Source organism: Schistocerca piceifrons, chromosome 6 (assembly GCF_021461385.2).
Source record: "Schistocerca piceifrons isolate TAMUIC-IGC-003096 chromosome 6, iqSchPice1.1, whole genome shotgun sequence".
Lineage (NCBI taxonomy): Eukaryota > Metazoa > Arthropoda > Insecta > Orthoptera > Acrididae > Schistocerca > Schistocerca piceifrons.
In genome coordinates this window covers 435,091,462-435,163,550 of record NC_060143.1, presented here as the reverse complement: position 1 = coordinate 435,163,550, position 72,089 = coordinate 435,091,462, and positions in this window count along the sequence as shown.

The window sequence follows — 72,089 nt, the reverse complement described above, 5'->3', positions numbered from 1 at the left end:
TAATTAATAATAGTGCAATAGAAGCACTCAAATCACCAATCTTCTTAATCGTTTGCTCAACCTCTTCCCTACTCCCTGGCATATCTTTTACAGAACTAACCTTCAACTCTTCAAAATTCTAAAACCTGTGATATGACTTTAAATTTATTCTTCAGTTTCAGTAACAACTTCCTGATAAGGTATCACCTCAAATCATTCTGTTTGTTTCACTCTTCACACTCTCCTTCCATAAATTCTAAAATTCTCTTTGCAACTGTATAATCTGTTCATTAATGACTCCTGGAGTTTAGTCTGACCTGCTTCAACAGTGGTTAGTTTACTTTTAACAATAAAAATTGTTCAATCAAAATCTGACTGTAGTCCTTCACTTGACACTAGGCACATTAAGTCTACGTGTAACATTTTCATTAATGTATTGACATATTTCTTATGAATTATGTATCTGTCCCTCTTTAGTGGTGACAGTAATTCCTAGTTTCTCGCTTAACTCCCTTGCACTAGTTTCTATACTTTTCCCTAATTTCTCACCTAATTGCTTATTACTAGTTCACAGTTTTTCATCATTTCCCTTCATATTTATTACCAGTCTTGTAATCCCTCTTAATTTTTGAACTTTTGCAACCTTTCAAATTTTATTTCTTACTCGCTTATGAAACTGAGAGAAACAATTTTAGCCTCTAGCTTAGCCACTACAGAGACCTCAATGGTCATTTTGGGAACATTTATGATGTTCTTTTCGAGTAGCAGAAAAATTGCATCATCTTCCCAAATTCCGGTTTATAAACTGTGTTCAGCAGAGAACAGAGACGTAGAAAATTTCCTTTTTCTATATCATGCGACCAGTGTTGTGGGCCTAGAAGTGCTGGAAGACATCTGAAAAATTTACGAGCTTTGGAACGAAGGAAAGTTGCCTCCAGCTGTTCGAGCGACTACTAAGGCAAGAGCGAGGGAAAGCAGGTTGGTCGAACTCAGCTGTACACCAGAGAAGCGGCGTGTGTGTAACGACGATGCGCGCTCGTAGGTTCAGGACTTTGACCATTGTGGGAACGTCGTCGTCTGATCCTGCGCTAGAGAGTGGTGAACGTGGAGACACAGGTGAGGGTGAGACACATCGGGAAATACCTCCCCTGTCAGAGAGCAAATCCTGCAGCTCTGTCCGATACGCACCACCTGTTTTAGTGATGATCTTGGGGTTACAGCTTCATAATAATTTTAATTTTGAGGAGCAGAGAACAGAACTATTTAACTGCGTAAACACTGTGCGGTGGATTGCAGAGTATTTATGTAGATGTAGAAATGAGAAACACAAAATCGTGTTTGTGACACTGTATTAGTTTATTACGTAAACCAGTTTTCGGTTTACAGAGCCATCATCAAAATGTAATTGACCGTTGTCATAAAAGATGATACAATAATAGTGAATAACATAGAAGAAATAGTGCATACAGAAAACGACGTGAAAATACGGAGTAAATGTCATTTTCTACTTTTCAGTAGTAACGTAACTGATAATGTTAAGGCTAAACAGAAAATAAAAGTAAAGCGGACACCAGAAAACACTATGTTATCATTAAAAAATAGACTATATATATGTGTGTGTGTGTTGGCGTGTGTGATTATTTATTAAATACGACTGCAATATATAGTATACCGTGATTTTAACAACATGGTAGAAGGCCTGTAGAAACAATATAACGAAGTACTTACCGTTTAATAATGCTTACTTGTACGCATACGTTCTTCAAATAGTTTAGTGGATTACGTTTTTCCACTATAAAAGTGCCACGTTGAGTGATGAATAGCTTAGGGTCATGTCCCGGCAAGTATTACTGTGGGTCATATGGAGCAACATCATAGAGAATGCTATATCGATCGTTGTCGCCGAATATGTACGCTACGAATTGTAGGTGTTTCCAAAAGATCCATTGTATCATGGAAGTTTTTTCTTCGTTATTCTTAAGTCATCGCCGGCCGGGGTGGCCGAGCGGTTCTAGGCGCTACAGTCTGGAAACGCGCGACCGCTACGGTCGCAGGTTCGAATCCTGCCTCGGGCATGGATGTGTGTGATGTCCTTAGGTTAGTTAGGTTTAAGTAGTTCTAAGTTCTAGGGGACTGATGACCTTAGACGTTAAGTCCCATAGTGCTCAGAGCCATTTTTTTCTTAAGTCATCAGCAATCGCTGGTGGCCTTGTTTTGTAACGCCCTCACCCAGAAATCATCACCATCATCGGTCTTCTGACTGGTTAGATGCGGCCCTTAAAAGATTCCTCTCCTGCGGCAACGTCTTCGTTGCAGGGCACCATTTGCAACCTACGTTCTCAGTTTTTAGTTTAATGTATTCCAACCTCTGTCTTCCCCTACAGTTTTTACCCTCTACAGCTCCCTCAAGTACCATAGAGGTTCTTCCCTGGCGTCATAACAAGTGTTCTATCATCCTGTCCCTTCTTCGCATCAGTGTGTTCCTTTCTTCGCCGATTCTGTGGATAACCTACCCATGCCTTATCAGTCCACCTAACTTTCAATTTCCTTGTGTAATACCACATGTCAAACGCTTCGATTCTCTTCTGTTATACTTTTTTCGTTGCCTACGATTCACTATCACACAGTACTGTGGTCCAAACGTACATTCTCAGAAATTTCTTCCGCAAATTAAGGTACAAAAAATGGCTCTGAGCACTATGGGTCTTAACATCTGTGGTCATCAGTCCCCTAGAACTTAGAACTACTTGAACCTAACTAACCTAAGGACATCACACACATCCACGCCCGAGGCAGGATTCGAACCTGCGACCGTAGCAGTCACGCGGTTCCGGACTGAGCTCCTAGAACCGAACAGCCAACGCGGCCGGCCACAAATTAAACCCTATATTTGATACCAGTAGGCTACTCTTAACCAGGAAAGTCTTCTCTGCCTGTGCTAGTCAGCTTTTTTTATCTCCTCCTTGTTTCGTCCATAACTGGTCATTTTGCTTCCTAGGAATCAGAATTCCTTAACTTCGTCGAATCCTTCATCACCCGTTTTGACTATTCTAGTTTCTGCTACTACTCATTATTTTTTGATTCCGGTTTACTCTCAATCTATATTACACTGAAGCTCCAAAGAAATTGATATAGGCATGCGTATGCAAATACAGAGATATATAATCAGGCAGAATACGGCGCTTCGGTCGGCAACGCCTATATAAGACAACAAGTATCTGGCGCAGTTGCTAGATCGGTTACTGCTGTTACAATGCTAAGTTATCAAGATTTAAACGAGTTTGAACGTGATATTATAGTCGGTGCACGAGCGATGGGACACAGCATCTTCGAGGTAGCGATGAAGTGGGGATTCTCCCGTACGACCATTTCACGAATGTATTTTGAACGTCAGGAACGCGGTGAAACATCAAACCTCCGAAATCGCTGCGGCCGGAAAAAGATCCTGCAAGAACGGGGCTAACAACGGTTGAAGAGAATCTTTCAACGTGACAGAAGTGCAACCCTTCCGCAAATTGCTGCAGATGTCAATGCTGGGCCATCAGCAAGTGTCAACGCGCGAACTATTCAACGTAACGTCATCGATATGAGCTTCCGGAGCCGAAGGCCGAGTCGTGTTCCCTTGATGACTGCACGACACAAAGCTTTACGCCTCACCTGGGTCTGTCAACACCGACATTAGAATTTTGATGATTAGAAACATGTTCCCTGGTCGGACGATTCTCGTTTCAAATTGTCTCGGACGGATGGACATGGACGGGTATGAAGACAAGCTCATGAATCCATGGACCCTGCACGACAGTAGGGGACTCTTCAAGCTGGTGGAGGCTCCGTAATGGTGTGGGACGTGTGCAATTTGAGTGATATGGGACCTCTGATACGTCTAGGTACGACACTGATAGGTGACACGTACGCAACCATCCTGTCTGATCACCTTCATCCATTCATGTCCATTGTCCATTCCGACGAACTTGGGCTATTCCAGCAGGACAATGCGACACCCTACATCTCCAAAATTGCTACAAAGTGTCTCCAGGAACGCTCTTCTGAGTTTAAGCACTTCCGCAGTCCACCAAACTCCCCAGACATGAACATTATTGAGCATATATGAGATGCCTTGCAACGTGCTGTTCAGAAGAGATCTCCACCCCCTCGTACTCTTGCGGATTTATGGATAGCCCTGCAGGATTCATGGTGTCAGTTTCCTCCAGCAATACTTCAGAGATTAGTCGATCCATGCGACGTCGTGTTGCGTCACTTCTGCGTGCTCGCGGGTGTTCTAAACGATATTCTGCAGCTGTACCATTTTCTTTGGCTCTTCAGTGTACATACCCTTGGCGTGTCATTCCATTGAACAAATTCTGTAATTGTTCTTCAGTTTTACTAAGGGTAACAATGTCATCAGCAAATCTTATCATTGATATTATTTCACTCTTAATTTTAACCACAACTTGAACCTTTCTATTATTTCCTTCGTTCCTTGTTCGATGCATAGGTTGAACAGTAGAAGCGAAAGACTGTATCCCTTTTTACACCCTTTTTCATTCGAGCACTTCGTTCTTGGTCTTCCACTCTTAGTGTCGTCTCTTGGTTCTCGTACCTATTGTATATAATCCGTCTCTCCCTATAGCTTACCCCTATTTTCCTCAGAGTTTCGAGTATCTTGCACCATTTTATATTGTCGAACGCTTTTTCCAGGTCGACAAAGCCTATGAACATGTCTTGATTTTTCTTTAGTCTTGCTTGCATTATCAACTGCATCTACAGAATTGCCTCTCTCGTGCCTTTACGTTTTCTAAAGTCAAACTGATCGTCATCTAGCACATCCTCAATTTTATTTTCCAAGCTTCTGTCTATTTTCTTGTCAGCAACTTTGATGCATGGGATGTTAAGCTGATTGTGCGATAATTTTCGCACTTATCGCCTCTTGTAATCTTCGGATCTGTGTGGCTGATGTTATTCAGAAAGCCAAATGGTATATGGTCAGTTTCATAGGTTCTACACCCCGACTTGAATAGTCGTTTGCTTGACACTTCCCTCAATGATTTTAGATATTCCTTTGGCATGTTATTTATCTTTCTGCCTTATTTTATCTCAAGACTTCTAGAGCTCTTTTTTACGTTGTTCACGGGAGCCTTCAATGTACTGTTTCCACCTATCCGCTCTCTGTATTAACGGTGGGATTAGGATTGCACTCTTAATGGCACCACCTTTGCTTTTAATTTCAGCGAAGGTTGTTTTGACTTTTCTACTTGTTGAATAATTCCTTCTGACGGTTATTTATTTTTAGATTTCTCCACATTTTTCTTGCAGCCAGTTCACCTTGTCTGCCATGAACTTCCACTTATTTCATTCTTAAGGGATTTCTACTGCTGTTTTCCTGTGTTTTTGAATACTTCTGTACTTCCTTCCTTTCGTTGATCAGTTTAAGTATTTCTTCTGTCTTTTCAGTTCCTTTCGTTGTACCTATGTTTGACGGTGTAACATCTGTGACTACCTTTTTTAGGGACGGCCACTCCTCTTCAACCGAACTGCCAACTGTGTTATTCCTTGTCGCAGTATTTACATCTTTAGCGAACTTGAGACGCGTCTTATCCTTCCTCAGTACCTGATATCCCACTTCCTTCCGCACTGATTTTTCGGTACGATTCTCTTACACTTCATTCCACTCTTCATCATTATTAAATTGTTGTCTGAATACGCCATTCAGTCCAGTATCTGATTTCGGAATATTTATGTGACCACAATGTAATCCAACTAGAATCTTCTCACGTATCCTTGTCTTTTCCAAGCATATCTCTTGCTCTTGTGATTCTTGATCGGAGTATTTGATATTACCGTCTGAAATTTGTTGCAGCACTCAATTAATATTTCACCTCTCCCATTCCCAAAACCAAGCCTATATTCTCCCGTAACCATTTCTTCTGTTCCTTCCCCTGCAACCGCGCTCTAATCCCTTGTTATTATTAAATCTTCGTCTCCCTACACATTCTAAATTATCCTTTAAGTATCCTCAAACACCTCTCCGTCTGTCTCTCTATCGGGTCGTAACCTGAAATACTGTTGTCGACGTTGTTTTTCTGTCGAATGTGACGAATCCTATCGCTGAAATGTTCACAGCAGTTTGCTCTGTGCCGTTCGTTCCTATTCACAACGAATCCTACTCCTGTGTTATTATTTTCTGCTGGTGTTGATATTATCCTGTATTAGTCGGACTAGAAATCCACGTCTTCTCCCCATTTCCGATCTAAATTGAGCCTTAGCACTTCCATTTTCAGGTTTTCTACCTTCCCTACTACGTTGAAACTTCTGACTTTCCGACTCGTCTATTGTTATTCCGTCGTTTTCTAATGTCACCTCCCCCTTAGCAGTGCCCTCCAGGAGATCCGAATGGATGATTGTTCCGGAATCTTTGGTCAGTGAAAAGATAATCATGACATTTTTCAATTACAGGTCACACGTAGTGTGGATACACAATATGTGTCTGAGCCCTCATGGCATTGATCGTCGCTGATTCTTCCACCTTTTAGGGGCAGTTTCCCACTCCAAGGGATAGACAGCGCCTCTAACATCTGTCCGCTCCTCTTTGACAAGGCCGTTGGAAGAACGAGGGTGACTTGCTATACCAGACGTCTTCCGCCGCCATTGCTCTATGCGCCAAAAGCCATGCTCTACCATATGCATACTACCACCCAGAAAGACAACAATCAAAATAAACTTATAACAACAATACTTCGAAGCAAGTATACCACTAAAGGACGTCTCCATTAACTAAGTATACTACAGAATTTACTGACAAAAATAAGTGGAAAACTCAGAAAGGGAGGAGAATATGAAATTGAAAGGATGTGTGATGTTACTTCAGCGATGACAAAATCGGGTCAACTGTCTAGAGAAGGAGACAGTATGAGCTTACTTACTACAATAAGCTGCGCCGCATCTGGACTGCATGCAGGCATTGATTCGGTTGGGAAGGGTGTCATATAGCCGTTGTATTCTCTCCTGAGGCAAGATTGCACACGACTGTTCTAACTCGTCCTTGATATCCGGGACATTGGCACTGATACGAAGTTGACAGCCGAGCTGGTCCCACACATTTTCTATCTGGGACAGATCTGGGCATACAATGAAGGCTTTCACGACCGGATGTTTCAGCTGCCGAGAATTCTTCCGGGTTGTATGGCCGTGGTCCATAGAACTATTCTATCCCAGACGTTTCGTCCGAAGCTACGTTGGACATCTTCGGCGGTGCTCCTAGTTATGCTGAGTCTTGCCGACTGGACGAAACGTCAGGGATAGAAGAGTTCCATGGACCACGACCATACAACCCGGAAGAATTCTCGGCAGCTGACAGATCTGGTCATCTTGCTGGCCGCAGGAGTACCTCAGCACCAGACAGACCGTTCATAGAGGCACGTGGCACGTGTGGGCGAACATTGTCCCACGCCACATTTCCGTAGAGGCAGTAAATGAGGACGCAGGCTCTCCGTGACGTACCATTATGCAGTCAGAGTACTATCAATCAATGCCAGCGGTGACTAAGTCATTCCCGATGGATCCCCACGCTATGAGACCAGGAGTGACACCGTTACACCTCTCCAAAACAATGGTAAGATGCCACGTCTTCCCAGCTCGCCTCAGTACGCGCCGATGAGGTCATCTGAGGCAACGCAGAACCGCCATTCACTGCTGAAACAGAATACGACACCACCCAGCAGCAGTCTATGCTTCCCGGTCCGGCACCACTGCGGTGGTGTTAACAGCAGTCATGGGACGGTAATGCCCTAATCCGACTGCTGGTGGTCATTGACCAATACTGTGGGATGACAGAAAATTGTAGGGGGTTACTAGCTCTCGGATGGTCGGTCGGTCAAATGGGGTTGCAGATAACTATCTGTATGCGCTGTAACTGTTCGTTCCACATTTTTGACATGGTTTTCGCATCTCCGGAAATACTATTTTTGACTACGTTACGATGGTTTGAAAATTGGTCTCGTCCCGCTTTCGACTGGTTTTCCTTTGTGTTGATTAACAAAAGTTGCTGACCCACAGCTGCTCCAGCATTCCGGAAGCTCTTAAACAATTTTCTTGATGTACGGGTTTCTACGCTTCTTACTGGACCTATAAATTCTCTCCAAAAGTTGTAAAAGTATAGTAGGGTACTGTAGACCATCATAAGTAAGCGTTGACTACGGTACTTTTCCTAGCAGTATTGACAGTTAAGATTGTAACCGCATTATCTGGACGTTAGGTGTGTTGTATACGTTTCAAGCTTTACCTCAGTTCTCTCGCTTTGCCAGCGTATGCGATAAGTGTCTCATTAGTTTCCCATAGACACCAGAGGCGGTGAACCGTCTAGAAACTGAGTGAGGATATATAAAGAAACGCGTAAACTAAGGAAAATTATTATCAACACAGTTATCCTCCTGTCTGTTAGTTAACAATGAACAATATTTACAGCAAAGCTGAAGTTGTCAATGTTTGATTTTGGCTTTATGCGAGAGTTAGCTGTCTGTAACGCCAAACAGAGGGATTTTGTATTAGAAAAAGACCGTACAAATTCATCATATAGCGCCAGAAACTGAAATTCAATAATAACAGTAAGCATATATATTTTTTTATGTTTTTCGTGTAAACCGTACTCGAATCGAAAGTAATTGGTTCAAATGGCTCTGAGCACTATGGGATTTAACATCCATGCCCGAGGCAGGATTCGAACCTGCGACCGTAGTGGTCGCGCGGTTCCAGACTGAAGCTCCTAGAACCGCTCGGCCACACTGGCCGGCCTTGAAAGTAATTGCATTGGTCACATAAAAGCACAGAAGCTTCGCGCTCAACTAATTTTTCTTAATTATAAAATGCACTTTATATTTTGTGAGGACATAAAATACACAATAGATTAGCACTGAATGATGTGCGGTTCTAACATTGTACAAAACAAATCAAGAAACAAAAACACAAAAAACAAAGAGATGTCGTCGGTTCCCAGTTTCTCTCCCACTCATTAATTTTATGTTTCTCTCCCACCAATGCAACCGACGTTACCTGTAACCCTGTCATTTACTACGTCATTTATGTACTGTACGAAAACCGTAGTTTTGGTAAAGCGCAACTGTATCTTAGAAGCATCATGGTTTTACTAGCATATTGAAATTCGTTTGTTTTGCGTTTTTGGAATTATTTAGAACGTTTAGTGTGCTCTCTGTATTATGTGTATGATTTCATCTATGCAGATCTTTCTAAACCAGTCTCCCAGATATTTGAACGTTTCATCTGTTTCTATTTTGACGACACCTTTTACTAAAACTTTTGAGATATTTTTATGTTGGTAAAAAATTTGATTTTTTCTTGCGAAGATTATTAAACGTGCTCTACTGGCTACCTGTTTCAGTTTCTTCCAGAATTTCAGATAGTTCCGCAAAATCATCCATGAACGACGAACAATTTACTTGGAGAAAACCATAGTTTTAGTAGAGCGCAACTATATCTTAGAAGCATCATGGTTTTAGTAGCGCATTGAAACGCGTTTTTTTTCTTTTTTTTTCTTTTTCTGGAAATTATTGCAAACATTCAGTATGCTCTCTGTATTATGTGTATGATTTCATCTATGACAGATCTTTTTAAAACAATCTCCCAGATATTTGAACGTTTCTTCCTTTTCTATTTCGTCGATGCCTGTTACTAAAACTTCTGAGATATTTTTTATGAAGGGAAAAAATTTAGTTTTTTCTTGTGAAGATTATTAAACGTGCTCTACTGGCTACCTGTTTCAAGAGATTTACTTGTGTTTCAATTTCTTCCAGAATTTCGGATAGTTCGGCAAAATCATCCGTGAACGAAGAACAGTTTACCTGGAGACATACTTAGTGTCTGTCAATGAGATGGGTATTATAGCATTCATCCGTATATCTTACAACAGCTGACTTGCTGTCACGTTAGAGATGTCGTGAAAACATCTCAGTGTGAATTCTACTGCGGCGAAGTTCGCTGTTTAGATTACCTATATGTGTTTCTGGGCTCTCGCAGAAGGCTGCACGAGGGCGTGGCCGGTGACAGACTTTTCCTATCCACTCAGCCAGCAGGAATTTCCAGTCATTCCGGACTTCCCGTCGATGACATTTGCCGATAAATGACTGCACTTAGGCCCCCTGGGAGACGATTTGGTTATCCATATTCATCGGCGGCCGTAACTCGCCTGGGTATGCGCCGGCGGCAGCGCCAGCGCGCATCGTGGATGCGGCGGTCCTGCCGGGACGTCCGAATCTCGTCCGTCTTCCATTATTCAGCAGAAGTCGCCGATACGATCGCCGCCTACATGCTTTACATAACACACGCGGCCGATGAATAAATCAATAAGTCGGTAAATATTATCAGTTGGTGGCTCCCACGGAAATTGCTCCTACTCGTTCCCATCCTTTCTCGGAACGTTTGTCCGTTTCCATTATTTTTGTTCTGCCTTCATCCATTTAACATTTGAGCGTTTGATTCGGAGTGGCGAGCGAATTTCGTGCCGACTATTTGACTGAAAATATTTCAGAAATTTCTCTGCTTTTAGCACGGACTGCTGGTGAGATTAGAGTGTCGTCATACGAACTGCAACATTAATAAATAGGTATGCTGATAGACAAAATCTCAACACTGAGAAGTAATTAATATAATAAAACAAGATATAAAGAACACCTATTAGGTAAAAAAGGAGCGAATATACACAGCTCTACTTTTGCTGAATACCTCTTGATAGCCGGTGATACGCCTAAACATTTAGAAGACACTGTTATCCTACACAGAGAAGTCAAAGGGCGTACATTAGATCTGTGGGTAGAATTACAAATTTTCAAACATCTAGAGCCCAAGGACGGTAATATACTGAACGATCAGTTGAACCTTGCTTGTAGACAATTTTTCGAAGGCTTTAAACCTGTACTGTTTATGGTTTAACAAAAAAATGGTTCAAATGGCTCTGAGCACTATGGGACTCAACTGCTGAGGTCATTAGTCCCCTAGAACTTAGAACTAGTTAAACCTAACTAACCTAAAGACATCACAAACATCCATGCCCGAGACAGGGCACTGATGACCTCAGCAGTTAAGTCCCATAGTGCTCAGAGCCATTTGAACCATTTGAGAACGCCTCCTTTCCTCTAGAGACTCCCACCCGAGTTCCTGAAGCATTTCCGTAACACTCGCGTGATGATCAAACCTACCAGTAACAAATCTAGCAGCCCGCCTCTGAATTGCTTTTGTGTCCTCCCTCAATCCTACCTGATAGGTATCCCAAACGCACGAGCAGTACTCAAGAATAGGTCGTATTAGTGTTTTATAAGCGATCTCCTTTACAGATGAACCACATCTTCCCAAAATTCTACCAATGAACCGAAGACTACTATCCGGCTTCCCCACAACTGCCATTACATACTTGTCCCACTTCATATCGCTCTGCAATGTTATGCCCAAATATTTAATCGACGTGACTGTGTCAAGCGCTATACTACTAATGGAGTATTCAAACATTGCGGGATTCTTTTTCCTATTCATCTGCATTAATTTACATTTATCTATATTTAGAGTTAGCTGCCATTCTTTACACCGATCACAAATCCTGTCCAATTCATCTTGTATCCTCCTACAGTCACTCAACGATGACACCTTCCCGTACACCACAGCATCATTAGCTAACAGCCGCACATCGCTATCCACCCTATCCAAAAGATCATTTATGTAGATAGTAAACAACAGCGGACCTACCACACTTCCCTGGGGCACTCCAGATGATACCCTGACCTCCGATGAACACTCAGCATCGACGACAACGTACTGGGTTCTTCAAATCCGTATCCCAAATCCTTAAATCGAAGACATGATTGCAATCAAAGCTTCATAGCATACGTCGGTGCCACTGTTCGATCTTAGGCAACGCTCTAATGACGTCACGAACCACCTATTGCGCTTATACATATAAACAGTTGGGATTGCTGAGCTTGTTCGATCCTACGCCTGCTTTCTGAGCTGTTAAAAAATTTCATGATATCTTCAGCATTAGAAAATAAAACGTTAGCCAGGCAATTTTGCCTTTTACCACTGGCTTATGCCCATAAAACTGCTGTATCTTCCTTTCCATGCTTTGTTGTTCTTTAGTTGTTACAGGAGCCGTTCGTGGACAGAGAATTCAGGTATTAATTTATTCTGCACCTGATACCAAATAGTAAAAGTAATACATAACTTTGTTTTTTGTAGTTGCAGAGTTAGTTGCTAACAGTAGATTTGAATATTGAAATATATACAGATAAAAAGGTTTACAACTCAGTCAGTCTTAAATAATATGACTGTTTCGTAGATGCTGAGCCCTGACCGCTATGAGAGTCTGTAAATGTTATGAAATGGCAAACACAAAATAGGGCTCGTTGCATCGATGTTTTAACTTAAATAGACCCACCGCTGGATCTCCGAAGAGGTGATGCCTGCCTATCATTGGCAGTGGTGTAAACGTTCGTGGCAGTGCCCTCCTGTCGCGCTGGCGGCAATAACACGGCCAACCGGATGGCGACCGACACTGCAAAAACAAATACTGTATCAGCAATTACGCAAATACAGCCTGCGTTCTAGAACTGTGGGTTTTGAAACGTTGTGCAATAGGAGATTCCTCAAGACGAGGTGGATAGATCTCATAAATAATGAGGAGGTTCCGCATCGAATTGAGGTAAAGGTATTTTATGGCATAACTTGGCTAAAAGAAGAGTAGATTGTTACAAGAAACCCTGAGGTTACAAGGCATTGTCAATTTTGTATTATAGAGAAATGTGGAGGATAAATCCTGGGGTAACATGATATCGTCAATTTGTATTATAGAGAAATGTGTAGGATAAAAATCATAAGCAGGAACCATATTTGAATACAGTAAGTAGATTGAAAAGAATTGGTTATGTAGTGATGAAGAGGCTTGCACAAGATACACTACCATAGAGAGCTGGATCAAACAAGTCATCGAACCGAAGCCCACAACAACAACATGTTACAATAGAAACAGGTACGAAGAACGGTTTGAGTGACTTTTTTTAAAAAGATGACGATCAATGAATACCTGTCAGTCACAGAAATTAAATTTAAGTCATTATCAAATTACTGTGCAGTAATGCTATTACGCGGTACATGCCGTTGTTCTTCTTTCGTTTCGGCAAACTGCGTGTGGAGTACGTTATTTCAACCATGTCTTTGATATTTAACTTGCATCCAGTACTCACTCATTCGTTCTGTGTGGTCCTTCTTCAATAAAAACAGTCCTGGATGTCTTCATTCGTGGTCCTCACTTCTTGAATCCAGTTCAACATCTGTGAACCAGCACACCCTCGTCAATTTCTTTTTTGCGCAGAAAATAGACAAAAATGCGCCTGGCTAGTATTTTCTGGGTCATTAATGTTTCGCTTTGACAGTAAGCAGTCTTTTTGGTATTTTGGCATTATTCTCCCATGTTCCGCCTAAGGTATTGCAGAAGAGGTTTCTTTCTTTTCTAACTTCTCGTTCAGACGTTTCCGATTCACCGTGGGACATTCTGCTGAATATAGTGCCTCAGGTCGAATGACTGCACAATGATGTCGTGAGACTGGTAATAAAAACACGGATCATTTGTTATTATTTTTATATTTGCGTAACTAGCGCTAAGTGCGACTCGGTACACTAGGATTTTATTGCTGTAACACCGTCAACAGACATTGCTTACAATGAATAAGATCTTATATTGCCAAACGAAATCAAGACGGTGTTAAATTTTCGTTTTTGAGTTATTCCTCTGAAAATTCTCTATGTGGTCAGTTGGACGCGCACATACAAAACGCAATCAATAACTTTTACTCTTGTCAGCTTTCTCTAATACCAAAGAAGTTATTCCCTGATGTCTTAACAGATTTTCTATCATACTGCACGCTCTTTTTGTCAGTGTCTTCCATATATCCATTTACTCGCGGATTCTGCGGAGAATCTCCTTATTCCTTACCTTATCAGTCCACCTAATTGTCAACATTCCTCTGTAACACCACATATCAAATGCTTCGATTCTCTTCTGTTCTCGTTTTCCACAGCGCATGTTTCACTACCATACAACGCTGTGCTCCAAACGTACATTCTCAGATATTTCTTCCTCAAATTAAGGCCTATGTTTGATATTAGAAAACCTTTCTAAGCCAGGAATGTCCTTTTTGCCTGTGTTAGTCCGCTTTTTATGTTCTCCTTGTTCCGTCCGTCATTGGTTATTCTGTTGTCTAGGTAGCAGAATTCCTTCATCTACTTCATGATCACCAGTTATGATGTCATGTTTCTCGCTGTTCTCATTTCTGCTACTTCTCATTAATTCAACAGATCCTGCAATTCTTCTTCACTTTCACTGAGAATAATATCATCACCTAATCTTACCGTTGATATCTTTTCACCTTGGATTTTAATTTTACTCTTGAACCTTTCTTTTATTTCCACCATTGCTTCTTCGAATTATAGATCGAACAGCAGGAGCGTAAGACCACACACCTGTCTACCTGTGTTACAGCTTTTTAATCTGTGGACTTCGCTTTTTGTCTTCCACTCTTATTGTTCTTGTACATCTTGTATATTACTCGCCTTTCGCCGTAGAGTACCCCTGTTTTTCACAGGATTTCGATGATCTGTCACCATCCGACAAATCCCATGTACGATTCTTCAGACTTGCTTCCATTACCAATCTCAACGTCCGAACCGCCTCTCTCGTGCCTTTAGCTGTCCTAAGGCCTGACTGATTGTCATCTTACATATCCTCAATTTTCTTTTCCATTATTTTATATATTATTCTTGTCAGCAACTTCGATGCATGAGCTGATTGTGCGAAAATTCTCGCGCTTGTCGGCTCTTATATTTATGGATACTGTGTGAATGATGCTATTCCGAAAGTCTGATGGTATATCGGAATTATCACACATACTACACATCAACGTGAATAATCGTTTTGTTGCCACTTCCTCGCAATTATTTTACAAATTCCTGTGGAATGTTATCCATCCATTCTGCCTCATTTGATTTTAATTGCTCAAAAACTTCTAAATTCTGGTTCCAATACTGGATCCCCTATTTCTTCCATGTCCACTCCTGTTTCATTTACTATAACCTCATCACATAAGTCCTATTTCTAGAAGGCTTCGACGGATGCTTTTCACCTATCCGCTCTCTCCTCCGCATCTAACAGTGCAAATAGCATTGCACCCGTAATGTTACGCCCTTGTTTTTAATTTCATCGAATGTTGTTTTGATTTTTCTATGTGCTGAGGCCGTCCTTCCGACAGTCATTTCCTTCTACATTTCTTCCCTTTTTTCAAGTAGCCACGTAGCCTTAGCTTCCCCGCACTTCCTATTGTGAGTTGTATTTCTATATTCCTGAATTTTTGTACTTCCTTCTTTCGTCGATCAACTGAAATATTTCTTTTTTTAACTATGGTTTCTTCGCAACTACATTCCTTGGACCTAGGTTTTTCTCTCCAACTTTTGAGATGACCATCCTTCTTGAACTGAACAGCCTACTGCCGTATTATTTATCGCAATATCTACAGCTTCAGCCAACTTCAAGCATATCACTTCATTCCTTCCGTATCCCATTTGTTTGGGCATTGATTCTTGCTGACTAGTCTTTTACACTTAGCTTATTCTTTATGATTACCAAATTTCCATCTGAGTCAATGTCTGCTACTGGGTACGCCTTACAGTTCAGTATCTGATTTCGGAATCTCTGCGTGACCATAATGTAATCTAACTGAAATATCCCTGTATCTCCCGGCCTTTTACAAGTATACGTACTCCTCTTGTGTTTCTTGGACAGAGTAATGGCTACTGCCATCTGACGTTTATAGCAAAACTCAATTAGTCTTTCTCCTCTTTCATCCTTACCTCAAAGCTCATATTCTCCCGTAATCCTTTCTTCTGTTTCTTCTCTTGCCTTCGTATTCCAGTCCCCCATGACTATTAAATTTTCATCTCCCCTTGCGAACTGAATTACCCATTCAGTATCATCATATACTCTCTGTGTCTCTTCATTTTCAGCTTCAGCGGTATGTATACCTTAACTATTATTGTCTGTGTTTGTTTGCTATCGACCCTGATGAGAACAACCCTGTCACTGCACTGTCCATAGTAAATTTCTGTCCTACCTCCATAACAAGTCCTATTCCTGTTATACCGTTTTCTGATGCTGTTGATATTACTCTCTATTCGTCTGACCAGGGTAACGCATCTAATTATATTTAGCTATTTACATGGTAGCGTTTCAACACCGATTGATTCTGCATCCAATTAATTACGCGTAATTTGTCGGGATTAATCGGATGCATAACTGTAACCAATTTAATATGTACGTTTGGAGTGACAGAGCCGGCCACGGTGGCCGAGCGGTTCTAGGCGCTCAGTCCGGAGCCGCGGGACTGCTACGGTCGCAGGTTCGACTCCTGCCTCGGGCATGGATGTGTGTGATGTCCTTAGGTTAGTTAGGTTTAAGTAGTTCTACGTTCTAGGGCACTGATGACCACAGATGTTAAGTCCCATAGTGCTCAGACACATTTGGAGCGACAGAATATATCAATTTGTAAGTAATTTTGTTTGGCCATTATAAGAAACTAGAGTCCCCAGTTTGCCTCATTTCGCGTGGGCCTCTTTGTATAGTAGACACAGATGACCAACAACAAAGACAAAATTATACAAATCTTTTAGACGATTTCTACACGTTTTCGACAGAGATGTCCCTGATACAAGTGGAAATGAAATTCTTCATATTTCGAAACCGATTCCGCAGTAAGAATAAAATATGAAGTTTCGTTCAACAGCGGATCTAGCAACTACAGAGACAGAAAAAAATTAAATGTGCTGTAATGTAAACAATGAATCGACAATAGCCAATTTTCAAGATAACTGGAAAGAACCAGTATCTGGGGTAAAGAAGGATAGAGCACTAAATATATTTTAGTATTATCGGCCGCTAGGAAAGAGAAACAAAGGAAGACCAAGGACAAAGTGCAAAGATTATGAAGAAATTGTCGAGTACGATGTCTGTTCAAAAAATTCCGGAACATTCCGTAATTGCGCTCCAATGGTGTTGAGACGTGGAACTTAGGGAAGGCAGGAAAAGGTGTGAACGGGGCCTAATCGGTTACCGTTGGTTGCACTGTAAACACGTACACTTTATTTGAGGTAATAATTTTTTAAAAACAATCATTTTTAAAAAATTGACTGTAACACAAGCTACATTGACGGCTGAAGGTCTTATTAAGAAGAATTCAAACTATTTGTCGGCTGAAGGCTACAAGCAGTAGGAATAATTTAAACAAAATATTATTTTTAAACTATTGACACAATCAGACCAAAAAAGAAGGGAGTGATCCTCCAAGGATCGACTTGAGAAAAGTCCCTACAGTTGCGTGAGCAGTGAGACAGGCAGCCAAGAGTTATGCTCAGTCAACGAGATGGCAACTCAAACTACGGATAGCTTAAACGCCGACCAGCACACTCGCAAAATCCGCCTAAGATGCGATAACCAATACCACGATAGAATAACAGGTAAATCGTCAAATCATAAGCATTTAATTACACAACTTGGCTCCACCAAATCCTAGTACGCAGACAGGGTTAAGACCAAACTGCCTATTCAAAATCTGATTAGATGCACATGGAATAGCAAAAGACAATTCCACAAACAACTCAAACAATGCTAAAAGAGTCACTATTCAGAAACAAGACGAATTGCCCCTAGACATGAACGCTAAGAACACAGAAACGGTCGAAAGACCAGATACTCGTCGTCCACTGAGACGACCGATCGAACGACCAACCAACGGTCTTTGCCAATCAAGTTTTGCAAGGGAAACGTCAGAGTATAAAATCGCCAACTGACAGCTTGATGGCTTGAGGTCACTTCGACGGACGGACACACACAAAAGTCAAAGTTGCACTACTCGGCTATAACGATCTATTCAACTTAAACTCGCTGAACCCGAACCCCGACATGGTCGTGCCCTCTCGCGACCACATCCTTCCATCGGGCAGTGCTTATATCGCCAGCTCCTTCGGCGAGTACTGGCGCTGATGGACCTCACTGCTGCTCAGTGCCAACTGAACTTCGACACACGACGAGTCGGAAATGCTAGAGGTCGCTCCAAAGATAGTACCACAGTAATAGCTATCGATAAACGCCGCGACTGCCACTCACGGTTAGAGAAAGCGAGCAAACGTAGTGGCGACAGTGAACGCACTAAGAAAACGAGAGGTCACAATCCGAATACACGACGCCAACCTGTCAACGTCACAAACGCGAGCCGGAACACGGCTCAGGTGTGTTGGAGCGAAATGCGGTTGGCGTCACTACTCTCGCGTGTTTTAATGTGTAATTGCCGGAAGATTGGTTGTTGCATGTCTGTTAATAATTGTTCAGTGCTGTATTAAATAGAACATCATGTCAGCACAGTTTGCGAATTTCGAGATGGCAGAGTTAGATGAGTAATGCGTTTGCATTAAATTTTTGCTTGAGACTCAAGAAAATCTCTACCGAGACACACCAAATGATGCAGGAACGCTACAGTGATGAGTGCTTAAGCCCGACTCGGTGTTAAGAGTGGCTCGCACAGTCTAAAAATGGCCGGACGGAAGTTAAGCATGACCCACGTTCAGGTAGCGTTGTGATGTCAACCGATACGCTCATGTCCGGAACGTCAACGAAATTGTTCTTGCCAATCGAAGACTGACTGTCCAAGAGACTGCAGAAGAATGTAACATTAAACAGTTGGATCATGTCATGTAATCCTGACCCAGAATCTTGAAATGCTTCGTTTTGCCGCCAAGTTCGTCCAGCGACTCATGAGTCGAGACCAAAAAGCCCTTCGCCTCGTAACCTGTGAAGAACTTTCTTTCGGATCGTGCAAATGAGAACGAGATGTTCCTTAAAAGAATCATAAATGGCGACGAGACGTGGGTCTACGGTCATGATGTTAGGATCCAAGGTTCAATCCTCACAGTGGATTGGGAAAGGATCCCCAAGACCACAAAAAGCTCGTCAGGTCAGGTCAAATGTCAAAGCTATGCTGATAATTTTCTTTGTAGGATTAGTTCATCATGAATTCGTGCCACAGGGACGTTTTGCGTCGCCTGCGAGAAAATGTAAGAAGGAAATGGCCTGAAATGTGGCGAGACAATTGATGGCTCTTGTGTCACGATAACGCACACTGTTGGTGCGTGACTATTGCATAAAAAATGAAATCATTATGCTGCCTCATTCTCCGTGCTCTCCAGACCTGCCCCTGCGGTCGTTTTTTAATTCCAAAGTTGAAGACCCGTTGAAAGGACGAAGATTTGCAACTATAGATGAGATGATAGAAAATTCGCAGACGGCGCTTCGCTCGATCCAGCAAGAGGCGTACCAAAACTGCTTCCGGAAGTGGAAACGGCGTTGGGAGCGGTTATCAGTTGTGTAGGAGAGTATTTCGAAGACCATGAACAATAAGTAAAAGGTAAGCGTAGAAAAATTTTGTGGACAAAGTTCCGTAATTTTTTGAACAGACCTCATAGATGTACACTATCTAATCAAAATAGCCGGACACCTGGCTGAAAATGACTTACAATTACGTGGCGCCTTCCATCGGTAGTGCTGGAATTCAATATGGTATTGGTTCAACCTTAGCCTTGATGACAGCTTCCACTCTCGCACGCATACGTCAACAAAGTGCTGGAAAGGTTATTGGGGAGTGGCAGCCAACTCTCCACAGAGTGCTGCACTGAGGAGAGGTATCAATATCGGTCGGTGAGACCTGGCACGAAGTCGGGGTTCCGAAACATCCCAAAGGTGTTCTGTAGGTTTCATGTCAGGACTCTCTGCAAGCCAGTCCTTTAGAGGGATGTTATTGTCGTGTAACCACTCCGTCACAGGATGTGCATTATGAACAGGTGCTCGCATCCTGCCATCGGATGGTCATGTTGTGTACAGTGGTTCGTCACTCCACATAACGTTTTTCCACTGTTCAATCGTCCGTTATTTACGCTCCTTACACGAACCGAGGCGTCGTCTGGTATTTACCGGCGTGATGTGTGGCTTATGAGCAGCCGCTCGACCAAGAAATCCAAGGTTTCTCACCTCCCGCCTAACTGTCATAGTACTTGCAGTGGATCGTGATGCTGTTTGGAGTTCCTGTGTGATGGTCTGGATAGGTGTCTGACTATTACACATTACGCCTCCTTCAACTGTCGGTGGTCTCTGTCAATCAACAGACGAGGTCGGCCTGTACGCTTTTGTGCTGTGCGTGCCCCTTCACGTTTCAACTTCACTATCAGATCGGAAACAATGGACCTAGGCATGTTTAGGAGTGTGGAAATCTCGCGTACAGACGTATGACACAAGTGACACCAAATCACCTGACCACGTTCGATGTCCGTGAGTTCCGCGGAGCGCCTCATTCTGCTCCCTCACGATGTCCAACGACTACTAAGGGCGCTGATACATAGTACCTGGCAGTAGGTGGCAGCACAATGCACAAAATATGAAAAACGTATGTTTTTGGGTGTGTCCGGATACTTTTGATCACATAGTGTGGTACCATAATACAAGGCTGAAAAAGATGTTTAATAGATAATGCAACATTTCGATTACAAACTATGGATATTGATGATCCCTGAGCTGTTAATAATATTTGGAATAACTAGAACAACAACGATCTTGTAGGAAACGAAAAAAAAAAAACAATCAGTCTAGATGGCAAATTGTTTTTATTTTTCTGATACCCATCTTCAGATCAGTACGTATCTCCATTGGCGACACGTCCAGTCGATTCAGGGAGCCGCTGAACGTGCTGAGAGGCACCTGTCGTCACCTGCAGCTGAGCAACCGCGCAGTTGGAGCTGTGGTGTCAGCAGTCGATGACGGGTCGACCTGTATCTCTACGCAGATACACTAAGCGTACGTTGTTACGCAATTAAGTCATTACTTCATGACACGGAAGTTGAAAGGTGAGAAATTACAAAGAGAAACACATTTTGTGGCTTATTGAATTCATGAACCAGTGAGAAAACAAGGACTGAAAACTTGCTTCCATGAAAGTCGACGTGATTAATTTTCTATGCGCTTACTAAGGCACATCATGTCATCGCGTTATGGATGAGAATGTTACGTGCCTCCCGTTCCCATTATATTCATGGATGCTTCGCGGAAAGACCGATCGCTTGTACGCTCTGTACCTGTCTAAATTTTCGATTTCGTCACTACTACTCTGTGGAATGCTTACGGAGACGTGAACAGCCTATAGAAAGATTAACTGTCGAAAACTCAAAAGCAGCTCAGTGGCAATTTACATGACATCGTGCGGATCACAGGTCTTCTCCACTAGAGAAGATACTTGTGGTATACTATATTTCCTTAAGCTAGTGATTCATATTCTCTTCATGATTTATGTGGCTGTTCTACAGGGCGTTTAAAAAGTACACCGACAAATTTCGAGGGGATATAGAAAGAATATACACTGAAGAGCCAAAGAAAACTGGTGCACCTGCCTACTGTCGTGTAGGCCCTCGCGAGCACGAAGAAGACGGCAACACGACGAGGCATGGACTCGACTAATGTCTGAAGTAGTGTTGGAGGGAACTGACACCAGAAATCCTGCAGGGCTGTCCATAAATCCGTAAGAGTACGAGTGGATGGAGATCTATTCTGAACAGCATGTTGCAGGACATTCCAGATATGCTCAATCATGTTCATTTCTGGGGAGTTACGTGGCCAGCAGAATTGTTTAAACTCTGAAAAATTTTCCTGGAGCCACTCTGCATTAATTCTAGAGGTGTGGGGTGTCGCATTGTCCTGCTGGAATTGCCCAAGTACATCGGAATCCACAATGGACATGAATGGATGCAGGTGATCAGACAGGGTGCTTACGTACTTATCACGTGTTACAGTCGTATCTACACGTTTCAAGGATCCTATATCACTCCAACTGCACACGCTCCACATCATTACAGGTTCTCCACCACCTTGAACAGTCCCCTGCCGACATACAGTGTCCATGGATTCATGAGGTTGTCTCCATACCCATATAAGTCCACCCGCTTGATACAATTTGAAACGAGACTCGTCCGACCAGGCAACATGTTTCCATTCATCAACAGTCCAATGTCAGTGTTGACGGGCCCTGGTGAGGCGTATAGCTTTGTGTCGTGCAGTCATCGAGGGTACACGAGTGGGCTTTCGGCTCCGAAAGCACATATCGATTATGATTCGTTGAATGGTTCGCACGCTGACAGTTGTTGATGGCTCATCATTGAAATCTGCAGCAATTTTCGGAAGGGTTGCACTTCTGTGACGTTGACCGATTCTTTTCAGTCGTCGTTGCTCCCGTTTTTGCAGTATCTTTTTCCGGCCGCAGCGATGTCGGGGATTTGATGGTTTATCGGATTCCTCATATTCACGGTAGACTCGTGTAATGGTCGCACGGTAAATTCCCCACTTCATTGCTACCTCGGAGATGCTGTGTCTCATCGCTTGTGTGCTGACTATAACACCACGTTCAAACTCAACTAAATGTCGATAACCTGCCACTGTAGCAGTAATCGATCTAACAACTGCGCCAGACACTTGCTGTCTTACACAGAAGTTACCGACAGCAGCTCCGTATTCTGCCTGTTTAAATATCCTTGTATTTGAATGCACATGCCTATACCATTTTCTTTGGCTCTTCAGTGTAGAAGAGGAACAAACCAAGAAGTGGAAACCGTGTCCGGAAATGTCATCCAACGGCGCTGCTGAGTGTCGAATCTAAATGCGCTGGTGCCTGTATATGAGTGTATACACAGGGTGATTCTGCAATGATGTTACAAACCTACGTGGATGATGGAGAAGGATAAATGTATCAATTTCAGGCGAAGGACTATAGTCCGGAAACAAACTAGTTGAAAGTTACGTGCCACCTAGGTGTGCAGAGCGAGGGTCGCGTGGGTGTAGTGCAGAATAATACTGTGATAGATTTATTACAGACATATTTGAAATACCTATTATATTACTGACTACTATCAACATTTCATTCTCTTTTTCTTTATCAAAGTTTGTAAATTTACCAATGCAACACTTTAAAACCTTTATCATTAAATCGTAACTCAACAGCCCCGCAAAAGAACTGGTTTAAATAGAAGGGCAGTGCAGCTGAAGGCTTTACTGAATTTTGAGAAATGTAAAGACACACAAGCATTTACAACAGACTAATAATAATAAACGTTAAATGATGAAAGTTAATTCAGGATTTAGCCACTTAACGTCCCCTAAATTTAATAGAGCCGTAATTTAGCTGGTTCGTTACTGAATATACAGTTAGTCAACAAAATTAGAAAATCCAGTTATCCAAAAAATTAAAAGTAGCCACCCATACCAATTAAATTTACCTGTGGCACTATAGAGAAATTCACTCCACGGCGTAATCCAAATCCAGAAAAGTTTAAGAACAGAAGCTCATCTCAGACAATAATTTACTTTATCAGAACAACAACTCCAGAATCATTACATGGAAGAGCATACATTAAAAAGTAATAATCGAATTGTCATTCAGCAAAAAATTAAGTAACTAGAAAAAGCATAATCCACCAACTAAGATTAATACAGTAACAACCAATGATATTATCATCAGCTGTTCAGCTTTGAGACCGCTAATCTGGTGTTTCAGCGTACATCTAGCGCCCGGTCGGTACAGGACGATGTAATTGTAAGGTGCCTATAATTTCACACCTTACAAGCACTCATCCACATACTTTGCCGTGAACTACAATCACAATTAGATATCATTTGATAGTTTGTACATCGTATATATGAATATTTAAAGGAAACTGACATTGTCACGTACACCTTGTAAATCATTGTTAACGCTTATTGCATGAAACGTGAGTGTCTTTATCATAAAAACGGCGTAATGAATGATTACCTATAATAGTAGAGGTTCGAACGCCAGTGGAAATGAAATGGCAGACGTAACTCCAGCCCTGGGTGGAAGGCCCACACAGGTGTGTTGGTCCTGCTTAAACACAGGAAGTAGCAAGACGGACGTCGTAGCACCTAAGCGGTGGAGCACAATGGAGTCGTGACCGGCCGGTTTTGTAGCCGAACCGGAAGGATTATACTTCGGAAACTACGAAAATCTTGGACGCAGGTGAGAGGAACGAAGAACTAGCACCGCGGAAACCACGCAGGCTGGGTTATTTCCAAGGATTTTTACTCGGAAGCGTACCGTTGTACGAGTATAGGTTTTTCCTCGCAAACATTCCGCGCTGGACAGCAAAAGACTGAAATATGGTTGGTCGGCGTTCGGAAGCATTTGTAGAGAGGAAGAATATTCCGTGGTTTCGGGAATGTGATTCGTTTCCGGAATTACGAGGGTGGGGAGCCGAGCCTTGCTGGGAGGCCAGCGGTGGAGAGACGCAATCTCCCGTTGTGAGCGACCGTGTGTGACGGTCGCTTGATATCAGTATTTGTTGGTACAGACGGATTTACTGTCTTTGCTCTCAGTAGAGTTTATAGTTAGAACAGTTAGGAACTGTACTGTTGGTAAGTAGATGATGTCAGTCATTTCGCGTTATTGATGTTAGACCGCGCTGTCATAATAAGGGCCAGCCGGAATGGCCGTGCGGTTCTAGGCACTACAGTTTGGAACCGAGCGACCGCTACGGTGGCAGGTTCGAATCCTGCCTCGTGCATGGATGTGTGTGATGTCCTTAGGTTAGTTAGGTTTAATTAGTTCTAAGTTCTAGGCGACTGATGACCTCAGACGTTAAGTCGCACAGTGCTCAGAGCCATTTGAACCATTTGTCATAATAAGGGGCGGAGTTGGGCAATTGATTAGCAATTTTGTAATATAAAGTTATTTTTTAAATCTACAGCAAATATATAAGCAGGAACAACGTTTATCAATTAGTAGGATTAGTTGCCTTCATCATTCATTTATGTTTAAACTGTAATTTATAGAATTGAGAGATCCTAAGATCTGATTCAGGGGGTAGTCAGACACGGCTGAATCTTCATTTTAGCGTTTATTATTCTCCGTTGCGCACATTCATTTCACACTCGCCTGTAGTAACATCTTGGATAATATTCAACTGAAGTGCGTCACTATGACATCGTTTGCAATTCACAAGGTGTACATGGTACACAACAAGGCCTCCGATAACCTGCAAAGAAACTATTTTAGTTCTGAAAATAGTTGCACATTAATGGGACACACTGTGATCTCAAGTTTAATAGTTACAAGAACCTCAGACAACAAAAAGCCTTTGGCCGTTGCACAAAATGCCCACAGAATAAAAGTGGCCACAGCTACTACTGAATGCTTACACTGGTCCAAAATTAAAGCAACAGACGCAAATTTTGCAAGGTTGTGTTTATTTTTCCACAAAACTAGATAAATGGATTATAGTAATGTAGAAAGAACATAAAGAATACAGAACATATTCAGCTGCAACATGCATAACGGTAGACAAAACTGTTCGTTTTTTTCCAATTTAACTGATTTGCACATACATTCTGATAACTGGTTAATGTTCTTAGTACGGGGCGGACCACCTCTGGCACAAATACAGCACCGGAACGATGGTACATGCTGTGAATGATATCATTAATCTCATTTTGAGGCAATAATGGCCATTCTTCTTGCAGAGCTGCTCACAAGTCTTGGAGAGTGGCTGATGCTGACGTGATGCAACTCATCTACCTAGTGCATCCCAGACGTGCTCTATGGGATTCAAATCGGGAGAGCGCGAAGACCATCCGTGCTCTCTCAGGTCGAGCATTATCGTCCACCAATACGAAGTCTGGTCTCACAGTATCTCGCAACAATAGCGTGTGAGATCTCAAGATCTCCTCACCGTATCAGCAGTTAAATCTTGCTGATTCACCCGTACAACTTCATGAAGAGGTGTTCGAATGGTCAACATAATCCCTGTCCACACCATTATCGATGCTCCTCGATATTGGTCTCTTTCCACAGTGGTTGGGTTCGGAAATTGTGTTCCACGTTCCCTCCAGATGCGACTCTGTCGGGAATCACTCTGCAAAACAAATCGGGACTCATCTGTGAAAAGAACATTGGCCCTCAGTTCGACCGACCAGGTGGCATCTTGACAGCTTCACTCTAAACATTCCCTTCTGTAAAGACACGCCAGAGGTAACAGACAGCAGGTCTCCAACAATAAAGGCCATTCTGCTGAAGCCCCCTGTACACCGTTAGCCTCGATACAACAAAATGGTTCAAATGGCTCTCAGCACTATGGGACTTAACATCTGTGGTCATCAGTCCCCTAGAACTTAGAACTACTTAAACCTAACTAACCTAAGGACATCACACACATCCATGCCCGAGGCAGAATTCGAACCTGCGACCGGTCGCGCGGTTCCAGACTGAAGCGCCTAGAACCGCTCGGCCACACCTGCCGGCTTCGAACAACAAGCAAGTGTTACTGAGATATAACATCGCCAGGAGATTCTGTGAGGTCAGATGCCAGTTCCAGTGCAGCACTGAGGCGGTACCGTCGTGCCCTTACAGCCAATTAAAGGTCTACTCTTTCTGATTTCACACTGGTCGGCTCTGTCCTGGTCTCCGCGACACAGTTTCGGTCTCTTTTAAACTGTCGCCCATCCGAGAAACAACAGAACGACCCACATTAAGCCGTCGGGCGACATCAGTTAGCGACTTGTTCAAATGCGTGTGAAATCTTATGGGACTTACCTGCTGAGGTCATCAGTCCCTAAGCTTACATACTACTTAACCTAAATTATCCTAAGAACAACCACACACATCCATGCCCGAGGGAGGACTCGAACCTCCGCCGGGACCAGCCGCACAGTCCATGACTGCAGCGCCTGAGACCGCTGAGCTCAATTAGCGACTCTCCTGCTTCCATTTCTGCTATGGTCCTCCACATTAGAGAGTCTGTAGGCGTCTTATCTGTGCCATACTGCACCGTCTGTGTACACAGCGATTGTGGATGTGGGACTACCCTGCAAACACTACCCCGCTTCAAATGGTTCAAAGGGCTCTGGGCACTATGGGACTTAACTTCTGAGGTCATCAGTCCCCTAGAACTTAAAACTACTTAAACCTAACTAACCTAAGGACACCACACACATCCATGCCCAAGGCAGAATTCGAACCTGCGGCCGTAGCGGTCACGCGGTTCGAGACTGTAGCGCCTATAACCGCTCGGCCACTCTGGCCAGCCCTACCCCGCTTGATAGGTGCTCAGAGGTCATTGTTGACGTGGTTGTCCGTTGATCAGAATGGCGCCTTCCGTACAGAACACTATCGTAACGACATCTGGTGACAGTCTGTATGATTATATCGTGAATTAGATGCAGAATAGGGAAATAGCAGTTTGTTGCTTTAATTTTGTACACCAGTGTATTTATAGACGCAATTGAACGCCGCTCGCGAGCACCGTTACTAAATTATTTGAAATAACGTTCGAGTATCCACAATAATCACGGATGCTTACGAAGGGGAACACAGCGGGCGAATAACAGCTGGTGAAGTTTAATATACTCAGAACATACTGCAAAACTCAGTTGCAGATGGAACCAGCGAAAAATACCGCTCCCCTTTCAGGAGTTCCTGGTGCGGAATTCATGTAATACCGCCTGGTAGCCGTTTCCCATTCCGTTCACTGTAGCTCGCACCGAACACACCGCCTTCCGTTACCAGGCCGGCGCCAGACACTTCGCACACCAAGCAAACCTTACTGTCTTGACTTCTCGCTCCACCTGGATGGCCTCTCCCGGCTCCCACGTACCCCACACGACCTCTTGGTTGCGGCACCGTCGAATGCAAAGAGTCCAGGAGCCAGAGATGTGCCGAATAAAGGGTGTACCGGCATGCGACACAGTTACGAGGGGCGTTCAATAAATAATGGAACACATTTTTTTTCTGGGAGCAGGTTAGTTTTATTGAGGATTCCAACATGCCACACTAGTCCCCGCTCGTTTGGCAACAAAACTCTGTTATTCAACATACTCTCTGTTCAGTGTGATGGCCTTACACCACCTTACTGGGAGGACCTCTACGCCCGCATGCTACTACTCTACTAGTCGAGGTCGAGGCTAACGTTTTGCTGCAGCAGTAACCTGCTTATTGTTCAGCACGAACTGCATCCTACAATGGGCCAAAGAGATGGAAGTCGGAAGCTACGGGATCCGGGCTAATCCTGCCTCGGGTATGGATGTGTGTGATGTCCTTAGGTTAGTTAGGTGTAAGTAGTTCTAAGTCTAGGGGACTGATGACCTCAGATGGTAAGTCCCATAGTGCTTAGAGCTATTTGAAACATTTGAACCATCTAAGGTGAATGAGGAAGAATATTCCAATGAGGTTTTGTGAATTCCTCTCTGTAGACATTTTGCAAGCGCCTGTGTATATCTACTGTGCTCTGGTTTTCTAAAAAAAAAAAAAAAAAAAAAAAAAAAAAAAAAAAAAAAAAAAAAAAAAAAAAAAAAAAAAAAAACACTCAGTGAAAACTCTCTGCTTCGTACACGCACCTCCGTTACAGGCTACACATAGCGCCGCAGCCGGTCGCAATTTCATGAAAGTATACGGACTGAAGCCGGAATATCCCACGACATCCTACAGCAAACTCCGCAATTTTCAGTCGAAACTGACCAAGAAAAATGTGTTGCATTACTTACTGAACGCTTCTCGTATAAGCGAAAATCGTTTTGTTACCTCTGGCACTGAATATATGCACCGTTGCTGTTGTTGCGAAGATAGTAGTGTAGACAACTTTCAGAGGTGGTAGAATGGATCAAACCAAGCAAAAAATGTCCAGTAAACATGGTCTCTAAAGTGCATAGCTTAAGAGCTATGAGCTCATTAGTGGAGATGTCTTTCAGAGTAGCAAAGATGAACAAGTGCTCTTAGTCCCTCAGGGCCCATGTTTACTGGACCATTTTTTCTTGTTGTGGTCCATACTACCACCTCTGAAAGCTATCTGCCCTGCCTTATTAGCAACAATATTTCCAGTACATACAGGGTGATTCACGAAGATAGGCAGATATTTTAATATGTTATTCTACAAGTAAAACTACAGAAAAAGTTCATATAAACATAGGTCTGTAAATGTTAGTTACGGAGTTATGGCTAATAAAAGATTTTGGTTGAAATTTAGAAACCTCGCTAATATGAAGACATCGCAAAACTGTACGAGGTTAAAGTACAGCACGATTTCTATTTATTTTGTTGCTATTGGTCTGAGGAATCTAATAAAACATGTCCCGGACGTGTATCTCCAGCAGTATTCCAGAACATCCAGAGAAGATAATTTATTGACTACTTGGCCCAATTTGTTTTTCCAGACAACTGCACAAAGTTTTCATCACACGTTGTAGAGAATTTAATTTTGAAAAAATGGTGGTAATAACGTTAACTGAAACTGTATGAATGCGTCAGATAATCTGCTTTTATTAATACCATGTTAAACCGAAATGAAAACTCAGTGTTAAGGAAGTTGTACAGTGTACATACAATTTCACAATGCATTCACAATAAATATTCAAAAAGGTCTCCACAGAGTTCAGTGCATTTAGCTGCACGTGTATGAACAGATTTTGTTGCTCCTTTTAGTTTCATAGGGTTTTTCTTAATTTCGTCTGTTGCATTCATAATGTGAGCAAGGAATACCTCATGTGTATAGACTTTGTCCTCATAAATTATGTCTTTCATCCATCCCCACAGACAAAAAGCCATTGGCGTTAAATCGGGCGATCTGGGTGGCCACAGACGTGCAGTACCATGACCAATCCATTTCTGGGGAAAATGTTCATTTAAATGTGCAGTAACGGCGTTGGTGAAATGTAGAGGCGCGTCGTCATGTTGAAAATACATTTGCAATCGCGTAGCAAGTGGAACATCTTCGAGCAAGCGGGGCATTTCTTGTTGAAGGAATTGTGATTACGTCTCGCCAGTTAGACGTCCTGGGAAAATGAATGGTCCAATAAAGTGTGTGTTTATCATACCACACCACACCACACATTTATGCTAAATCGTTGTTGGAAACTGCGTTGCACTGTTGCATGTGGGTTTGCATACGTGCTCATTATGTAAATTGTCTATACCATCTCGAGTAAACTGTACCTCACTAGTAAATAAAATGTATTTGCGTAACCGGCGATTAATATTCAACCAGTTGCACAACTCCAAGTGAAGGGCAGGATCTCCTGACGTAAATGATGCACTTTTTGTTTCTGGTAAAGATACAGATTGTTGTACTTCAGTGTACGCCATACCTTCGATTGTGAAATGCTTAACCGTTGAGAGATGTCGTGTACTGGTATCTGGGCTACGTTGAACAGCATCCGTAATATCCTCATCATCGTCTTCACGTATCGAGCGCTCGTGCTGATTACGAACGCTAGGCAGAGAATCTGTCTCCTGTAACATTCGTAATACTCCACTAATGGTTCGTACATTCGGAATCCTCCGAGTTGGATAACGCATGCGATTTCTGTGAACTGCAGCCGTAGCGTTACCATCATACTTGTAAACAAACGCCATATCGGCGAATTCCTCTGTCGTAAATTTGAAAGGCATCCCTATTTCATAAATAATCTACAAACTACAACAGTTGCTATGTGGTTTCAGTTAAATACACTGTTGTTATTATGTTCTTTCACTGAACAATACAGAAAACTAATTCGTTTCAAGGTTAGGAAACGACTGAAACAACTAACTGTTGCGAACAATGGCATAAATGCTTCTGCATTCTTAATGGAAAGTAAACAAATTTACTTGTATAAAAATCTTTGTTCCTCTGGATTTTCTGGAAAACTAGTGCAGATACACGTCTGGAACATGTTTTATTAGATTCACCAGACCAATAACAACAAAATAAATGGAAATCATTCTTTACATCTACCTCGTACAGTTATGCAATGGCTTCATATTAGTGAAGTTGCTAAATTTAAGGTAAAATCTTTTATTAGCCGTAACTACGTAACTAAATGTTTACGGACCTATGTTTATGTGAACTTTTTCTGTAGTTTTACTTGTAGAATAACATATTAAAATATTTGCACATATTCGTGACTCACCCTGTATTTTCCCTGTCAGGAATTATCAGATCGATTTTCGCTTATATCTGTGGACTTGTTCGTTTCCGGACCAGGGTCTCTTATGTTGATACATTTTACCTTCTCCATCCTCGCTGAAACTTTGTAAAGTCATTAGGCGATCACCCGGTCTGTACATGCTTACACACGTGCCGGAGCCTCTAACTTCGACGCTCCACGACGTTGATGGATGATGTTTCCAGGTACGAGTTCCTATCCCTATTTTGTTCCTCAAGACGCCTTCTGCATCCCTCGAAGTTTGTTGCTGTAATATTGAAACACCCTGTATATTACGTTATCCGACCGATTACATCGAAATATTTAATTGATATCGCTGGCGGTTACTCGAACCATGTAGGGAGTGTGATCTATCTGTGTGCCTTAGTTCATAACTGCTTTTTAACCATCTGCTTAATAGTGTACTGGTCCATCTTTGGAACACAACACAGTAACGATTCTGCGTGGCATGGACTCGACAAGTTCTCGGTAGTTTTTCGGAGGACTACGACGCTACATGCCTACGCACAGGTAACCAAATTTCCTTACATAGGCGAAGCCTGCACCTGACAGCGTCCCAGATGTGTTCCACTGGGTTCGTATCAATCGAATTTGGTGGGCAAGCCATGAAAGTACATTCACATGCTCCGCAGATCACTGTAGCACGATTTTGGTCTTCTTATACGGACAATTATTCATCTATAAGCCGCCATCGCCGCCGGAGTGTTCACTAAGCATGAAGTGAAGCAGGTGGCCGTGTAACGTTAATGTAATCCATAGTTGTCACGGTATCTTCGATTAGTACAGGAGGTGCCATGATAGTCCAGATCAATGACCCTCATAGCATAATAATACTTCCATCGGCCTTCACTTGAGTGATCTTTCATTGACAATAAGTCGCATGTACGATTAGCACCCGTGGTCTAGAGGAATCGTCTTCGATCCCGGGTTCAAACTCCACCAACGCCTAATTTAGAATAAAAATCATTGCAACTGGCGCGCGAAGGCTTCCAACATTCTCATTTTGCAAAAGATCTTGTCAAAGAGGACGGAGGAGCAGACAGAAGTTAAGAACATTCTCTTACACTTAGGGTGTGAAACTGTTTCTAAAGGCGGAAAACTCAGCAATGATCAACCCGCATGAGGATGCAGAAGGCAATAGAAGACACAGCACTGAAGACACACAAATTGTATCCACAGGGCATGTGGCCTGTAACTGAAAAAGTGTCATAATGATCTCGCCACGGGCAAAAGATTCCGGAACATTCCCCCATTCGCATCTCCGGGATAGGACTGCGAAGAGAGAAGTTACCATGAAAAAAAGATTGAATAACCAACCAAGGGATAAAGTTCTAATAGTCGGGGCGTAGAATATGAGGAGTTTGGTAGGAAAGCTAGAAAATCTGAAGAGGGAACCACAAAGGCTCAATCCAGATATAGCTTGGATCAATGTAGTCAAGTGGAAAGAAGACGTGGATATCTGACCAGATGAGAATTGGATAATATCAACAGCAGCATAAAATGGTATAACGGGAATAGGATTCGTTACGAACAGGAAGGTAGGACAGAGAGTGTGTTACTGCGAACAATTTGTTCTCATCATAATCGACAGCAAACTAACACGAACAACGACAGTTCAGGTGTACATTCCGATGGCGCAAGCTGAAGATGAAGACATAAAGAAATTACAGGAGCACACTCAAAGGTTAAGAAAGTACGTAAAGGGAGATGAAAATATAATTGTCATGGGGACTGGAATGCAGTTGTAGTAGAAGGAGCAGAAAAAAGGTTACAGGAGAATATGGGCTTGGGGCTAGGAATGAGAGAGGAGAAAGACTAAGTTCTACAGTAAATTTCAGCTCTTGCCGCGTACGCACTGTTTAAAAATCAGGAGAGGAAGTGGCGTACTTGGAAAAGGCTGGGTGATAGTGGAAGGTTTGAATTAGATTACATCACGGTCGGGCGTCACGGTCTTCCGGCCGGGGTGACCGAGCAGTTCTAGGTGCTACAGTCTGGAACCGCGCGACCGTTACGGTCGCAGGTTCGAATCCTGCTTCGGGCATGGATGTGTGTGGTGTTCTTAGGTTAGTTGGGTTTAAGTAGTTCTAAATTCTAGGGGACTGATGACCTCAGAAGTTAAGTCCCATAGTGCTCAGAGCCACTTGAACCATTTGAACATCAGACATTCCAAAATCACAATGTGCATTGTAAGGCGTACCAAGGATCAGATATAAACTCAGATCACGCTTTAGTCTTGATTAACAGTAGTCTCAAGTTTAAGAACTTGCCAGGAAGTACCAATGGGCAGAGAAGGATCACTAATTGGGGATGACCAAATTTATAATGTTATTATTACACCTCACGCAATTGTAATAATTTTCTTCATAGTAATGTCCATTGTAATTGGTGGATTTGGTAACTGACTTGTACCATTAATAATTGGATGCAGAAGTTCTAAGGAATGAAAGTATATGCTTGAAGTTCCCTGAGGCTAAAGATACTGCGATAAGGAATAGCTCATTAGGTAGCTCGGTTGGAGAGGGATCTCTAAAAAGAACAATCACAAACGTTGGAAAGAAAAACATAAGTACAAAGAAGGTGACTGCGAAGAAACCATGGGTAACAGAAGGAATGCTTCAGCTGATCTTTGCAAGAGAGGAGACCAAAAATGTTCAGGGAAATTCTGGAATATAGAAATACAAGTTGCAGAGAAATGAAATAAATGGGAAGTGCTCGGAAGCTAAGACGAAATGGTTGCATGAAAAATGTGAAGAAACTGAAAAAGAAATGGCTGGTATAAGGACAGACACAGCATACAGAAAAGTTAAAGCAAAGTTCACTGAAATTGAGAGCATGAGTGGTACTATAAAGAGTGCAATGGATATTCCAGTGTTAAATGCAGAGGATAGAGCGGATAGGTTTAGAGGCTACTTTGAAGGCTTCTATGAGGGGGAATACGTCTCTGATGCGATAGAAGAACATAGACTTAAGAACAAATAAGGCAAAAGGGACGGATGATGTTCCATCAGAATTTCTAATATCATTGGGAGTAGTGGCAAAAAAACTACTATTCACTTTGGTGATTAGAATGTATGAGTCTGGCGATATACTATCTGACTTTCGGAATAATATCCACACAATTCCGGAGACTGCAAGTTTTATCCTTTTCAAACGATGCAGGGAGCCGACATCTGAAGGAGGCATTTCACCCGCAGTGTTTGGAGGCAGTAGTACGGCGCGGGGTCTGTGAAGTTTTGTGAATGTTTCTCCTTCCATAAGTGAGCCCAGGCCTTCAGGTTATCGTGAACGTGAAGGAGCATGTTTCTGGCAACAATTTCTGTGACAGAGTGTCGTCCACTATTTTACATCTTCTGTACTGTGTACTGTGCACCCTCGCCTTCCATGGAAAAGCAGTGCGGACAGTCACATTCTTGTTTTGACGATTAGTCAGGCACCCTACCTTACCTCCGCTACTCCGCTAAATCATTCGATCTTAAACAGATAGAAAATGTTCGGGACTGTGTGGAACACTGACTGAAATGTAACGAACATCTCTCCCGTAATTTATAATCTTCTGGGTTGTTACGCCGCGTCATGCTTCTTCTAAAATGTTCGACGTTTCGACCCCTCTGCTGGGATCTTCATCAGGACCTTTTGGTGTCCAGAACAGGTTCTAGCAGTAGTCGAACATTTTAGAAGAAACATGACGCGGCCTAACAACCCAGAAAATTTTAACTTCAGTGACAACGGCCACGAAAGCCTGCAGACTTACATATCACTCCCGTAATCTGATAACTCTGCAGGATCTATTCGTCAATGAGTGCCTTCAGTTGAATATGGCATAATTGAAGAAACTTGGGGAACCTCTTAGTCCCCCAACTGAAGCCATTATGTTATGCGGTGTTAGCGAATGTTCAAATGTTTCTAAATTCCTAAGGGATCAAATTTCTGAGGTATCAGTCCCTAGACTTTCAAACTATTTAAACTAAGTTATGCTAAGAACAACACACGCCCATGCCCGAGGGAGGACCCGAACCTCCTGCAGGAGGGGCCGTGCGATCCGTGTCATGGCGCCTCAAACCACGCGGCCACTCCGCGCGGCGGTGTTAGCGTGATGTCTCCTCGGAGTGAGTAATTTTTTGTCTAGAATGCTTATTTACAATAGCAAGAGTTTTACATTTATTGTTACAATCTGTTTTACGAATGTCGTTGTTGTTGTGGTCTTCTGTCCCAAGACTGACTAAATTATCATGTGCAAGCTTGTTCATCTCTAAGTACTGCAACGTACATTCATTTGATCCTGCTTACTGGATCCATCCCTTGGCTTTCCTTAACAACTCCCCTCCCCTTCCCCCGCCCCCAAACCACAATCCAGTACCAAACCGACGATTCCTTGATGCCTCAGAATCGGTTCTATCAGTCGAACTCTTCTTTTATTGATGCTGTGCTATTAAGTTTTTTCTCCCCCATTGATTCTGTGCCCCTCCATTAGTTACGCGAGCCGGCCGGTGTGGCCGTGCGGTTCTGGGCGCTTCAGTCTGGAACCACGCGACCGCTAAGGTCGCAGGTTCGAATCCTGCCTCAGGCATGGAATGGTGTGATGTCCTTAGGTTAGTTAGGTTTAAGTAGTTCTAAGTTCTAGGGGACTGATGACCACAGATGTTAAGTCCCATAGTGATCAGAGCCATTTGAACCATTTTTGAGTTACGCGATCTACCGTTTTAATCTTCAGTATCATTCTGTAGCATCACATTTCAAAAGCTTGTATTCTCTTCTTGTCTGACTTGTTATCGCCGACTTTTCACTTCCCTACAAGACTACATTCCAGATAAATCATTCTTCTTTTTCCTGGCATTTATCCTGTACTCTCAAGGGTAGGCACGTTAATTTTCAAATTTGGCAGTGTTACTCTTTGAGTGTGGCCGGATCACTGCTCAGTATACTGAAAGGCGATCGTTACTACCATTTAAGTGTGATTAAAATTGTTACGCCACGAACTGCCCCCCTATGTCACCTTTACTCAACCGACGCCCACGAGAAAGACAGGCTGCGGCACGTACGTCACGAAGGTAGGCCGAGTTCGTGCGCTCGCTCGCTCAACTCAGCAGAAAAACTGCGTTTCAACACCTCTTAACTCTTAACCGGGTGTGTATGTACAAGCGAGAATTGCATCTTCTATTGGAATCTACTATTATGGAACCTTACTGTTGTTAGTCCTACAATGATAGAAAGTGCATGGGCCTACTAATGGTTTGTTACAGATGTACTGGGGTACAATAAAATTAAAATAAGGTCAAAATGATTATCACTTGCATAAGGCACCACATCTTATATGAAACGAGAACTGTTATGCAGAACAGAATAAATGCTACAAACAAGCCGTTGTAGCATTTATGTCGAGAATTGATTTTAAATTTGTTGTACGAGTAGTCATCGTTAAGACTTCATAATACTAGATTCTAGCATAATATGCAATTCTCGGTAGTACGTAGACATCCAGTTGCGATTTAACAGGTTTAGAAACGTATTTTGTCTATGAGTTAAGCGAGCGAGCGAGTTCAGGCCTACCTTTGTGACGTACGCGCCGCGGCCTGTTTTCTCGTAGGCCTCGTACGCAATACGACGTACGAGTATCTGCTGCTAAAGATCGACGTCTCTGCGTACAGTTTACAGTCGTGAGTTTATGTTTTCCGGCTTACAGACCTGTGCTGATATAGGACCTCAGATGTTAAGTTCAAAAATGGTTCAAATGGCTCTGAGCACTCTGGGACTTAACTTCTGAGGTCATCAGTCCCCTAGAACTTAGAACTACTTAAACCTAACTAATCTAAGGACATCACACACTCCCATGCTCGAGGCAGGATTCGAGCTTGCGACCGTAGCGGTCGCGCGGTTCCAGATTGTAGCGCCTAGAACCGCTCGGCCATACTGGCCGGCAGATGTTAAGTCCAATAGTGCTTAAAGCCATTTAAACCCTTATAGGTGTGTCATTACCGTAGACGGCTACCCTGGTATGATATGTCGGTACAATACCATTAAAGTACAGATTAAATAGTAGAGGCCCCTTATGCTACTTTGGATAATCCATCCTGAACGCCCCTATTGTGGTGACTGTCGTGTGTAGCAGTATCCCGTACAAAGACTGGTTTGATCCAGCTCTCGCATCTAGTATAGCCGGCTTAACCCTCTTCACTGCATAACTGCTGCAACCTTTATTCATTGGAGCCTCCTTACTGTATCGAAGCCTTGGTCTCCCATAAAAGTTTTTACCCCTCAACCTCAGTTCGAGTCTGTACCTCTTCATTAGTTATCGCATCTAAGCAACAGATCTTCAGCGTTCTTCTGTAGCATGATCAGTTTAGTACAAGGCTACACTCCACACAATTACATTTATAAAAACGTAATAACATTTAAATTTATATTCGGTGTTAACACATTTCTGTTTTCTAGTATCTCTTTTCTTGCTATTGATGGTCTGTATTAAACATTTTCTATACTTCATCCGTCCTGACTCATTTTGCTGCCCAAATAACAAAACTCATCTACTACTGTTAGTGTCTGATTTTCTAATCCAATTCCCTGAGAATCACATAATTCAGTTTGACCAGATTCTCGTTATACTTTTTCTGATGCTCATTTTATAACTTATTTTCAAGACACTATTCATTCCGTTCAACTGTTCTCCCAAATCTATTGACAGAATTAGAATATCGTCAGGAAACATCAAATTTTTTATTTATTTTACCTGAATTTTAACTCTTTTCCAAAATACTCGCTAGTCTACTACTTTGCTGTTTTCTTTTCATCCCAGAGTATCACTTGCAACCTACGTCGTCAATTATTTGCTGGATGTATTCCAATCCCTGTTACCCTCTACAGTTTTTACCCTCTGCAGCTTCCTCCATTACTATGGAAGTTAATCCGTGATGCCTTAATAGATGTCCTATCATCCTGTCCGTTCTTCTTATCAGTCTTTTCTGTATGTTCTTTTCATCGCAGATTCTATAGAGAAACTCCTCATTCCTTACCTTATCAGCCCACCTAATTTTCAATGTTCTCCTGTATCACCGAATCTAAAATGCTTATATTATCTTCTGTTTCAGTTCTCGCACAGTCCAAGTCTCACTGACATAGAATGCTGTGCTCCAAACGTACATCCTCAGAAATTTCTTTCTCAAGTTAAGGCCTATGATCGATACTAGTAGACTTTTCTTGATCAGGAATGCCCTATTTGATAGTACTAGTCTGTTTTATATGTCCTCCTTGCTCCGTCCGTCATGGGTTACTTTGCTGTCTAGGTAGCATAATTCTTTAACTTCATTTACTTCATGATCAACAATTAAGATGCCACGTTTTTCGCTGTTCTCATGTCTACTACTTATCACTACTTTCGTGTTTTTCTTTTTTTTTCGATTTACTCTCAATCCATATTCTGGACTCATTTGACTGTTCACTCCATTAGGCTATTTACTCCATTCAACAGATCCTGTAAGTTAATCCCACTCTTGACCCTCTTGGATTTCCGTGATTACTTCTTCGATCTATAGATTGAACAGCAGGGGTGAAAAATAACATCCCTGCCTTACTCGCCTTTTAATCTGAGCACGTCTTCTTGGTATTCCCTCTTTGTTCTTTTACATACTGTATATCACACGCCGTTCACTGAGGCGTAGTCCTGTTTTCCTCAGAAATTCGAACATCTTGCACCATTTGTCTAACGCATTTTCCAGGTCGACAAATCCAATGGACGTGTTTCGTTTCTTCTTTAGCCTTGCATCCATTATTAACCGCAACGTCAGAACTGCCATTCTGGTGCCTTTACCTTTGCTAAACCCAGACTGATTGTCATCTAAGGCAGCTTCAAAGATTCAAATGGCTCTGAGCACTATGGGACTTAACTTCTGAGGTCATCAGTCCCCTAGAACTTAGAGCTACTTAAACCTAACCTAAAGACATCACACACATCCATGTCCGAGGCAGGATTCGAATCTGCGACCGTAGCGGTCGCGCGGTTCCAGACTATAGCCCCTAGAACCGCTCGACCACTCCGGCCGGCTAAGGCAGCTTCTTTTCTTTTTCATTCTTCTGTATATTATGGTTTTCAGCACATGGATGCATGAGTTGTTAAGCTGATTGTGGGAAAAGTCTTTTCCCTTCAATGTACTATTTCCAGCTATCCAATCTCTTTACCCTACAATGTTCAAAATCGTGGAGTACTAAACTAGCAGTAGTGGATCCAACATCGAGCCCTGTGGAGCATCGTTTGTCAACTGTCTGCAGTAGGACGTGGAATCTTTACAGAACTTGAACAGTTGCGTAGAATTGCTTGTTGATATGTGTTAATTAAACATGAATGACCTATAATTGTATTTAGATTAGCATAAAACTTTATTTTATACGATACGATGCTGTAGTTTGGGCACAGAGACGAGGACTGATCCCGGGCTCCACGTCAACTCACGGCAGCGACAGCCCCTGGACGCAGGCCACTCTGTCCGGGCGCGCCGCCATTAATCCGCAGTGCGTCCGGCCCAGCGGAGCGGCGTTATCTGGCCGGCGCAGCCCTCATTACGGCGTGCCGGCCCCCGGCCGCCGCCACCCCCGCAGGAGCAGCGCCATATTGATTAGCTGTGAGGAAACCTCTCCACGCCGTCAACAGGCGCTGCGCCGCGTCGCGCACTACCGCTCGCTAAACTGCCCCGCGTGCGCCGACATTCTCACTCCATGAGTATCTGCTGTTACACTACTGGCCATTAAAATTGCTACACCACGAAGATGACGCGATACAGACGCGAAATTTAACCGACAGGGAGAAGATGCTGTGATACGCAAATGATTAGCTTTTCAGGGAATTCACACAAAATGATTAGCTCTTCAGAGGATTCACACAAGGTTGGCGCCGGTGCCGACACCTACAACGTGATGACATGAGGAAACTTTCCAACCGATTTCTCATACACAAACAGCAGTTGACCGGCGTTGCCTGGTGAAACGTTGTTGTAATGCCTCGTGTAAGGAGTATAATGCGTACCATCACGTTTCCGGCTTTGATAAAGGTCGGATTGTAGCCTATCGCGAATGCGGTTTATCGTATCGCGACATTGCTGCTCGCGTTGGTCGAGATACAATGACTGTTAGCAGAATATGGAATCGGTGGGTTAAGGAGGGTAATACGGAACGCCTGCTGGATCCCAACGGCTTCGTATCACTAGCAGTCGAGATGACAGGCATCTTATCAGCCACGTCTCGATCGCTGAGTCAGCAGATGGGGACGTTAGCAAGACAACAACCATCTGCACGAACAGTTCAAGGACATTTGCAGCAGCATGGACTATCAGCTCGGAGACCCTGGCTGCGGTTACCCTTGACGCTGCATCACAGACAGGAGCGCCTGCGATGGTGTCCTCAACGACGAACCTGGGTGCACGAATGGCAAAACGTCATTTTTTCAGATGAATCCAGGTTCCGTTTACAGCATCATGATGGTCGCATCCGTGTTTGGCGACATCGCGGTGAACGTACATTGGAAGCGTGTATTCGTCATCGTCATACTGGCGTATCACCCGGCGTGATGGTATGGGGTGCCATTGGTTACACGTCTCGGTCACCTCTTCTTCGCATTGACGGCACTTTGAACATTTACATTTCAGATGTGTTACGACCCGTGGGTCTACCCTTCATTCGATCCCTGCGAAACCCTACATTTCAGCAGGATAATGCACGACCGCATGTTGCAGGTCCTGTACGGGCCTTTCTGGATACAGAAAATGTTCGACTGTTGGCCTGGCCAGCACATTCTCCAGATCTCTCACCAATTGAAAACGTCTGGTGAATGGTGGCCGAGCAACTGGCTCGTCACAATAAGCCAGTCACTACTCTTAATGAACTGTGGTATTGTGTTGAAGCTGCATGGGCAGCTGTACCTGTATACGCCATCCAAGCTCTGTTTGACTGAATGCCGAGGCTTATCATGGCCGTTATTACTGCCAGAGGTGGTTGTTCTGGGTACTGAGTTCTCAGGATCTATGCACCCAAATTGCGTGAAAATGTAATCAGATGTCACTTCTAGTATAACACACTCCTGGAAATGGAAAAAAGAACACATTGACACCGGTGTGTCAGACCCACCATACTTGCTCCGGACACTGCGAGAGGGCTGTACAAGCAATGATCACACGCACGGCACAGTGGACACACCAGGAACCGCGGTGTTGGCCGTCGAATGGCGCTAGCTGCGTAGCATTTGTGCACCGCCGCCGTCAGTGTCAGCCAGTTTGCCGTGGCATACGGAGCTCCATCGCAGTCTTTAACACTGGTAGCATGCCGCGACAGCGTGGACGTGAACCGTATGTGCAGTTGACGGACTTTGAGCGAGGGCGTATAGTGGGCATACGGGAGGCCTGGAGGACGTACCGCCGAATTGCTCAACACGTGGGGCGTGAGGTCTCCACAGTACATCGATGTTGTCGCCAGTGGTCGGCGGAAGGTGCACGTGCCCGTCGACCTGGGACCGGACCGCAGCGACGCACGGATGCACGCCAAGACCGTAGGATCCTACGCAGTGCCGTAGGGGACCGCACCGCCACTTCCCAGCAAATTAGGGACACTGTTGCTTCTAGGGTATCGGCGAGGACCATTCACAACCGTCTCCATGAAGCTGGGCTACGGTCCCGCACACCGTTAGGCCGTCTTCCGCTCACGCCCCAACATCGTGCAGCCCGCCTCCAGTGGTGTCGCGACAGGCGTGAATGGAGGGACGAATGGAGACGTGTCGTCTTCAGCGATGAGAGTCGCTTCTGCCTTGGTGCCAATGATAGTCGTATGCGTGTTTGGCGCCGTGCAGGTGAGCGCCACAATCAGAACTGCATACGACCGAGGCACACAGGGCCAACACCCGGCATCATGGTGTGGGGAGCGATCTCCTACACTGGCCGTACACCACTGGTGATCGTCGAGGGGACACTGAATAGTGCATGGTACATCCAAACCGTCATCGAACCCATCGTTCTACCATTCCTAGACCGGCAAGGGAACTTGCTGTTCCAACAGGACAGTGCACGTCCGCATGTATCCCGTGCCACCCAACGTGCTCTAGAAGGTGTAAGTCAACTACCCTGGCCAGCAAGATCGCCGGATCTGTCCCCCATTGAGCATGTTTGGGACTGGATGAAGCGTCGTCTCACGCGGTCTGCACGTCCAGCACGAACGCTGGTCCAACTGAGGCGCCAGGTGGAAATGGCATGGCAAGCCGTTCCACAGGACTACATCCAGCATCTCTACGATCGTCTCCATGGGAGAATAGCAGCCTGCATTGCTGCGGAAGGTGGATATACACTGTACTAGTGCCGTCATTGTGCATGCTCTTTTGCCTGTGTCTATGTGCCTGTGGTTCTGTCAGTGTGATCATGTGATGTATCTGACCCCAGGAATGTGTCAATAAAGTTTCCCCTTCCTGGGACAATGAATTCACGGTGTTCTTATTTCAATTTCCAGGAGTGTATATTTCTCCAATGAACACCCTTTATCATCTACATTTCTTCTTGGTGTAGCAATTTTAATGGCCAGTAGTGTATTAGCAGTACCTTACATCTACATCCATAGTCCGCAGGCACACTACGGTGTGTGACGAAGTGTATTTCTAGTACCGGGTGGTTATTATTAAAGTGCAGCTATGCTCAGAGGTCCAGCGTGCGCTGTAAATATTGTATTTCAGCGAAACTTGCTAAATATGCTAATGCATTAATGCGGAACCGATTTACTCAGGAAAAAAATAATTAGATCAAATTTTGGCCATCAGATGCAAAGTTGGCGTTTTGAATGCAAGAAATACCTATAGAAATGGTTGCATATGTAATGGATTAGGAACGGGACATGGGCAGGAAGGTCAAACAAGTGAGACAGGCATAATGTTGATTTTATTATAAATCGCCGCTTATACACTTTCTTAGATGTGAGTACCAGAGACGTCGACGAGATGCCGCCTCCTTCAAACGACGTGCGCAACAGTTGCTCGCAGTAGTTCCAGTGGGAGCGGCGCAAAGTGCTCCTGAAGAGCCAGCCGGAGTGGCCGAGGGGTTCTAGGCGCTACAGTATGGGACTCAGCGACCGCTACGGTCGGAGGTTCGAATCCTGCCTTGGGCATGGATGTGTGTGATGTCCTTAGGTTAGTTAGGTTTAAGTAGTTCTAAGTTCTAGGGGACTGATGACCTCAGAATTTAAGTCCCATAGTGCTCAGAGCCATTTGACCGATTTTTTTGTTCCTGAATACTGTCCTTGAGATCAGGCAGAGTCCGAACGCCCCTTAACAAATGCCTTGTTTTAGAATCCCCAGAGCCAAAAACGTCATATGGATTTACGTCAGGTGATCTAGTAGGCCACGCATTTGGAAAACCTACCGACATAACGCTTTCTTGGAAGGTTGCATTACGCAGATCTTTCACTGGGTGAACGACCTGAGGTATTTCCCCGTCTTGCATGAAAACAGAAGTTTCCATACGGTTGCACTCATCCAAAGCAGAAATCACATACTGTACAAGGAGGTCTCGATAACGTGCAGATGTCACGTTGCTCCTGAGAGACCCTCTCGGTATATTCTCTTAAAAGAAGAACGGATCGAGAATAAAGGAGCTTGTGAATCCCCAGCACTTAGTCACATCCGGCGAGTGCAATGGCTCTTCGCGCACAACACTGGGTTTAACAATAGCACATAAGCGGCAGTTCTGTGTATTCACTGCATCCTGTAGTCTAAGATACGGTTCGTCATTCCACAGCATGTTCCAAGATGCTACTCCAGGCGGGTGTGAAATGAATGTGTGCAACGGAAAATAATAAACGCTAAAATGAAGATTTGGCCCTTTCTGACTACCCAGTGAAGCAGATATGAGGATCTCTTAATGGACTTTAACATATAAATTACAATCTAAACATAAATGAATGATGAAGGCGACTAATCCTACTAAATAATAAACGTTGTTCCTGCTTACATATTTATTGTAGATTAAAAAAACCTTTATATTACAAAGCTTACATTTTCTAAGTATAATCACTGATCAATTGCCCAACTCTGCCCCTTATTATGAGTGTGCGGTCTAATATCAAAAACACGGAATGTCTGACATCATCTACGAACCAAACAGTAGATGACACTTCTTTCAAAGATGATCTACGGTGCTGTGGAACCTCAGTGGAAATAAACTAACGTGATCACAGCTGTTTAGCTTTTATAGCGCTAATAAGCCGAAGGAATTTGCTATATCAGCGTATGAACTACGTCCGGTGCGTCGAAGTGATGGTTCTCGTACTCGTCTACGACGATAGAAGAACTCCAGCCACAAGTAAACTCTTTCAAATGCTAGGACCATAGAAGGCGGTCCTCTGACTAATATACTCTAATACTGTCTTCTCCTCTCTGTGTTCTACAGATGAGAAACTAATCGCAAGGACTGAGTTCAGATAAAGTGTCAACGTATATGTAGCCAGACGAAGTGCTGTCAATTACTGAACGCTGCGTACCCAACGACGACTTCCAACCCGGAGGTGAAGTCCAGAATCGTATAGGTTCGCAACAGTACAGTGCCTAACTGTTCTAACTATAAACTCTCCTGAGGGCAAAGACAGCAAGCCCGTCCGTACCAACAAAGCTGATATGGAGCGACCGTCGCACACGGGAGCTCACCGCGGAAGACCTCGTCTCTCCAGCACTGGCCTCCCACCAAGGCTCGGCTCCCCACCCTCGTAATTCCGAAAACGAATCATATTCTCTAAACCACGGAATAATGTCCCTCTCTACAGATTCTTCCGAACGCCGACCAACCATATTTTAGTCTTTTGCCATCCAGCGCGGAAAGTTTGCGAGGAAAAACCTATACTCGTACAATGGTACGCTTCTGAGTAAAAATCCTTGGAAATATCCCAGCCTGCGTGGTTTCCGAGGTGCGGCTTCTTCGTTCCTCTCACCTGCATCCTAGATTTTCAGCGTTCCGAAATATTATCAGTTTATCCTTCCGGTCCCTACTGTAATAGCGGCCGGCCGTCACCCTATTGTGCTATTGTGCTCCAGAGCTCAGGTGCCACGACGTCTGTCAAGCTACTTCCTGTGTTTAAGCAGGACCAACACCTGTGTGGGCCTTCCACCCTGAGCTTGAGTTCTGCCTGCCGTTTCATTTCCACTGGCGTTCCAACCACTATTAATATAGGCAATCATTCGTTACGCTGTTTTTATAAAAAGACACTCCGTCCCCTTCATGCAATAAGCGTTAACAATTATTTCCAAGTCGTACGTGATAATGTTAGTCTCCTTTATATATGTTTATATATACGATGTACAACCTATTACAGGATACCTAATTGTGTTTGTAGATCACGGCAAACTATGATGAGTTCTTGTAAGGTGCGAAGTTATAGCCACCTTTCAATGTCATCAACATCGTTCCGCGCCAGGAAAAGAAGAGCAAATGCAGAATGTTACCGCGGGTCATGAGGTTTCAGTTGCTGTATCGTCCGGAACTCGTATGGGTAGCAGTGTCAAAGAAACCGTAAAATTTTCCACTTGTTGACAATGAGATGGACAATTCTCGTGACACTGCAACAGCACAAGCACTACCTACGGCATATGCTGCATGGTCAGTTACAGCAACAGCAACATCATCTATAGCTTACACCGCGATAGGACGCCTTCCTCATCCAGGTGCCACGTCAAGTTCACCCGTATTTACGAATTTCGTTATCATCTTCTTTAAACCATTCGGTGACATCGGGCCTCTCCTCAGAGCTTTCTGTCGGCGATGTTCCCCCAATGCAGCACTGTAAATGCTGCTGTTCACATAAAATAGTTTCACTATCAGTGCACGGTTTCTCTTGTCGATAGCCGTACCGTCCACTTGCGTTATAGCTTGTCAAATGACAGCGTAGATGCCACACCGTAATGCGAAGAGTGCCCACCCCCTGACATACTCCTCTTGGGTAAAACTGGAGCTGTTTTGTTTTCCAGCGTGAACAGGTTCCGCATTAACGCATTAGAATGTCTAACAAGTTTGGTTGTCATACGGTAATTACAGCCAACACTCGACCTTTATAAGTAGCTCCACTTTAATTATAACCACCCGCTACAAGAGCAGATCAAATGCGGTGGTCGTGGAGGTGGTGGTGGTGGGGGGGGGAGAGGTGAGTATTATGGGAGTCATGACCCTCCTCCTAATGTAGTAGAAGCGTTTACGTTTTTACGTATATTACTTTCCAAATTTCCCACTCAATATTCGGAGAATGCAGTTGCCTGAAAAGTATTTGTCTTCTTCTTCAGTTTCTGTACGTCAACTCCTAGGGATTACGTACTTTCTAAGTCAAAAATTTGACTTTTGGCAGCCGGTCGAACAGGCTGCATTCACACAGAAATTCACATTCACTTGGCCATCTCCAAGGAGCATGCACACAGAAAGAGAAATGCACGGGTTACAACGCCCCACGTCACGTGCCCTTCGTAGACAACCAGAAGGCGCTCGACGCGATCGAAACCGGTGTAGTATTGAGGACGATGAACAGAACCTCGAGTGACTATAAATACAGCTAATTAATTCGCTACATTTACGAGAAAGCAGCTTGTGAAAGTAAAAGAAGACTGGATCACTGACAAGTTCCCGTGAGAAAAGGGGTCAGACAAGGAGACACAATGTCACCAAGTTACACATCTCGGCTGTGGAAGGTGTGTTGAACTGTGTTCTCTGGGGAAAAAAAAGGTGTCGACATGGAAAACACTTTTGCTTTAGCAATGATACAAACAAACTGTCAGAAATAATCCGAGAACCAAAGACGCTTCCCAAGCTATAGGACTCAAAATTAACATTAAAAAAGCAAAAGTCATTAGGCCTGTCCATGTTAGAAACCTATGCTCCGGAAGTGAAAATGAATACGTTTAGTTTTACGGAAAGATATATTTTGACTGTGTGATATGCTTTATTACACATCTAGATTTCAGTCTTAGGCCATTTTCATGTGTTATAAATGTCAAAAATCATCTCTGGAACACAAATCATGTATTTGTCTGGGACAAAGATAGCTGCGTGGAGTGGCCAGGCCGTTAGAGGCGCCCTGTCACGGATAGCGCGGCCCCTCCCGCCGGAGGTTCGAGTCCTCCCTCGGGCATGGGTGTGTGAGTTGTTCTTAGCATAAGTTAGTTCAAGTAGTATGTAGGTCCAGTGACCAATGACCTCAGCAGTTTGGTCCCTTAGGAATTCACATACATTTACATTTTTGGAAAAGATAAACAGACAGCACAGATGACCCGGATGACTGGCCTTCCTAGATGGCGTTATCACCATAAATTTGAAAGGAAAGTTTTATGGATACATTCATCCTGTCACTAACAACATACGGGCTCAAAACTATGGCACGTACAACACAAGAAACTGATAAAATACGTATACATCTACGCCCACTGTTACGGTTTGTGAGACATCCACTGTGGGTATTAGCGTGGAAGGAGGGATTTGGTGTGTGCAATGGTGTGGTAGAATGTAACATCGTTTATCGACTGCACAACGAGGTGACAGTCTACTGCAGAAGAAATTAAGTCCCTGGCAGGAGGAGGCACGGAGAGACAATTTTGCTAAGATCAGTTGGCATATAATAGCGCTGTGTTGTGTGTAGGCTGTAGGGACGTTGGTGCTATCCACACGCTGTTGAGTAATCCCTTCAGAAAATGAGGTTTGGCTATAAAGGCGATTTTGCTAAGGTCAGCTGGCATATAATAGCTCTGTGTTATGTGTGGGCTGCAGGGATGTTGGTGCTGTTCACACACCGTTGAGTAATCCTTTCACAGGCAGAAAATATGCTTTGGCTATAATCAGTATAACAGTGGCAAAGTTAAAATAAAATAGTCGTAGTTTTCCAACATCAGGAGCGTATGGATACTATCTGCAAATTCTAGAACCATCTGTGCCGTCGTATTCCTCTTCCTCATCTTCAGTCACTTGAACATAGACCTCTTCCAAAGATTTTTCATGTCGATCTTTGTTGTGCGATATGGCTCCAGCTTTTCCCTGCAAGCCGTTGGATGTCGTCTCTCCGCCTCGTTAGAGGACGTCCACACATGACTTTGATTTTCTAGGATGCCACTGAATCAGAGTTTGGTCCATCTGAAGGTGTTCCTGACCGCGTGTCCTGTCTCACGCCACTTCAGTCTCGCTACTCGCTCGGCAACGTAATAGACTCTTTCTTCTTCTTACCTCTTGATTCTCCATCCTTTCTCTCAGACTCACTGCAAGCATTGCTCTCTGTATTGCACTTTGACAGACCCGGAATCTATTTACGCCGATTGTTGTAAGTATCATCGTATCAAGCTCTGTGTCGCTACTGGCAGCATGCAGACAGAGAGTAGTACTCCCTTCTTGGGAGAACATGTGTGGCAACCACACGGCCTCGTAGCTAATTATGACATTGCTTTTACTTATTTGTTTCAGACTTTTATTTTCTCTCGCGGGCACCTCAGTGAGGCCGGCCGGAGTGGCCGAGCGGTTCTAGGCGCTACAGTCTGGAACCGCGCGACCGCTACGGTCGCAGGTTCGAATCCTGCCTCGGGCATGGATGTGTGTGATGTCCTTAGGTTAGTTAGGTTTAAGTAGTTCTAAGTTCTAGGGGACTGATGACCTCAGAAGTTAAGTCCCATAGTGCTCAGAGCCATTTGAACCACCTCAGTGAACTTCGACGCCGATGCTATTATGTTGTAAGGACCGAGGGAGTCCTTAGTTCCATTCTCTTATCGAGGGACAGTAGGTGGGTCTCTCTCACTATCCCAGTGGGAGCAGAGTCATTCAGGCTACACGAGCAATTCTTCTTTTTCACACCTATATCCTGAGGGGAACATGCCCTAAAACACCTATCCATCGAAATTTCTGATAATTCCTATACAATCTCCATCACTTCTCAAATCCTCATTGGATCAGCGTGGGAAGAAATGCTCCCGAATTTCCGTAAGTGAAAACGCTGATCTTTAAAGGATGAAAAGCGAGAGTCGCGAAAATGGTATTCAGGAATATATAGGCTACATTTAGCACAACATTGCTTGCGTGAAAGCCTGATCATGTGGCTGGGGTTGAGGTCTGGCTGTTAACAATCCACCCAGTTACAGGCACACACTCGCCGGCTGACTGTATCTGCTGTCAACAGACCTCTGTTCGTGACTCCACTCGTAGAACCAGAAAACTACTAGCTGTTGTGTAAGGCAAGACAGAAGGGGAGAGACCCTCCACTACGAAAGATAAGTGACATAGAGGCTGACTTCACAAATGTAGACAGAAACTACTGAATGTTTCGCCGGAAAAAATGTTAAAACTAAAGTGAGATAGTGCATTTCAAAGAAAGTAAACAATTTCCTACAGCCCCAAAGCCAGTTAGCGGAAGATTCTGTTTTTTTTTGTATAGAGTTTTAAACTACGTTTTATGAACGTCGCTACTGAACGGATGAAATGCATTACTTACACGAACGATTCACTACAGAGACAGTAGCTGGATGGTAACTTACAAAGGGCGCGTGTATATCTTATCTGGAAATAGAATTCGAAAGTAGTGACAAAACACAGAGACTATTTGTTTTTAGATTTGAAATGTCAATATTTTTTTTTTTATACAGCGTTCGAATGTTGCCAAAGAGTACACACATGCTGTGCTGTGGCGCTATCTGTATGGTTGATAATGAACACATTTCGCGGCGTACGAGTAAACAACTGGATGTACAGTACCGATGAGAACCGTAGTTAATCGCACATACGAGTGCCTGGATCATAAAATTAACCGATAGAGCGCACAGTTTACACCCTCTAGTAAACAGGACATAATCATCCCTAACGCATTGCATATTTAATTTGCACGGTCATAAAATGCAGTACAACAAAACAGTCCCTCCGATGATGACATGCAGCGCTGATATTAGAAACGTCTCCCACGCCTTACAAGGGCTGCTATCACTTCAGTACGTGGATAAAATAAAACAGGCTTGTAATTTACGCCTGATTTTAGAAAACAATTTCACCCTTAATCGTACATTTCTGTTATAGGCATGACATTTTTCTTGGAGGAAGAGATTAGTGTTTAACGTCCCGTCGACAACGAGGTCATTAGAGACAGAGAGTAAGCTCGGATTAGGGAAGGATGGGGAAGGAAATCGGCCTTGGCCTTTCAAAGGAACCATCCTGGCATTTTCCTGAAGCATTTTGGAAAATCATGGAAAACCCAAATCAGGAATGCCAGACTCGAGTTTGAACAGTCGTCCTCCCGAATCCGAGTCCAGTGTGCTAACCACTGCGCCGCCTCACTCGGTGTTTTTTGGAGAAAGACTGATAAACAAAAATATTGTTTTCTAGATGTTCAAATGATCCTTTGATGTCGCAGTACCAAATCAATAATATGTTTGAAATAATACATTATTACTTGTTAATAACCATTTAGCAGTGTAGATAAGCTGATAACCCGGACGAAACTCAATTATACGTATTACTTGAAACCAATTTAGAATTTACGAATGTGGAGGGCCAGTAGGAGGTACGCAACTCAATATTTTCGTTCTACTTATTTTCGTTAAATGAAGAGTAGAACGTAAAGAAAAGTTATATGTAGTTCAGTGGTTGAGGGCTGTCACTGTCTTATATATTTCCTAACTTTTTTATGTTTACCACGTTAAATTTATCCAGAGTCCCATATGTAATGCGGAACTGACCACTAGATGTTGCGAGAAGCGGATCCGCCAGTGTAAAAGAAGGCGCACAATACTGTTTTGACAGTAGAGAAACAGTAACGGTAGCATGGGTCGATTAGGAATGCTCAATGACCGTATGTAATCGTGGAGTAACAAATCCATCAGGGATATTTCAGCCCTACTAAAGGTGCGCAAGTCAACTGTTCGTGATGTGACTGTGAAGTGATGCTGTGAAGGAACAGCCACAGCTAAACTAGTACCAAACTGGCGGAGAACGACCCTCGAGCATTGCAGAGAATGGTTGCAAATAATCGCATGAAATCAGTGTAAAGAACCATTCGTGATCTCGTAAGTGCTACCAGCAGTCCAGCTAGCATAACGACTATACGTAGGACGTTATAAAGAGCGTGGTACAGTGGTCGAGCAGATGCTCATATGCAACACATTTTTGTTATGAGTGCCTAATGACGGTTGAGGTTATGAGAGACCAACTCCATTGGACAGTTGATGACTGGAAACGATTGAGTTGGAGGACGAATCACGCCATAACTTGTGGCAAACCGATGGAAGAGTCTGGGTTTGGAGAATGTCTGAAGATTGTTAGCTGCCTTCATGTGTAATGCGAACAGTGCAGTAGAGAAGGGGTGGTACTACAGTGTTCGGGGTGTTTTTCGCGGATAGTGCTGAAGAAAACGCTAAATGCGGATGGATATCAACGCGTTCTATAGCACTGTGTACTGCGTACAGTAGAGGAACATTCTATATCAGCATGACAATTCAGCATCTGTGAGCCAGTGGTTTCGGACAATAACAGACTTGAAAAGGACCTATCTGTGCACACACTGAAACCAGTGGAACTCCCTTAGAATGAGTTAAGGCGTCGAATTCACTCCAGATTATTGTGAGCAACGTAACTACCTTCACTGATTTCGATTCTTGAGTAGGTATGAGCTACCATTCTTCTGCAGATATTCAGACAGCTCGTTGACGTGTCTCCAGAATAGTTCAAGTCATCATAAAGACAAATGATGGACACACCCCACATTACTGTCCATTAAGAGGTGTACGCATACTTTTGATCAGACGGTATACACTGAGGCGACAGATGTCATGGATTACCTCCTAAGATCTTGTCGGACCTCCTTTTGCCCAGCGCAGTGCAACAACTCGACGTGGCATGGACTCAACAACTCGTTGAAAGCCCCTACAGAAATATTGAGCCATGCTGCCTCTATAGCCGTCCACAACTGCAAAAGTGTTGCCGTTGAAGGATTTTGTGCACGAACTGACCTCTCGATTATGATCCACAAATATTCGACGGAATTCATGTTGGGCGATCTGGGTCGCCAAATCATTTTCTCGAATTTTCGAGAATGTTCTTCAAGACAAACGTCAACATTTTTGGCCTGGTGGCATCGCGCACTGTCAGCCATAAAAATAAAATCCACGAATGGCTTCAAATAACCTCGAAGTAGGCGAGCATAACCATTTCCAGTCAATGGTCGCTGCAGTTAGACCTGAGGACCCAGTCCATTCCATGTAACCACAGCCCCCATCGTTGTGGAGCTACCACCAGCTTGCACAGTGCTTTGTTGACAACTTGGGTCCGTGGCCTTGTGGGGCCTGTGCCATACACAAACCCTACCATCAGCTCTTATCAATTGTAATCGGGACTCATCTGACCAGGTCACGGTTTTCCAGTCGTCTGGGGTCCAACCGATGTGGTCATGAGCCCAGGAGAGGCGTTGCAGGCAACGTCGTACAGTTAGCAAACGCACTTGCGTCAGTCGCCAGCTGCCATAGCCCATTAACTCCAAATTTCAACGCACTCTCATAACAGATACGTTCGTTATATTTCCACAATGATATATCTATTAGTACTGATAACTCTACGCAAAGGCCGCTGCTGTCGGTCGTAAAGTGAAGGCCGTCGGCCAATGCGTTGTCCGTGGTGAGAGGTAGTTCCTGAAATCTGGTATTCTCGCCACTGTCTTGACTCTATGGATGTTGGATTATTGAATTCCTTAATGACTTTCGAAATGGAATGTCCCATGTGTCCCAACTACCATTCCGCATTTAAAGTTGTTAATTCCGGTCTTGTGGCCATAATAACGTCGGAAGTCTTTTCACATGAATCACCTGAGTACAAATGATAGCTCTCCTTGCCGGCTTATGCGACCGAGCGGTTCTAGGCGCTTCAGTCCGGAACCGCGCTGCTGCTACGGTCGCAGGTTCGAATCCTGCCTCGGGCATGGATGTGTGTCATGTCCTTAGGTTAGTTAGGTTTAAGTAGTTCTAAGTTCTAGGTGACTGATGACCTCTGATGTTAAGTTCCATAGTGCTTAGAGCCATAGCTCTCCTTATGGACTGCCCATTTACAACTTGTGTATACGATACTACCGCCGTCTGTACATCTGCATATCGCTATCCCATGACTTTTGCCACCTCAGTGTATATGCTAATTGGAGTATATCTGAGGGATTTAGATACAGCAAATCGGCTGCAAGCTGAATCTTAGTGAAGTTTGTGGAGACAAGGTAAACATTTATCCTGAATAATGTAGGCGAGTCCAGTTTTCGCTTTCAGCTCGCATTTTATTAAATTCTTCCAGCAATTTCTTTCAGAATGTGCACAATTTATTCGTAGTGCTCACAATAGTGTTTGTCCTGTTCTTAGAATGGAGACTAATAGACGACTACTCCGGTTTGCTTCCGTATGTCTAGACAACTACTCCGGTTGCTTCCACGTGTCTTCACTTCATTCTTTCTATGAAACAGGCTGCGGCAGAGATGTGAGTGCTCAAGTGAATTCCTAATCATTCCCAAGACACACAATGCAAAAATGACAAATTCTACGATAAACCACGAAACTAAATGGCTTAAATTTAAATGCATCCGTGTAGTATACCTGGGTGAGATCTACGACTGCCTTACATGTTTTTATTATCAACTCAAGAATTGACATATGTAACTGTTTTCTGAGCAATCAATGTCCCAGAATTTCTAATGTATATTCACTCCATTCATCTTCACAAACACACACACACACACACACACAAAACAAAGAAATCATCGTACTTGGGAGGGGGGCGGGAGTATTGTAGTCATACAAAATAATGATGTCTATTTAATAGACGGACAACTGATGACGAGAGGATTCTCTCGAAACGTGTAACACCAAAGAAAAGTAGCAAGTATAAGTTCGTGACTGAGGGAAGTATAATATCGCATCTAGCGCCATTAAAAACCTTCGCTTAGTGCCTTTACTAAAAATAAGCTGTGTGCTATTGGTGTTGTGGGTGTCTTGCTGCACTGTGGCCTGTTCCCGAGATATTTTCGCAGAAATGCCCGCGAGAAGTGAGGTGCCAGCGGAGGTGTTTCTAAATCGGCGGCGCTGATGGGCGCGGCCATCCATCAAAGCGCAACCAAATTCTGGGGAGCGGCGCGAGGGCCGTGGGGGCGGATCGGCGAGATTGTGCCGGCGGGAGGCGGCCCAATCAATCACGCGGAGCGCTGTTTACACCGCGGCCGACAAATCGATCGCGCGACCACTGGCCCCCGGCTAATCGCTCAGCCTAGGCACCCTACCTGGTCAAGCCTTGCCTCGAGAGCTTCCCACTGTCCAAGAAAACAATTGCGCTGAAAAATCGATACAGTTAGAAAGTCACTATGATCTTCGCCGCTCCGCATTGAACCGTATAAAATATAAATCACCGTCATAAACATAGCTGCTGGGCATTAAAACTGTGACACCAAGGACGGTAACAAACAAATTTTGCTTATTGTGTGTAACAGTAAGTCAGAAATAAAATGTGTCCTTGTGTTATTTGAACACTTCTGCTTGTATTCCTGATTGTTATACATATTTGACTCCTTATTTTTCGCCTCACGCCTTTTGCCATATGCGCTGGACTTCTAGAAAACTAGTATGACTCTTATTAAAAAAGGCAAAGCTTTACCATATCCCAGTTCTACCGCGTGCAGCGGCACGCAAAGTGTCTATGAAAGTTTACTTATGTTTGACACAATGGCCGGCCGTTGTCGCCGAGCAGTTCTCGGCGCTTCAGTCCGGAACCGCACTGCTGCTACGGTCGCAGGTTAGAATGCTGCGTCGGGCATGGATGTGTGTGATGTCCTTAGGTTAGTTAGGTTTAATTAGTTCTAATTCTAGGGGACTGCTGACCTCAGATGTTAAGTACCATAGTGCTCAGAGCCGTTTGAGCCATTTGACACAATGAGGTTCAAAAAATGGTTCAAATGGCTCTGAGCACTATGGGACTCAACTGCTGTGGTCATAAGTCCCCTAGAACTTAGAACTACTTAAACCTAACTAACCTAAGGACAGCACACAACACCCAGCCATCACGAGGCAGAGAAAATCCCTGACCCCGCCGGGAATCGAACCCGGGAACCCGGGCGTGGGAAGCGAGAACGCTACCGCACGACCACGAGATGCGGGCACACAATGAGGTATTTTTGAAAGTGCAGTGCTGTTTAATACTGAGGCTTCAGCATAGCGATCAAGGTAAATGGTTTTATTAAATATTTGTTATCCATTTATCAAGCAGGACTCTTTCCATCAGTGAGTTAACAGGGGATATAGGAAAATAACCGAATGCGCATGGGGGGAGAACGAAGAATGAACTATATTCTCTGAAACAACCACTTATTGCCCCGACAGATCTTCCCTCCTGACCCAGATGTAGTACATCAAGAAATAATCTTATTGAACTGGTTCCTTAAGAGGGGGTGAATTTCCCTTAAACATCCTTTACATTTAATATCAGCAAGGGATCTTTGCTCAAGGGTAATAGGATATGGATACTCTTTGGAATGCAGTAAGCTCTGAACATTATAACTGAGCCAGTTTGGTGCTGGCTCGATCTGGAGTACGGTAGCTCGATTTGATATTACGTGTACTGTCACTCGCCTAAAGTTGGCAGTGGCCACTTTGGTGATTCCGCTGTGGCTTTTGGCGAAGCCTCTTCTAGCGTTCAGCTACGGCACTCTAGAGTAGTTGGCCCGTAAAGCGAAACGGTGAAGTTCTGCCCCAGGATAGTGGCTTGTTATCGGCATAAGTAAATATTCGTCTGTGGAGTTGCACGCAGAATCCTTAAGGAGTGTAAGTGCAGCCGTGGTAACTCTGATGCCCGAGTGTGCTAGGTGCAAGGGGCAAACCTGTTTCTCATTCAGCTATGGGCAGCCTCTATATCCTCGTGCCTGGCATCACTTGTGATTTACGTGACGCGATGGTGTCTTGATAGCGCTGACGCCTCGAACATACTTGGTCATTTTGGGACGAGGTGAGAGCTGATACATTCTGCAGTGTGGTGGCAACAGCCGAAAGGGGGTCGTTTGTGGAAACTGTTGACTCAAACTATTGGATACGTTGTTTGGAGGGATGTTGTTTGCAGAAGGTGAGCATTGCTTGTGTTCGATGCATGAACTGTTCGCTTCACAATGAGCAATTTGCCTGGGCCACTTTCTCTGTGTGTTGTTGTTCTAAGCTTTCACCTTAAATGCTATTTACATATTTTAATGTGGTTTTAATGATCAGTTTCTGAGGGCCATTTTGTTCTCTGCTTAACTTCTAAGGTGTTGATCACTAATCTTACAAGCTGCGGAGCTCATGGTTCGCAAAAAGCAAACGACGAATTTGAATAGATACTCCCTTCACATGATACCAAAGAGCATTATTGCTCTTGGTTGTTAATGGAAGTAAATCTGATGATTATCTACATCGAAAATGTGAACCGAATCCTTTTACCAGTCTCCATGGCGTCACCAAAAACAGTATCTTCTCAAAACCAAGATTCCCTCATAAGCCGATGTTGTTCAAATGGTTAAAATGGCTCTGAGCACTGGGACTTAACTTCTGAGGTCATCAGTCCCCTAGAACTTAGAACCACTTAAACCTAACTAACCTAAGGACATCACAGACATCCATGCCCGAGGCAGGATTCGAACCTGCGACCGTAGAGGTCTCGCGGTTCCAGACTGTAGCGCCTAGAACCGCTTGGCCGCTCCGGCCGGCGCCGATGTTGTCCGCGGCAGGCAGTTGTCCTGACCGACACCAGTTAATCTGACAAGATTTTCGACGGAGTACACGTGTTGGTTTGCTTGATCAGTGGAAAACGTGAAAGTGGGGCGTCTGTTCTCAGCCACATCAGGCCAAAATCGTTTTGAGCAAGAATGAGCGAAAAATTCTTAAGTAAGAAAAAACTACCCTGATTAGTAGTGATACACGTGTACATCCCATTGTACGTACATCTACGCGCTGCAGAGCTTATCCATGAAGGGAAGTACCCAAAAAGAGTAAAACAGGTTGCTGATGTGAAACACAAAAACAATAATCAATAGAAATGAGACTCTACGCAGTCCCCCTCCCCGGATGTATATATAATAACGAAAAATAGCAGGATACTAGTTTTGTGGACTAGTTCAGAGTAAGTTACAAATGACAATTAAATAAAAGTGGGCTGAAACATGTCCCTTTGAGAAAGAATTCTTTATTAAATTTTTAGGTAATTTGGGGGAGTACGGGCAGTTCCGAAATGCTCGTGCTGAGCCTTTGGGCCATCACAATTTGTCCTCTGACAAACTCAGATAGATCACGCGCCTTCCCCATTCTTCACGTAGACAGCACACTCACTGATACGACATGCGCCGTGTATGTGTCTGACCAGCAGACGTTCCTCGCCACATGATGCTGCTACCGTGTGGATGGGTTTATATCGATAGTGGTCGTAACGTCCTGGCTGCTCAGCGTAGCTCTGTTTCAAAGTTCCAACCATCGTAAATAGGGTAATAAAGCCGATACTCAGGCAGTCTGAATGGTTGCTAAATCTATGCACGATGGCCACAATAGCTGTGGGAACATCGCACTGATGACATCACCTGATGACATCACTTGGTGACATCTCTCACATCCCCACTCTCTCCTCCCCTCCCCCACTTTACCCTTCATTCCCCCTTCCCCTCTTCGAAAATGGCGGGAAAATTGACTCTGTGCTGAGCTGCTGTTGAGGAAGGTAGCTACTTTATGGTCACAGAGAGCTCTATTTTATTTTTGTTGTGTGTGGAAACACTCATCTAATTACAGATTAGTAGACTGCTTCTATGAAACTGATGCTATTCTAATTACCAAATGAAATTAAAAAAAATGAAATAAGCACAAAACTGAAGTGAAATCGACATGAAATTCAAATTTTTGCGGGGAACACTCACCTAATTACAGATCGATACATTGCTGCGATGGAAATTGATACTGCGCTAATTACACAATGAAAATTGTCATGAAAGTAAAATATAAACTAACTTTTCCCACGTGGAAATCGTTACAAAATTACCTTCTCCTGACCGCTTGCACGAGTGATTGCATTTCCACCTGGAAATAGCACTCGAAACTAAACTGGGGCGATTTACGCACTGAAATCGATGTGAAATGCCGTCACCAGTCATACATGTCCAAAATATTTTTGTGTAGGGAAACGTTATGCATCTATATATTGCTGAAACTGGTGCTAATTACCCAATGAAATTTTTAAAAAATCGTTGAAGTCACCTCTAAATTAAAGTATATGAAGATAGTAACTGTTCTTGAAAGAACAGATACCATTGATGACCATGTAGCTTTTCTACAATAAATGATAATTAATTGAAACCCTTAGCTGCCGACAGGTGTTATTGATATACCTTGATGGGGACAGCTGAAAATGTGTGCCCCGACCGGGAAAGAACCAAGGATCTCCTGCTTACATGACAGACGCTATCCAACATTTTTTTTTTGTTTGTTTAAAAATTTGAATTGAACAAACTAATAGTACATATATATTCACTATGCAAGAGTTCTTCAAGGTACCATTTAAAAATATACAAATGACTGTTAGTTAAACAAAAAAAAATATTAAAAAAAACATTAAATACAACAAAATATAACATATTCTGTCTTCTTCCTTTTTCTTTTTTTTTTTTAAAAAAATTGTGTTTGTTTTTTTTGGTCGATGCATGAGAACGTGGATAAGGGTGTTGCATCATGTGACAGGTAGGCATGGTACACCCCAACTTGGAGGGGGTTCAAGGAAGACGCTGCGGAGGTAACCGGCAAAAGTTTGTCGGTAAGATGGTTTTCGGGTGAGGGTGCTATGCGCGGTCACAACTTTGTACCAGAAGTCAAGGACTGTATGCGGACCACTCCGAAAGAGATATTCTAAAGCCTGTCCTCGAAACCAGATTAGGGTATGGTGCTTAGCAAGAGGGTAGTGAAATGTCTGGGGCAACAACAGGAAATCCGGGGTTACCGTCGTTGGCGGGGCACGGAGGTAAAAGCCCACGATTCGTTGGATGAGGAGCCATACGTTTTGTTTCAAGGGGCACGTAAGACGGTGCTCGTCGGTGTCTTCGAGCTGACAGTCAGGGCAGAGTGGGGAGGTGGCCAGTCCTATGCGATAAAGTCGACTATTAGTCGGGAATTTTCCATAGACTAAAACATACCAGAGTGCAGACACAGACGACGGTAAAAAGGGTGCATGCACACACCCCCAAACCGTGCGCCAGTGAATGTCAGGATGCTGTAGCACCATGGGGTCGCAAGGGTTGGACAGCATAAACAAACGATAATAATCTTTTGTACGGGGAGGACGGGTGACTGGAAGATCGGCCCGAACGTAGCTGAGTTCTATGAAACAATTGGCGACGTAGTACAATAATGGAGAAATAGGTGCCACATTGATCGGTGGATCTAGAGAAGCTGGTCGGAGGATATCTAAGAGACTGCGTGTGAAAGACGGGACCGGCCCCTGCCAGTGCCGCAACAGAGTGTGGACAAAGAGTGCAGAAGAGCGTGCCCGCACGTTGATGAGTCCGAGGCCACCTTTTGCAGGAGGCAGTGTTAGAGTGTTGTAGCGGACTTTGAAAAGTGCCCCTGCTGACACGAAATATCCAAAGGCTGATTGGATGCGGCGACCAAGGAGTAACGGCATTGGGAGGATCTGGGCGACGTGTACCAGTTTAGGGGCGACATAGATGTTGACATAGGACACACGTTGGAGTTGGTTTAAGTTACGGTGCACTTGACCGCGGACATGGTGCCGAATCGACTGCAAAAGCCGCCGGTAAGCCAGGGCCACTGTGCGGTGTGTGGAGCTCGTAAATTCGATACCCAAGTAACGAAGGGTGGCACTGACTGGGAGTGGGGTCGGCACCATAGCCGGTAGGCCGCGCCCAATGTGCATCATAGTCGATTTACGAACATTAAGAATGCTACCAGAAAGACGTCCATACTGGTGGATCCATTGGATGGCGTCATTGAGTTCCGTGGAGGAGCAGGTGAGAAAGAGGAGATCGTCCGCGTAAGCCCTACAGTGAAAGGTGTGGTCACGCAAAGTGAGGCCCTGCAGTCTAGAGGTAAGTCCAGTGATGAGGGGCTCAAGTGCAATGGCATATAGTAAAGTAGACATAGGGCATCCTTGACGCACAGAGCGGCGTATAGGAATCGGTCCTACAAGCCTCCCATTGACTTGTACCATCGAGACCGCGGGAAGGAGTAACCGGCGAATGGCATCGACAAAAAGCAATGGGAACCCCATACGTGTCGCCACCGTGAGGAGGAATGGATGTCGAACGCGATCAAAGGCACTCGTGACATCGACGGATACCAGTGCTGCACGAAGGCGACAAACCGACGCCAGTGCAATGAGGTCACGGCATTCTCCGAGGGCTGTTTGTAAGGTGGCCCCACAACCACGTGCAGTCTGCTCAGGTGAAAGGACCGTAGGTAAGACGGTGCGTATGCGCGCTGCTAAGAGGCGTGCATAGATTTTATAGTCTGCATTCAGTAGTGTAAGGGGGCGATATGCAGAGACATGAGACCCTCCCTTCGGTTTAGGCACAGGTAGAAGAATGCCAGTGACGAATTCAGGTGGAATTGGGAAGGACGGAGTAAAGAGTTCCTGAATCATTTCCGTCCAGCGAGGAAGCATTAACGTGGTGAACGCCCGATAAAACTCAACTGGGAGACCATCTGGTCCGGGTGATTTGTTCTTGGCTCCTTTGTTGATCGCACTTACCACCTCTTCTGCGGTGATTGCAGACATCATGGATGTTGACTCCGCTACGGTGAGGGTCCGATCAGGGGAAGGACGGAGATCATCAGGAATGGGCGTCGCCATCGGTTCATCATCGTAAAATTGGCGATAATGTTCAGCAAAGGCGGACACGACCGCCGCCTGTGTTGTGTGGTGAACACCATCGGAGGTCGTGATGTTGGGGACGAAAAGCCGACGTCGACGACTATGGTCGGATGCGGCATGGATTGTGGATGGGGTTTCGTCGTGGAGGAGGTCTTGTCGTCGGGAACGCACCACGACACCATGCAGTCGTGCACGTTGAAGAGAGAGGAGACGAGCTTTAGTACGTTGTCGTTCCCTGTGGGTGTCAGGTGATGGAGGGAGCGCATCGAGCTCACGGAGGACGGCGTAGTGAAAATTTGTGGTGTCTCGATGCCATGCTGCTGCTTCCTTGCCACATTGTATGAAGGCCTTTCTGATCGCAGGTTTGGCACATTTGAGCCACCAATGGAACGTGGATGTGTATTGCGGAAGGCGTCTTTCGCAAGACGCCCATATAGTGGCAATACATTGTCGGCAGTGTGGATCATTAAGGAGGGAGGTATTAAGCTTCCAGTAACCTCTGCTGCGCCACACTGACTGAGGTGGCAGAGCCAGGGAGCAAATGACGGCGCAATGGTCCGAAAATGCAAGGGGCCATCGTTCAGCTTGGGCGACTTCATTGCCGGGGTGAGCAGAGACATAAAACCGGTCCAGTCTGCTCTCAGAATGTGCTGTATAATGGGTAAAACCGGGGGTATTGCCATGAATTTTCTCCCAAACGTCCACTAGATGAAAATCTTCGATTAAGGTGAGCAGCGCCGGGCATGGCGAATAACCAGGTACTTGGTCCTGCGGATGGAGGACACAGTTGAAATCGCCTCCCATGATAAGGCGATCAAAGTGTCCAGAAAACAGGGGCGCCACGTCATGTCCGAAGAAAGTGGACCGCTGCCGACGGTTCGTGGAGCCAGACGGAGCGTAGATATTGATGACGCGCGTGTCGAAGATGGTAACAGCCATGCCTCTTCCACAGGGAAGGATTGTCGTGTCCGTGAGTGGGATTCCTTCGCGTATGTAGAAAGCCACTCCACGCCCTGATTGATCACATGTGGACGTGTATGAGTCGTAGCAGTAGACTGGTGGTAGTGTGGCAACGCGTACTTCCTGAAGAAGGGCGACGTCGACGTCAGAGGCCCGAAGCATGTCACATAGGAGTTGCAGCTTGGGTGCAGTGCCGATCATGTTGATGTTCAGTGTGGCAAACCGGTATGTTTGTGTCAGTGGTGGTGGACGCGCATCTACCATCACCAAGGGAAGTAAGAGGAGGGCACCGACAGGAAGTCCCGTCCCATCAGCTGCAATGCCTCGCTTTTGATGTTAACAGGCAGCCTCGTCCGGCGGAGGTAACTCATCCGGAGGAGGGGGCGTATCTTCCTCAATGTCGTCGGCCCATGCTCCTGTGCCGTGGGTCTGTCCAATGTCCATGGGAATTGCGTCGTGGTGAGAGAGATCTGGAGTTGTCGGCGGGGAGACAGGCGTCTCAACCGGCGCACCGATCGTTACATTGTGCGTGGTGACCTCCATAGTGGTCCCGTCCTGCGAAACGTCTTGTTCACCGTGAAAGTTGTCCGCCGACCTCTGCGTGGAAATGTCGGCTGCTTGGGTGTCGTCTTCGTCGTCGCGGGTGGCAACGCTCTGAGAGCCCGTGGGTGAACGGCGACGGCGTTTGCGCCTACGTGGCGAGCGTTGTTTGCGCACGTGTTCCTCAGTGTCGGACGACGGTAAGGAGGAGCGTCGACCTGGTTCGAAGGCGTCGGTGGGTACAATGAAATTGTCAAACAGGTGTTGTGAAGATGTACTGGTCTCCTCAGCGTCCGGTGCGGGAGCCTGTTCGGCGGCAACGTTGTCAGGTGGGACGTCTGCACCGTCCGTTGGTGACTGGGACGGTGGGACGTGCCGATCGGAAGGACCGGGCGACGGACTGGACGAAACTGTAGACGTGGCAAGAGCCGCTGCGTAAGTGACCGGTAGGGCGGTCATCGTGGGTGTGACGGACGCTTCCGACAACGGGAGCTGCGCGACACGTCGTTGAATGCATTCAGACCGTAGGTGACCTTCTTTCCCGCAACCGGAACAGGTCCGAGGTTGGCCGTCGTACATTATAATGGCACGGCAGCCTCCGATACGTAGATAGGAAGGCACGTGTTTCTGCAACTCGATGCGGACCTGTCTAACACCGTTTAAAACTGGATAGGTCTGAAATTGGACCCATCGTTCGGCAACATGTTCCAGAACGTTGCCATAGGGACGGAGCGCCTCGATGACGACGTCTGCAGGTAGTTCGAACGGCAGTTCGAAGATCCTTATCGTCCGTGTGCCGAGACCTGCGTGATCGACGGTAACGGGTCCGACGTTGCCGTCGGAATGACAGAAGCGCAGTCCACGTTTTGCCTCTTGAAGCACCTTGTCGCACGCCGCATCGTTGATCATTTTGACGTAGACGGTACTGCTAACTATGGACAAGTGGATACCAATTAGATCCGTTGGTGGTATTTTAACTTCATCGCGTATAAATCGTTCTACCTCCAGAGCCTTTGGTCGGGCGAAGTCAGAACAAAAGTTGAAACGTAATGTCTTCTTCCGATAGTTGTGCGCCATGGTGGTCTAGAAGGAAAACGGCATTTACAGCGGCCGAAGTAAACACAAACACACCGTGCGCGCCTCGCCCGCAGCGCTCTGGCGCGTGACCGCCTCGCAGCACTGCCGGCGGCAGACTGCAACTGAGCCACCGAGGACACAGATGAATAGCGCGACTGCAAAGACTTATCCCTTGCACACTTCCCGTGAGACCCACATTCCCAACTGTCCACAATCTACATACGTCGGATACTAAGGATTTCAATTAAGTATCATTTATTCTAGAGAAGCAGCACGATCATCAATGCTATCTGTTCTTTCGAGAACAGTTAATATATATATATATATATATATATATATATATATATATATATATATATATATATATATATATAGTTAAAGGCTACCCAGCCATTGACCTTTGTCTGTGCTAATGCGCACAGGTTGCCCGTATTCGCCGGCCGTGGTGGCCGAGCGATTCTAGGCGCTTCAGTGTGGAACAGCGCGACCGCTACGGTCGCAGGTTCGAATGCTGCCTCGGGCATGGATGTGTGTGATATCCTTAGGTTAGCTATATTTAAGTAGTTCTAAGTTCTAGGGGACTGATGGCCTCAGATGTTAAGACTCATAGTGCTCAGAGCCATTTTTTGCCCGAACTCTTACGAGAATCGTCACCTTAGTGTGCGCGAATAATGAGTGATTGGGCAAATATCTATTAGGTACATTACGTATGTAGATTGTGGACGGTTGGGAATGTGGGTCTCACGGGAAGCGTGCAAGGGATAAGTCCCTGCAGTCGCGCTATTCATCTGTGTACGCGGTGGCATGTAAGCAGGAGATCCTGGGTTCGATTCCCGGTCAGGGCACACATTTTCAGCTGTCCCCATCGAGGCACATCAACAATACCTGTCGGCAGCTAAAGGTTTCAATTAACTATCATTTACAAAACTAAAGAGAAATCGACTGGTGGGAAACAGTCGCCTAATTACAGATCAATACACTGCCGCTACGGACATTGAAACTGCTCTAATAACACAATGAAAATTATCACGAAAGTAAAGTAAAAATCGAGGTGAAATTAACTTGTCCCGCGTGGAAATCGGTTATGAAATCACCTTCTCTCAAGCTCCTGCATGAGTGGTTGTGTTACTAACATGGAAATAATACTCGAAACTAAACTGGGGACGCTTTACACATGTAGGAATGCATGTGAAATACAGTCACCAATTACACGCGGGAAAAATATGCATACCGCGGTTTTTTTAAAGATATTGCGAACGTCGAATGCACTGGACCCATCATGTGTGAAGATGCGTGTGGAAAAAGCCACATGAAACTGAGTTTACATCGTGTGACAAACATAAATTTCACGAAACAACAGTTTCATACACAGCACTAAAGTTCACAGTTAAAAAGAGTCATCCGTTACACACCGCAAGCACCGAGTGTGTGGTGTTACGTTTGACCTGGTGCACTCTGCCTATGTCCTACCCTCTCCATGGTTAAGAGATATTGTTGTGAGCATGTGCCCTGCTCATACTATACTAGCGCTGTCCATCGCAGTCGGCCATTTGATGAACACTGATGTGCGTTGCACCCATGGTGTAGGGGCCGCCGGCACGGTGTTCGGTTTGAGGGTTAGCTACCCTCTGTAACAATAAAAAGAAACTGAGTAATGGATCACTGATGAACAAGCGTCATGGGACGTCCGCCCCAAACTAATAGAACGAACACTTACGGGCAAAATGATTAATAATCAAAACATCCTCGGTCGCAGGTTCGAAACCCGCCACTGCTTAAATTTTGATTAATAAGTAGCTTTGGCGGCCGAAGACTTCCGGCGTAATAAGTCACCCTCTTTCCACCAACAGCCTTGTCAAAGAGGGCGGATGCAGGCTGAGTTGGCATCCCTTCGCTCCCAGCTTCAGGCAGTGTTGGCTTCGGTCACACAGCTTGAGGCTGTTGCCAATGGGCATCACTGTGGGGGTCCGGATGGGGGTTTGTCGGGGACGGCCAGCTCGTCCCACGCATCCCCCGATCGGACTACGACTGTGGTTGCCCGGGAGACTGCCCGCATTGAGGCTGATCCCTCACCTATGGTAGAGTGGAAGGTCGTCTCAAGATGTGGCAGGGGGCGAAAGACATTTTGGAGGGCTGAACGGAAGGCCTCTCCAGTTTGTCTGACGAACTGGTTTCAGGCTCTGTCTCAGGCTGATACCGATCTTCGGCCTAACTTGGCTGCTTGTCCTGTTCCAGAGGTTGCCCCTCAGTCTGCAAGATCCGGACAGTCGCAGAGGGTGGGCTTACTGGTAGTTGGGAGCTCCAACGTCAGGCGCGTAATGGGGCCCCTTGGGGATATGGCAGCAAGAGAGGGGAAGAAAACCAATGTGCACTCCGTGTGTATACCGGGGGGAGTCATTCCAGATGTAGAAAGGGTCCTTCCGGATGCCATGAAGGGTACAGGGTGCACCTATCTGCAGGTGGTCGCTCATGTCGGCACCAGTGATGTGTGTCGCTACGGATCGGAGGAAATCCTCTCTGGCTTCCGGCGGCTATCTGATTTGGTGAAGACTGCCAGTCTCGCTAGCGGGATGAAAGCAGAGCTCACCATCTGCAGCATCGTCGACAGGACTGACTGCGGACCTTTGGTACAGAGCCGAGTGGAGGGTCTGAATCAGAGGTTGAGACGGTTCTGCGACCGTGTAGGCTGCAGATTGCTCGACTTGGGCCATAGGGTGATGGGGTTTCGGGTTCCGCTGGATAGGTCAGGAGTACACTACACGCAACAAGCAGCTACACGGGTAGCAGGGGTTGTGTGGCATGAGCTGGGCGGTTTCTTTAGGTTAGATGGCCTTGGGCAAGTACAGAAAGGGCAACAGCCTCAACGGGTGCAGGGCAAAGTCAGGACATGCGGGGACCAAGCAGCAATCGGTATTGTAATTGTAAACTGTCGAAGCTGCGTTGGTAAAGTACCGGAACTTCAAGCGCTGATAGAAAGCACCGAAGCTGAAATCGTTATAGGTACAGAAAGCTGGCTGAAGCCAGAGATAAATTCTGCCGAAATTTTTACAAAGGTACAGACGGTGTTTAGAAAGGATAGATTGCATGCAACCGGTGGTGGAGTGTTCGTCGCTGTTAGTAGTAGTTTATCCTGTAGTGAAGTAGAAGTGGATAGTTCCTGTGAATTATTATGGGTGGAGGTTACACTCAACAACCGAGCTAGGTTAATAATTGGCTCCTTTTACCGACCTCCCGACTCAGCAGCATTAGTGGCAGAACAACTGAGAGAAAATTTGGAATACATTTCACATAAATTTTCTCAGCATGTTATAGTCTTAGGTGGAGATTTCAATTTACCAGATATAGATTGGGACACTCAGATGTTTAGGACGGGTGGTAGGGACAGAGCATCGAGTGACATTATACTGAGTGCACTATCCGAAAATTACCTCGAGCAATTAAACAGAGAACCGACTAATGGAGATAACATCTTGGACCTACTGATAACAAACAGACCCGAACTTTTCGACTCTGTAAGTGCAGAACCCCCCCCAATGAACCATGGACCTTGCCGTTGGTGGGGAGGCTTGCGTGCCTCAGCGATACAGATAGCCGTACCGTAGGTGCAACCACAACGGAGGGGTATCTGTTGAGAGGCCAGACAAACGTGTGGTTCCTGAAGAGGGGCAGCAGCCTTTTCAGTAGTTGCAAGGGCAACAGTCTGGATGATTGACTGATCTGGCCTTGTAACAATAACCAAAACGGCCTTGCTGTGCTGGTACTGCGAACGGCTGAAAGCAAGGGGAAACTACAGCCGTAATTTTTCCCGAGGGCATGCAGCTTTACTGTATGATTACATGATGATGGCGTCCTCTTGGGTAAAATATTCCGGAGGTAAAATAGTCCCCCATTCGGATCTCCGGGCGGGGACTACTCAAGAGGATGTCGTTATCAGGAGAAAGAAAACTGGCGTTCTACGGATCGGAGCGTGGAATGTCAGATCCCTTAATCGGGCAGGTAGGTTAGAAAATTTAAAAAGGGAAATGGATAGGTTGAAGTTAGATATAGTGGGAATTAGTGAAGTTCGGTGGCAGGAGGAACAAGACTTCTGGTCAGGTGACTACAGGGTTATAAACACTAAATCAAATAGGGGTAATGCAGGAGTAGGTTTAATAATGAATAGGAAAATAGGAATGCGGGTAAGCTACTACAAACAGCATAGTGAACGCATTATTGTGGCCAAGATAGATACGAAGCCCACACCTACTACAGTAGTACAAGTTTATATGCCAACTAGCTCTGCAGATGACGAAGAAATTGAAGAAATGTATTATGAAATAAAAGAAATTATTCAGATTGTGAAGGGAGACGAAAATTTAATAGTCATGGGTGACTGGAATTCGAGTGTAGGAAAAGGGACAGAAGGAAACATAGTAGGTGAATATGGATTGGGGGAGAGAAATGAAAGAGGAAGCCGCCTGGTAGAATTTTGCACAGAGCACAACATAATCATAACTAACACTTGGTTTAAGAATCATGAAAGAAGGTTGTATACATGGAAGAACCCTGGAGATACTAAAAGGTATCAGATAGATTATATAATGGTAAGACAGAGATTTAGGAACCAGGTTTTAAATTGTAAGACATTTCCAGGGGCAGATGTGGACTCTGACCACAATCTATTGGTTATGACCTGTAGATTAAAACTGAAGAAACTGCAAAAAGGTGGGAATTTAAGGAGATGGGACCTGGATAAACTAAAAGAACCAGAGATTGTACAGAGATTTAGGGAGAGCATAAGGGAGCAATTGACAGGAATGGGGGAAATAAATACAGTAGAAGAAGAATGGGTAGCTTTGAGGGATGAAGTAGTGAAGGCAGCAGAGGATCAAGTAGGTAAAAAGACGAGGGCTAGTAGAAATCCTTGGGTAACAGAAGAAATATTGAATTTAATTGATGAAAGGAGAAAATATAAAAATGCAGTAAGTGAAACAGGCAAAAAGGAATACAAACGTCTCAAAAATGAGATCGACAGGAAGTGCAAAATGGCTAAGCAGGGATGGCTAGAGGACAAATGTAAGGATGTAGAAGCCTATCTCACTAGGGGTAAGATAGATACCGCCTACAGGAAAATTAAAGAGACCTTTGGAGATAAGAGAACAACTTGTATGAATATCAAGAGCTCAGATGGAAACCCAGTTCTAAACAAAGAAGGGAAAGCAGAAAGGTGGAAGGAGTATATAGAGGGTCTATACAAGGGCGATGTACTTGAGGACAATATTATGGAAATGGAAGAGGATGTAGATGAAGATGAAATGGGAGATATGATACTGCGTGAAGAGTTTGACAGAGCACTGAAAGACCTGAGTCGAAACAAGGCCCCCGGAGTAGACAATATTCCATTGGAACTACTGACGGCCGTGGGAGAGCCAGTCCTGACAAAACTCTACCATCTGGTGAGCAAGATGTATGAAACAGGCGAAATACCCTCAGACTTCAAGAAGAATATAATAATTCCAATCCCAAAGAAAGCAGGTGTTGACAGATGTGAAAATTACCGAACTATCAGCTTAATAAGTCACAGCTGCAAAATACTACCACGAATTCTTTACAAACGAATGGAAAAACTAGTAGAAGCCAACCTCGGGGAAGATCAGTTTGGATTCCGTAGAAACACTGGAACACGTGAGGCAATACTGACCTTACGACTTATCTTAGAAGAAAGATTAAGGAAAGGCAAACCTACGTTTCTAGCATTTGTAGACTTAGAGAAAGCTTTTGACAATGTTGACTGGAATACTCTCTTTCAAATTCTAAAGGTGGCAGGGGTAAAATACAGGGAGCGAAAGGCTATTTATAATTTGTACAGAAACCAGATGGCAGTTATAAGAGTCGAGGGACATGAAAGGGAAGCAGTGGTTGTGAAGGGAGTAAGACAGGGTTGTAGCCTCTCCCCGATGTTGTTCAATCTGTATATTGAGCAAGCAGTAAAGGAAACAAAAGAAAAATTCGGAGTAGGTATTAAAATTCATGGAGAAGAAATAAAAACTTGGAGGTTCGCCGATGACATTGTAATTCTGTCAGAGACAGCAAAGGACTTGGAAGAGCAGTTGAATGGAATGGACAGTGTCTTGAAAGGAGGATATAAGATGAACATCAACAAAAGCAAAACAAGGATAATGGAATGTAGTCTAATTAAGTCGGGTGATGCTGAGGGAATTAGATTAGGAAATGAGGCACTTAAAGTAGCAAAGGAGTTTTGCTATTTGGGGAGCAAAATAACTGATGATGGTCGAAGTAGAGAGGATATAAAATGTAGGCTGGCAATGGCAAGGAAAGCGTTTCTGAAGAAGAGAAATTTGTTAACATCCAGTATTGATTTAAGTGTCAGGAAGTCATTTCTGAAAGTATTCGTATGGAGTGTAGCCATGTATGGAAGTGAAACATGGACGATAAATCGTTTGGACAAGAAGAGAATAGAAGCTTTCGAAATGTGGTGCTACAGAAGAATGCTGAAGATTAGATGGGTAGATCACATAACTAATGAGGAAGTATTGAATAGGATTGGGGAGAAGAGAAGTTTGTGGCACAACTTGACCAGAAGAAGGGATCGGTTGGTAGGACATGTTCTGAGGCATCAAGGGATCACCAATTTAGTATTGGAGGGCAGCGTGGAGGGTAAAAATCGTAGAGGGAGACCAAGAGATGAATACACTAAGCAGATTCAGAAGGATGTAGGTTGCAGTAGGTACTGGGAGATGAAAAAGCTTGCACAGGATAGAGTAGCATGGAGAGCTGCATCAAACCAGTCTCAGGACTGAAGACCACAACAACAACAAGTGCAGAACAGGGAATCAGTGATCATAAGGCCGTTGCAGCATCCCTGAGTATGGAAGTTAATAGGAATATAAAAAAAAGGGAGGAAGGTTTATCTGTTTAGCAAGAGTAATAGAAGGCAGATTTCAGACTACCTAACAGATCAAAACGAAAATTTCTGTTCCGACACTGACAATGTTGAGTGTTTATGGAAAAAGTTCAAGGCAATCGTAAAATGCGTTTTAGACAGGTACGTGCCGAGTAAAACTGTGAGGGACGGGAAAAACCCAGCGTGGTACAACAACTAAGTTAGGAAACTACTGCGAAAGCAAAGAGAGCTTCACTTCAAGTTTAAACGCAGCCAAAACCTCTCAGACAAACAGAAGCTAAACGATGTCAAAGTTAGCGTAAGGAGGGCTATGCGTGAAGCGTTCAGTGAATTCAAAAGTAAAATTCTGTGTACCGACTTGACAGAAAATCCTAGGAAGTTCTGGTCTTACGTTAAAGTGGCTCGAAACAGCATATCCAGACACTCCGGGATGATGATGGCATTGAAACAGAGGATGACACGCGTAAAGCTGAAATACTAAACACCTTTTTGCAAAGGTGTTTCACAGAGGAAGACCGCACTGCAGTTCCTTCTCTAAATCCTCGCACAAACGAAAAAATGGCTGACATCGAAATAAGTGTCCAAGGAATAGAAAAGCAACCGAAATCACTCAACAGAGGAAAGTCCACTGGACCTGATGGGATACCAATTCGATCCTACACAGAGTACGCGAAAGAACTTGCCCCCCCTTCTAACAGCCGCGTACCGCAAGTCTCTAGAGGAACGGAAGGTTCCAAATGATTGGAAAAGAGCACAGGTAGTCCCAGTCTTCAAGAAGTGTCGTCGAGCAGATGCGCAAAACTATAGACCTATATCTCTGACGTCGATCTGTTGTAGAATTATAGAACATGTTTTTTGCTCGAGTATCATGTCGTTTTTGGAAACCCAGAATCTACTGTGTAGGAATCAACAGGGATTCCGGAAACATAGATCGTGTAGACCCAAATCGCTTTATTTGTTCATCAGACTCAGAAAATATTAGATACAGGCTCCCAGGTAGAAGCTATTTTTCTTGACTTCCGGAAGGCGTTCGATACAGTTTCGCACTGTCGCCTGATAAACAAAGTAAGAGCCTACGGAATATCAGACCAGCTGCGTGGCTGGACTGAAAAGTTTTTAGGAAACAGAACACAGCATGTATTTATCAATGGAGAGACGTCTACAGACGTTAAAGTAACCTCTGGCGTGCCACAGGGGAGTGTTATGGGGCCATTGCTATTTACAATATATATAAATAACCTAGTAGATAGTGTCGGAAGTTCCATGCGGCTTTTCGCGGATGATGCTGTAGAAATACAGAGAAGTTGCAGCATTAGAAAATTGTAGCGAAATGCAAGAAGATCTGCAGCGGATAGGTACTTGGTGCAGGGAGTGGCAACTGACCCTTAACATAGTCAAATGTAATGTATTGCGAATACATAGAAAGAAGGATCCTTTATTGTGTGATTATATGATAGCGGAACAAACACTGGTAGCAGTTACTTCTGTAAGATATCTGGGAGTATGCGTGCAATTAATTGTTGGTAAGGCGGGTACCAGGTTGAGATTCATTGGGAGAGTCCTTAGAAAATATAGTCCATCAACAAAGGAGGTGGCTTACAAAACACTCGTTCGACCTATACTTGAGTATTGCTCATCAGTGTGGGATCCGTACCATATCGGGTTG